This window comes from Chlamydotis macqueenii, chromosome 14, assembly GCF_036417535.1.
Source record: "Chlamydotis macqueenii isolate bChlMac1 chromosome 14, bChlMac1.mat, whole genome shotgun sequence".
NCBI classification, from domain to species: domain Eukaryota; kingdom Metazoa; phylum Chordata; class Aves; order Otidiformes; family Otididae; genus Chlamydotis; species Chlamydotis macqueenii.
In genome coordinates this window covers 10,337,629-10,409,399 of record NC_141569.1, presented here as the reverse complement: position 1 = coordinate 10,409,399, position 71,771 = coordinate 10,337,629, and the positions used below count along the sequence as shown (strand labels likewise).

At 39.9% G+C, this 71,771-nt stretch overlaps 2 protein-coding genes across 3 annotated transcripts in view; both read right to left on the bottom strand.

Moving 5' to 3' along the window:
• C14H5orf47 (chromosome 14 C5orf47 homolog) overlaps positions 1-3,528 on the bottom strand; it is a 6,654-nt gene extending 3,126 nt beyond the window's left edge. Inside the window, exons 1-2 of the mRNA XM_086759238.1 lie at positions 3,162-3,528; positions 1,460-1,548 (exon numbers count right to left, since the gene is read on the bottom strand). Coding sequence (XP_086615364.1) covers positions 1,460-1,548; positions 3,162-3,528 — 456 coding nt within the window. The remainder of the gene's footprint in view (positions 1-1,459; positions 1,549-3,161) is intronic.
• Positions 3,529-11,654: 8,126 nt separating this feature from the next.
• Positions 11,655-56,620, bottom strand: CPEB4 (cytoplasmic polyadenylation element binding protein 4). Of its 2 annotated transcripts, XM_086759182.1 has the most exons (9): positions 53,670-56,620; positions 43,635-43,716; positions 26,346-26,369; positions 23,926-24,099; positions 21,666-21,755; positions 20,917-21,035; positions 19,894-20,008; positions 19,500-19,681; positions 11,655-16,086 (listed from the first exon to the last, which is right to left on the bottom strand). In XM_086759182.1, exons 1-9 carry the CDS (start codon positions 54,789-54,791, stop codon positions 15,859-15,861), a joined length of 2,136 nt encoding a protein of 711 aa, XP_086615308.1. In that variant the 5' UTR covers positions 54,792-56,620; the 3' UTR covers positions 11,655-15,858. The 2 variants fall into 2 exon arrangements, with proteins under 2 accessions (XP_086615308.1, XP_086615309.1); XM_086759183.1 differs by lacking the exon at positions 26,346-26,369.
• Positions 56,621-71,771: the final 15,151 nt, after the last annotated feature.

Genomic DNA, 71,771 nt, shown 5'->3' with positions numbered 1-71,771 from the left:
AATTGAATTTTCTCAGTGAAGCATACAAAAAAAAAGTTGTATTAAAACACCTCCTATAAAGCAGAACTTTGAATTCTCTAGCATGATTATGAAGTCCAACAGGTTTTTGTTGAGGACTAGGAAGGGGGAGATGTGAAGGAGGGGTGTATATATATGTGAGATATATATCTGGAAGAATCACCTCTAAAAATCAAATACATTAACTACTCTGTGATTTTCCACTGTTTCTTCCTTAGAACTCTTGTTTATCCAGGACTTGTGAAGTGCCCTTCTAGATAAGAAGAGCTTATGAAAACTTGTGTAGTCATTAAACTCTCTTCAAAGTCATCCAAAATGGCGAAAAAAATTAGGCTGAGACAAGATTGCTTATTTTTCCAGGGGCAAAAACTTCGCTGTGCAACCCCTCAACAGCAGCATAATTCAGGCACCATGCTCAGATTCTAGAACAGGAGTGGCCTAGCCTATTTCACATCAAATTCATACTGATCTGTTCACAGATGTTGATGACCTTTATCTTAGAGGCATAAAACTCCATCTATAGTGGGCACATTTCAAACTTGTGCATTGAAAATACTAAATTGGCATTGTTGACAAAGGCATTCAGACAAAGAGGCAGCCTAACAAATAGAAATGGCTGTTAACATGCTAACGTTATGACTTTTGCTGGACCCCATCCGTGAAACTAGTTTAATCTAAAGATAATTTCTTTCTCACGGACATTTTATTGCTAAAACATAATACATATTCCTCACTCTTTTTGAAGACTATTTAATGTACTAGAAGAGTGATATTATAGTATGTTATTAGCTGTTCCTCTGAAGTCAGTAGTATTTTCCTGGTTTTAAATCAAGTATCTGTGACATTCCTGTATTATAGTCTAGCTGATTACTGGTACTTCACACCTTACAAAATCTCATAATGAGTTACTATTTTAATAAATGTGCCTTTTAAAATTTCAAGCATTTGTTGAACTACTGAACAGGAACAGAAATACATTTGTGAACAGAAAGTAATTTCATATTGCTACTAATAAGGTGTAGCAATGTACCTCTGATGCTTGCCCTTGCTTATTTGTAACCTGTGGGATTTCTTCGCTTGAAACAGCAGCAGAAGAGGAGCTGCAGAGCTTTTTCCCTGCCAGGTTTCACCCAGCAAGGTGTGCAGCACCCTGGCCCAAATCCAGCAAAGCATTTCAGTGCAGGCTTTAAGTCAACAGCATACTCTCATTTTTCAAGGTAAGCACACACTTAAGTGCTTTATTGAACGAGAGCCAGAATTTTAAAGCCTCCAGAGAGGGAAAATACCACCATTTTTCTTTTCTGTAAGTAAGGTTTTCAGTAACAGACTACCAATTCAATCTTTTAATCATCCTCAAGCTCTCACATAGACATATATAGAACAAGCAGGGAGTGATTTTCTCAAATGCAAAGGCAGTTAATCCAGCTCCCATATTTTATACCTTTTGCTTCTTCCGTTTAATTACTTTATGAACATTTCTTGAAGGGAAGGGAAAGTCAAAGGTGTCAGCCTTAGCCTCTCGAAGGTCACCTAGAAAGAGAGTTTAGAAAGCATATTCCAAGTGTTTACAATATCTTCTTGAGGAAGATGTAGATTCCCCATCTTCCAGAGGGATACTTATTTCTGGTCCCAGCAGGTTACAGAATATTGGTCCTTACATCATAGTAACTATCACCTTGCTTATTTTCTCTGTTATAACCATGGGGCAAGTGAGTGTCTCTCAAATGCCACAAAACAGATTTCAAAACTGTACAGCAACCAAAAAAAGAAGACAACAGGCTCTGGGCAATCTAGCTTTTAATTCCCTCATTTTCCCCTTGCTATGGCAGCTGCTAGAATTTTGCCTGAGTTCAAAGAGGAAATGGTGAGTACACTGAGGCAAGAAACCAGACAAATCACCTCTGCTAGCACTAGAAAACAGAAGCAAGAAAGGCAGGTTGATCTTGTGGACTTCAGACACACATAGCCACAAGGAGGAAGGACTTGGATGAGTTCCCCATGGAGTGAGGATGGTGGTTTTCCAAGGAGCTGTTGGACAGACAGGGCATGGTGTGCAGCTGAGCGAAAGGGTGACCCATGTGGGGATGCTGAATGCAGTCATAGCCATGGGCTCATCCCCTGCTCAAGCAGGTCTTCAGGCAAACCTGCATCCTCCAGGCCACCACAGCCCCACCACCAAATACGCCAGGCACCACATCATGGCAGCAAGGCTTCGAGTTACCGATAGTCACAGGCTGCCTCCGAGGTACAGGTTGGCATCACTTAAATAGTAACCCGACAGAACCAGTGCTTTTAATTACAGACTAATGTAACATTTCACTTTGTCATCTTTGAAAGAAATGGCATTTAGGAGGAGGAAAAATTTACAAGAAAATTAAAATCTCTCAAGAGGAACAAGTTAGTAAAATTCAGGACCACCCTATCTGTGTCACCCATCATTTCCAGCACACACCCCAGCTTCTTCTTCAGAAGCCAGGTCATGTTCTGCATTTTCACTCCATTTCATTCTGTGCAGCAGAGCTATGCTTCATAAAAGATCACAACCACTGGAAAACTGCCTAATCTTTTTTGTCTGCTTTTATTAAAAAAAAAGGCACCCACGCCCGTGCCCATCCCTACTTTCTTTGGTCTCAGCCACAAAGAAAGAAAACTGAGAAACATCTTTGGGCTGCCGCAGCAGCGAGGGAGCCGGCAGCGCAGCGGTGCTGTGGTTAGGTGGGGATTTCCTGAGGATGGGCGGAAAGGACCCCAAAGTTTGGTGTGTAACAGGGCGGCCTGGTTGGACACAGCGATAAGGTCACCTCACCTTACAGGATGGAGACATTGTAGCCCAACAGTGTAAGAGTTTGGGTCAAAAAATATTACATTTTTCACATACGTAAGTTTAAAATCATGTTACACGTCCTACCTAAATACCCAGTCTGACTGTAGTGGGAACATTGAGGGAAAAAAAAAAGTGTCACACTCAGCCCTCAGTGTGCACAGTCTGATTCAGAGGGAAAACTTCAGGACAGTGTCAACAACGCACCACAGGGAAACAGTGTCTCACTGGAAGAGGAGAACATGGCAGGAGCCATGTTGAACTCAACCCTGACCTCTCCCATGCCTGAGCGCACAGAAGTCCCTGGCTCAGCAACACCTACCACGATGGCATCCCACAGGCTCCACCACGCCAAGGCTCCCCACCGCCTGCGCCCTGCCACCAGCAGCGAACAACTCGGGGCTGGCTTTGTCCCCGGGCACCAGGGCAGCCCTCTGCCCGCTGGCCTGCCCCGTGGGGCTCGGCTGGGAAAGCAGGGGCCCAGCCCGGCCCACCTCGGCCTGCCGGCAGCCCCGGCCACAGCGGATGATGGAGCCACAGCGGTGGGAGCCGAAGCTGTTGACGTAAACAAATTGCACGTGCGGCTTCTCCTGGCTGCGGCCAGGCTCCTTCTGTGGCAGGGCAGGGCATCGGCGAGGCCTCGCCGAGGCAGGGCGCTGAGGAGAGGCAGGGGCTCGGGGGGCGGCCATTCCGGCCACCACACAGCACTGTGGCCCCTTCCTGTGGGCAGGCACGGCCTGGGGGATCTGCAGAGCACCCCTCCTGTCTTGTCCTGTCTGATCGACATTGACCCACTTTGGTGTCCCAGCTGGTTGGCGGAAAAGGGAGAAATAACCATTTTCAGAGCAGGACAGAGCAATGAGCTTAGGAGCTTAGTGCAGGAGCAGGTGTGTACTACTCCAGTGTCCCCCTCCTCTCTCTCTCTGTTGTAACCAGCTCCACAAGGCTGCTTTTGGCCAGCATTAGTTAGAGTTTAGCACAAACTATGCTGTCTGAAGTCCTATGTCGATATATTTCATGCAAGTTATGACTCCACGTTGGAGGCAGTGATATATTGTTTGTCTCTGCTGCGATTTACAGATGAGGAACAAGCGGCATCTCTTTGCTGTGGGTGCCCTGCCATTCCCGTGTTGATGTAATGGATTTTCACGCCCTTGTACTCCAAACAGCTTCCCTGCATGTGTGGGTGGCTCCAGCCACCTGGGGAACAACATTTATGAAACATCAGTTTAAATATCTGTTGTCATTTTGTCCTCCAAGCAACAGCAGGCGTACATGCGTGTTGTGTGATACCGAGAGGACACGCACCGCAGCCGGGAGTCCTCCCCATGAAGATGCTCTAAAGAGACGTGCCCCGCTGCAGCAGCAGCTTTATGAGATACGGCCGCTGACAACTGGGATTTCTCAAACCACTGAAGAGCACAAGTCCCATTGATTTTTGCTTTGGCACTGAAATACTGCTCTGTATGATTTCCCAGACTTTCAGCACACTTGGCTGAAAAGGCTGCTCAGAGGAGGGAAAGCGTTACAAATTAGAAAGAATAAATTCTACGAAAAGAGCTTTTTTCTAATTGTTTTAGCAGCACCAGCAATATGAATGGCGCTGACAATTTGTTGCCCTTGCGAGTGGATCCGAAAAGAGCACGAAGCAAACTGGAAGTCTCTCCCCAGCCTTTGAGGAGGCCGGGAGCACCCGAGGTCTCCGGGCTGCTGTCGCTGTCCCCCGGGCAGGGCAGGGTGCCGTGCAGACGGACCCCACGAGATGGCAGCCTTACCTACCGAACCACGGGTCCCTGCTCCTGGGACAGCGGCGACCTGAGGTGGAGATGGGAGCCCAGGGCAGGGGGGGGGAAAAAAAAAACCACAAAAAAAAAAAAAGCCCCCCCCAAAAAAACAACCCCCAAACAATTCCACAGCACTCTTCTGCGAAATATCCCAGGATTTCCAGCTATTTTATACACTGTCAGAAAAAGGCATTTTGCGTATGCAGTTGAAAAAGAGGAAAACAACTTCCAGAGGCACAGCCTGACGGTTTGCCAGAGTAATTTGTTATTTGCCAATGACAAAAGGGCATCTGCTGCAGCCTCCAAAGTGTATAGGCTAAAAAGGAGGTCGCAGGTAGGATAAAATCACCAACCCAGTAGCCTTGAGATCAACTGTGATTAAAAAAAAGAAACAAAAACCCAAACACCAGGGACTCTTTTTTCCCAAACTAACAAATTGACCTAGTGAGGAAGCAGCCAGCGAGTTCAGTTTGGGGGTATTAAGTCCAGAGAGAGGCAACAGAACAGCTTCATTAAAACCTGATCCTGGAGTTCAAACTTTGCCATGGCCATTAATCACAAAGCCCTGGTAAAGAAAGCACTCCTTTTGCTGAAATACATGAATCTCAGCCCATACCGCAAAATAACCCTGAACACACAGCCATAAACCTAGAGCACCCATTTTCATGACATGACTGTCTTTGCACTGTGCATGACCTCTTGCTGCTGTATCTTCCTGACCAGGAGTTCCCTTTCCCAACTGGCAGGCTGCTTCCTCCCTATGGCCCTGTCAGGGCACCAGGGCTGCCAAAGCAGTGGTTTTCTCAGCATCTGCATTTATGGAATATGCTTCCACCCTGCTAATTCAAATACACATGCCTTGTGTGGTACATTTTGTCCACTTTTCCCAACAGCTCATTGCCAGGACTTTGATTTCAAATGCAAATTCAGCTCAGATCCCTTTTAGGATCTATTGCTACTGACAAAAATCAAGGCCACCTAAAATCTATGAGCTATCTGCAGAACTGGAAAATTCAGCTATTTTAGCTACACATTGTTCTTCATCCTCCTTTTCCACATGTGTGAACTGACAACCAGCTAGCCGCTGTCTCTGTATTTGTCACTTCGAACAAAAATCTCAGTTTTTCACCACAGCTTCAACTCTCTAGTTAAAAATAGACCAGATCCTAGCTTTCAGCCAGCACCTCATCATGTCATTTGTTTTGTTTTCAAATGTCAGCTTCTCCAGCTGACATTGTTTCCTGAATTCTATTGTTTCAGTTTTACTTTGACCAAGTATGCATCACCTTCTATTAACCATGACTATCATTTTAAAATCACGTAGGTTTTGGTGGTAGCAAGCCTACAGTTTATGCCAAGATAAGGAAGGAAGGAGCCGATAGGACATTGCTGTTGATTCCATGATTCTATAGTTTTTCCCTGCAAAAAGAAAACTCCTCCTGCTGTTAGAGATTTGTTTTTCTATGAGGATTCTTTGCAATGGAGTTAAACAAAGTACTTACATGATTCAATATAATTTAGGCAAAGCAGATTGCTTATAAAGTATTCCATTATCTTGATCAACTGCAAATTGTGAATACATCTGAAATACAAATCTTAACAGTGTTAATGGGGATTTTTACGTGGAAAGTATGCCGATTCTGACAACAATTACAGTCAAACATTGTTAATTATACCCTGAGCAGTAGCACAAGCAATTATTGTATCTCCTTTGTTTTCACAGAATATTTAATAAGAGTCGCTGCAGTAAGGTGTTTTATTAGAATGTGGTTACTTTACAGAATGCACTGGGGACCATTTATTAGTATAAACAGGAATAATTATAAAAACAAAACCCACCACTTCTGGTAAATCGAAGCAATGCATTATGCCTTCAGCTTTTGCTTACTGGTAAAATTTTATAATTTACAGTGGATCTCACAGTTAATTATGTAAGCAACAACACAGTGCAGCAGAGACATAAAATGGCCAAATGCCATTTTAGTACACCTGCATTTCATATTAATGAATCTGCCTATCTCAGATTGCTTTACAAGCCATACACGTGGGAATCACTTCATCCACACCAGTCATACGGAGAGGCATATTTTCCCATTTCTCCATGCTGCACATAAAAATATTTAGCAGACTATAAACTAAGTTTGTTACACAAAAGCCTGAGCCTTCCCTTGAGAGATTTTCAAATCACCGAGAAGATCCACGGACTTTATAATCAAAGCTCAAGTCAATGAGACTGAAACACCCGGCGTTACTGTAACTTGGTGTTACAGTATTTAAATAAAGACTCCTAATCTGAAATAAAACTATAGAGGAACTCAAAAAGGCAAAATGATCACTGAAGAAAACACCAGAATTAAACAGCCTTATTGCTGGGAAAGACTTACAGTTGTACAGCAAAAGGGAGGCAAGGACTTCAGTCTCTCAGATTTCATTTTTCCACACAAATGTGCAAGTTGCTGGTATTTAACGATGACATCCTTTGTTTCCAAATCAGCCATAGTAAAATTTTACCAAATTTTGGGCTGCGGGGACTATGATATTAAACATTACTCCTGCTGCTCCGGAGAATGTGCAGTCAGACCCTGCGTGAACACAGACAAGGAAGTTGACGCCTACCTGAGATAAACCTCCGGATATTGTCTTTGCACATCCTAGAACACTGGTTCAGTATAGGATATAAAAAGCAACAATCACTAAATCATCCTCAGATTCAGCAGTAGTGTAGGTCTTCCAAGACCACCTGTCCAAGCACAGAAATCTCACACTTTCTTAGCGTCTCTTCTGAAATCTAACGTGATCTCAGGCCAAAGTGTGCCTGCAGGCTAACGCAATCACCGGTACATCTGTCCCCATGTATGAGACAGTTGTATTTAACTACAACAGTGTAAATACCACTGAACATACTCATTCCTCACTAGCAAGTCCACTTTGTAATGGTACTAGGGTCTTTGCAGAACTGTTCCAGATGCTGAACACTCACACCCTCCCTACCCCCAGAGACAGAGGGATGCTGCCAGAAAAGGAACAGAGCAGGGCTTCTGTCTCCAAGGACTGCGAGCTCTGCAGAGAAAATTGAAGCAGTCACTGCTTTGTTCTGCCATCACATTCCTCCAAAGACATCCTCCTGTAAAAACAACCCTTGAGCAAATTTTCTTGCCACTGACTGAAGAGCTGAGTTGATTCTGCCAGTGTGTACAGAGCAACATCTGCCTGTGAACAGCTGGCCCGCTGAAGCAAAGCTGGGGGCTACTGCCTGCTGCTTACAATGAGAATATTCCTCAAAAACCCAAAAAATCACATTTAACTCACTGAAAGAAAACTCAAAAACACTTGGCATGAATGTTCTCCATACACAAACCAGTGCTGTGCATGTGCTTAAAGCAACAAGCGCTGTCTTGAAATATGACACTTTGCTAAACTGACAACTTAATGCTTTCACATGCATAGCAAGGCATCAGCAATCACTAAGCAAACTGATCCTGGTTCATGAGTCAGCAGCAGCCTGAGATCTTGATTCAGATGAGCAAACAGTTTCTTAACTGTTGGGCTGGAGAAGGCTGATGGAGACTTTTTTTTTTTCCAGAATGCATTGCTCTGTGTGTGCATTGCTACCCTTCCACAGACTACAAAACTGTGTTAAGAGTCACTAAGGCACACAGCGTAAAGTAAAATCAATGTTCTTCACTCACATGAAAAGCAAAACAACTCAACCTGCTATATTCAGTTTTGGAATAAAAAATGCCACATAGCTGAGAGAGATAAAACTTAAGTCCATTTTAAACATTAATGCAAAATCAAAAATATGTTCTCATAATTACCCTTTACCTGTGTTGTGAATTTAATCTCAGCTTTCATGACTCATCCAAAATTAAGTTTCAGGAAGAAAAACACAGTCAAACACAGACCTTACATATTTCCATATTTTATATATACAAAAGGGACTGAGAACTTTTGACTAGAAAATTTTGTGAAGGAACCTTAAAAGAATAGTACTGCACTATGGTCTCCCAAGCTCCATAAACAAGGTGACTGAGGGAACTTCCCTTAGCGATAGATGCATTCAAATAAATTAACATTTAGTATCAAATTGTCTCTGACAAGCCCTAGAAAAAGTCAGCAAATTATAGTTCATGTGTCATGAAAACAGGTGATATCTGATAGCGTGAATCAGAGCATCGAGTTTAGACTGACTTTGTCCCCATCTTAAATGGGGAGCTCTGTAATGTATTTAGAGCATCGATTCAACCCCTCCGCCCCCTTCAATTTCTTTGACTGCAAAGACAGCTGCAAGTATATTCTTATCCCAGAGGCTGTTTTTCATACTGACAGACTGAATCAGCTTATTTTGCACGGAGGAAGAGATGTCAGTGGTTTCTCCTCATCTATCCTTTCTGAGGCTGTTATTTGTCTTAGATTTCCTGTAGGCAAGCAATGTGCATTTTGGAGTGTGGCTGAGCGGGCTTTCAGAGCACTGAAGAAACAGCAGCTGGAGAATCGGGACAGACAGTAGAAACTGCCCAACGACGACTTGACAGCTAAGAGACTCTCTTTAAAATATACCTTAGTCTTTAGATCTGTACTGGATGGGTTATATCCATCTCCACCCAACTGCAGTTTCTTCACTGACGAGGAATGTAGCAGTTCATTTAGTGAAAGCAGCACCCAAGAGAAAGCTGGTGGCTGACTGCTCAATGAGCAGTTTGCGCTGAAAGAAAATAGTTAAGATTCATGTACTGTGGAAATTGTGAAATTCCACCCAGCAGGCATACCTCCATCTTCTGGAGCCTGCCTATAGCATTTATTTATAGTTTCGGGACAAACTGAAACCCAAAAGGGGTTTGTTATATCATCTTTCCTAGAAAGTTACTTCTCAGCAATTCAGAATCGGCCAAGGCCATCGCTACCAAGAGTGATTATTCTTAGTTTTGACCCCTCCAGACATCTGGAATTTCACCTTATTGAGTTGAATATTTTAACCTTTTATATGTAATAAAATTTCATTTATTAATCATTCCACAAAGTATTTTGCAATCTTTGTATAGGAAATTTCAGAATGAATATACACATCCCCAACTGTAAATCAGATGCTGTATCCTGATAAACACCTCTAAGTTCATAACATTTGTGAACTGAAATCAGAGTGCCTTGTTTGTGAAGGACATAAATAATTCCACCATCGTGGCATCAAAAGACTTAAAATCCCCTTATTCCAGGACTAAATTTTAAGTCTATCACACTTGTTAGAAAACACTATCAGATAAACCACTGATAAGCACGTGCTTTCTAAAAGACCAGTTGCACTTGAAAACAATGTCAAGAACTTGTTATCACATTGGGAGAGGCTGAACTATGGCTATTTCCTACCAAGGCAAACGCAGAGAACAGAGAGATAATGCTTCCGTTACCAGCCCAGTCACACGCTAGCAACTGGTCAATGCTGTCGGGCTGACACAAAACGCAGCGCTGAGGAGTTCATTATTCACCGGGCAGACAACCCATCTCTAGCCTCTGTATTTTTGATCCAAATCGTACCAGCATTTTCTGCTTCTTTTTAAATAGCCATTTTAAGGGATGGGAAGTATCGGCAGTGTCACCAGTGAAACTTTTTATTCTTGTTAAAAACTAGTTTCCAAAGACATTAGCTGCTAAGTTTGCTTCATCTGAAGCCAGTGGGAATTGAAGTGATTAGCATCTTGCAGAACTAATCCCATTAGCTCAATTCTGTAAGATCTGCATTTCCTGAAGCACCCACAGAAAAGAACGATACTCAACATCTATTTAACATTTACAACACCATTCCTTAGAGGATGGCACAAGAGATTAGCGGCTCAGACGCCAACAGCAAAGTGCTGCTCAGTGCAGTGGGCAGTTTGATTCCTACTGCAGTACTGTATTTTGGGCAGCATTTTTTTTTTCTCACAAGGTACATGTGCGTATTCCAACTCACAGTTCCACTTAAGCAGCTACTTCCAGACCAATTAGAATTACACTTCATTGAAGCTTAGCTGTTTGAATCAAAGTAAGAAAACCAATGAAGTTTGGGGAATTCCTACTTACTGAGGATGTAAAACTCTTGAATACTTCATGCACAGTTCCTGTTGAATAGTCTTTGAAAGGCATATAAATTTGTAACACTTCACAAGAGTTTTTAGACATTTCAAGTTCAGGTATTTTAAATCAGAGGCTGACACTAGCAAGCTTTTTAAAATGCTAGACTTTTTCCCTCTGTTAGTATGAGATCACAACCATGAGAAAATTAAAAAAGAATCCATGTCTATCTATGCCTTGCTTGGCTCTGCTCTGGCCCTAGTCTGGTTATCTTTTTGTCCCAGCTGCACACTGGTTTCTGACTTACATGACGCACATGTGCCTCAGTGGTATTCTTCTCATTGAACATCTCACCTGCCCACTTAGCTTGATTTTGCAGCTGTGTATTGTTTTTCATCTTCCTCCCTACGCATTAGCAGCAGAGAGTACTAAGCAGAAACAAGTGATCCAACCACACTTCTTTGGCTAGGTTGAGATCTTTAGGGCTGTGCAAAAAATAGAAACGGCAGTGCTGAAGCTGCTGAAAGGCTTTTCCAAAGCTACACACGATTTCTAACCAATACTCACCAAGGACTAAATTGACAAAATTAAGTAGCTAGCATTCAACATTCCCTAAAGACAACATCTGGACACAAGCAGTAAAAAAGGTTCTTCCTACAGCCTGATTCAACAGAGAGCAATTCAGTCCTCTAGACATCGCCCTCCCAATTTCTGCAACATTGCACATTGCTTTTGTACCAATTTAACGCAGTGTTCAGGGTACTCAGCATCTCTCAAGTGGTTATACCCTCCCTCACACACCCCTTACAAAACCATGCTCCACATTTTGACCAGAACAGGATGGCAGAACTTATCCTAAAGCACTTTATACATCATACAGCCAGACGTGTGCCATACACTTCTTCAAAATCACTTCCCCAAGCCCCATGAGCTTCAGCCACAAAGAAACAGGAAGCTTAAAATAAAAAGGTTAAGAAGAAACATTGAGTTAAAAGTTTTATTCATTCAACATCTCACATTACAAATATTTAAAAATTATATGCATACTGGTATAAATAGTCATTTGCAAACTATTTAATAACATTAATTTTCACTAGCACTTCAACAAATGAACTCTTTAAAAAAGTAACTTGTGTTATATAACTTAGAGTAGAACATACAAAAATATGAACTTAAACGTGAAAATGACTTTAATAAAAAATGAATTACCCTTATTTAAAATGCTATAATAAATACTACAACCTCCCCATACACAGTAAAAACTATATGGAAATTCAGCCAAGTAGTACAATTAACTGACATACTTAAATAACTTTTCCTTCTGATAATATGAGCAATACATTGGGGGGAAAAACATATTAGGGATTAGTAAAAACTAGACACCCACTTGCTAAAAGTTTCACTTCCAAAAAATATAACAAAAAAATCTGATGAAAATTATAAAAACTAATTATACTTTAAAATTTAAAAATATAAAAAATAAAACAGCTGAATACAATATTGTCCCAATTCTTACAATGCTATCACAGTAGCTTTAAAATAAGATAATAAAATAAAGCAAATGACCAAAACCTTTTATTCCATTTTTTTAAAAATAATCTCAAATTTACATTAGTAGAAAGATTGATTTCTGATTCTTTTCTTTAGAAACACCAGCAAGAAAGAGGATTTACTAGAACAGTAGAAAATGACATTTTTAAATGTCTGCAATTAAAAACAAAGAATTACACTGCAAAGATCTTCCAGAAGTCTGAAATAGGTATTGCACATAACTTGAAGTTAACTTGCCACAATTCATCACATTCAAGTTTTAAATCACCTTTTAACAGAAGGTTTTAACTCTTCAAAAACAAAAGGGGTGAATTATCAAGTCTTTCCAACAGCATCCTTATAAAACGCTAAATCCATTCACTGCAAGTTTTAAATTTGCATTCTGCAGAGGTCTGTGTATGGAGAAGTAGATACTATACCAAAAAGCACGGGGCAGTGGGGTTTCTTTACATATAAAATAATCAGAAACACTTTATTTTACATTGCAAAAATAACCATGTAATTACTCTGTAACTACATTGTAAGTACATGGCCAGTGCCATGCTAGTGTGATAAAACTACATGCTTATTAACCCCTTTGCAAATTGAAGTGATACCCTACGACCGGTAACCCAACTACATGTTCATTATGTTTGGAGCTACATGGTAACCCCAACTACAAATCCCATGTAACCAGAAGGACATGTCATCACTATTTAAGTACAGAGTAATGTATATAATTGTTTATGCCCTGTAAATCGAAGTGTAACCAAAGAATCTGTAAACACGCTTGTCACACAATCACAAGTGAATATTAGTAGAATAACAATTTCTTACATTAGTCATGCATACTAACATTACATGCCTGCCACCTAGCAGGCTCTTTTATTCTTTAAATATAATTTAAAAGAGCAGACACATTTCTGCATCAAACACCTAACATCAATTTTTATTAATATTAAAAATGGCTAAACATTCACCAAAAACGTCTGCATTTGTGTATAATTTTTAAAAACTCAGTAAGAAGCGGTAGACAATTTTGATGTTTCTTTACTTTTAAATTTCTACACTATATTTACGCATTTAAATTTCACGGGTCTAAAGATAGTGTCATTTGTCACTTTCATGCTTTTCTTCTTTAATTCTCAACTTTACATATACTATTTCTTAAATTATATGTACACCAAATACCTGGTGCTGGGCTAAGATGTTTAAGCAACATGCTTTCTTTTCTCTGCAGATTCTAAAATAGCATTGCCAGTGCACAACATCCATAATTCAAAATGTATGCAGAGCACTGAAATGTATAAAAAGCAGAATATAAGAAAATAAAATTTATTAAAATTATTTATATTAAAAAATGAAGTATATGAAGATCTCTCAGTAATAAAAGTACAAAAAGCTACTCTTTGCAATATGAAAAATTGAGGTATTGCATAAAGAGATATCCCGTCAGTGAAAAGTGTGCCTAAAAATGCTCACTGTTGGAAAAACAAGATATACAAAAGTAGTGCATAACAAATATACATTATGTGCATGACAAAATAAGTTAGCTACAAAAACACTGTACCGAAATTCAGCAGGTCATGTACAAAGGGAAAATTATTATTCAAAGCTAGTTCTCAAACAGTGTTATTTCTTGTAATGGTAACCCATCTCACCTGTGTACTGGGTAGGATCGGCACAATAGCACACCCCAAGCCACCTACAAGCATTAAAAAAATTAAAGGAACATTCCAACTATAATTATGTACTTCAGAGAAAAAAAAGTCCCTGACAATCTACACAAGAGCACTCTGCATTTGCATTACTGTTGTCAATATTTTCAGGGATTTTATTAAAAGCAGCTCCCTTTCTATACTTGACTAGTAGACAGCAAATGTCTCCATTTTGACCTTTGGAACTTGGTAAGGTATAGTTCATTAAAGCCTGTATTGAAAATAAAAACTGCTTCTCATAAAGAAAATCTGGGCTGGGGGAACAGGACAAGGGGGCCCGACAAAGGCTTTCAACGGAGCAGATGTTTTTCCAAGCAGTGCTGAGGCAAGTCTTTGGTTTGAGAGAGTCTAGGATGGTACCGTGCCGCTCAGGCAGTTCAGAAGATTGCCACTAAATTTGTTTGTTTGCACACTGCTAAATAATCATTTGAGAAGTTGGCCAGGGCATTAGTTCAAAAGTAATAATTTTCAGAACTACTCCTTCATTCAGCTATTTCAAACTAAACCCCTGCACCCACTCTTTATCATTCAATTAACATGTACTGTGTTAATGCTTCTCAAGGTAGAACTTATTTATAGTAAAGCAGGCATTAACTTAGCAATGTTGGCACTTCAGATACCTGTGAGTCTTTATTTCCCCATGGTAAGTTCTGAAAAGGTGGAATCTCAGTTGGGATTCTTTCTACAGGAAGAGTAAGAAAGGCATACGCACACTTGCACCATTTCATGCACAAATTCAGAAAATAGTGCAAAACAAGACTTGGAAAGTACTTAGGTCCATGCCTTCTGTTACACCTAAGTCAGAGGGTATTTAAAACTTACTTTACATCCAAGATGGGAAATGAACAAGCAGCCAATTTTAGTTTGTGTGACACAATGGAATATCAAAACTTCAGTAAAAATCAGTGATATCCTTGAGGTATCTTCAGGTTTTCTACTTTTTCACGTCAAAATGGAGAGCAAAGGCTGGCCCCTGATGAATGTTAGTATATTAGGATATAGAGTTATATATAGCCATCAAAAATAAAATCTATATATTTATCCTTCAGGAGAGGAAATGCCAGTTAACTAGTTGTCATTACTCTAGCTTTGGTAGAATTTCTAGGGCTGTGACCAGACAATTGAGTTATCGTAAAGAAAACAAAAGTGCACTCCCCCCTCAGTAGTAACTTTACTCAACTTTTACATTCAGGAATTCTTAAAATGTAATAATTTTGATGAAAATATAGTAAGCTCTGCCTATCTCATTAGTAATTTGGATGCGAGTGGTAGTCAGAGGCACGGTCAGATACATACCGAGCTAAAATTTCAGCCTCAAAACCCTTAACAGATTGTTTTAAAAAGATTATTATAATGCTGCTTCAACTTTGCTCATGCATTTTTGTTGCTTTAAACATGCTCTTTCCTGTTGGTAGGTAAATGCTAAGTTCATCTGTTGCTGGAAAAATCCGAAGTCAAAATAAAACGAGAGGCAAAAACAGGCTTCCCTGGGGGAAAAGTGTCAGAACAGACTGATAGTGTTATTGTTACATGGTTATTTTAATAAAAGTATTCTTATGTTCTTTATTAACAATAATTTAATTAAAAAACCAAAATACTCTATTGTTTCAATTCTCTTTTCTTAATATTTTTTTCTCTCCTCTAAGAAAATGTTGCATGAAATTAAGTGTTCTCTCGGTAGTAAAGACAAGAGAATGCAACTCGCTTGCAACATGTTATCGATACGAAAAGGAGTTCCCAATACAGTTTTCAATGACAAGATTCTACAAAATACCCATATTATAGGTGATTCTTTCATTATACTATTGTTAAATTACAGACTACTACAAAAGGACATGCTATCTTGAATAAGAGAAAGGGTCAGGTGGGGTAGGGACAATCAGGATAACAGAAGAGTGCACTTAATTTGAGGCCTGCATATGAGCACTGCAGTGATCATTTAGTTCCAGCGGAATGAAATATGTCTTGGGCGATCTCCTCCCTCCTTCACCAGGGGCTTGTGGAATTCCCTGCCAGCGCGTGAATGGATAGCAGCCCAGCAATATTCACAGTAATACTGCAGACAGGTAACATTAGCACAGAAAAATGGAGCAAATTTTCCACCGCAACGGGCCCCCTGACATTCATCACAAAGCTGATCATCCAAGACATATGGCTTAACTTCCACCTGTATTCAGAAAACGAGAAGAAAGTTTATTACAATTCTTAATAACAATGTAGATAATGACAATTCCACACTATTTACTGTGTGTACACTAGCAGGACTCTGATCACAGCTCTGCAGTAGATAACATCACACTCAAGAATTTTCCCCCTCATTGCACATGATCATCGTCTAACACCCAAAACTACAGGCACTTGAGAACAATCCTGCTCCCACTGTCCTCCCTGACCCTTAAAAAACCCCAGAAACCAATGCTGACCATCAGTATCACACATGCTGCCATTGATTTCCAGAAAGGACCAATCAGGCTATTGTTTCAGAACTGACACACAGGTTCGTATCAAAATCCTGGAGAATTGTAGAGGTTTATTTTTAAGTATGGTGATGCACAATTAAGCTCCTACTGTTTCACGGAGGAATGTAAACTGTTTACAGAACACTAACTGCACACTAAATATGCACATGGCCTGCAAATTTCAATATCTGAATTTCCAACCTTTAAAGTTTCGATTTGTCATCTTAATCAAGAGCACATTCCGGTTTTCTTTTTCTGTGGCTTAGTTCTCTCAGCAAAAGGAAACCTACCTAATCCTGCTGGGATCAAATGAGAAGCTTAAAATGGGACTGATGGCCACCTACGCTGTTGGCATTAAGCACCAGATGATGAGCAGTAATTCAGAACAGCAAAAAAGAAAGGAGAAGAAAAATTTCTTCAAGTTCTTAACTGATAGTGACTCACAGGAACTTAGCAGCTGGTGCTCCAAGAATACATGTACACTGCAACATCTGCAGCCTGTTAGCTTTTAATCTGGGCATTTGCGTACCAAACCCAAGCCTGCTGTACTGTGGGCTACAAAGCCCTGCTCACAGCACTCCAGAGCACTTTCTCTGTGACAACAAGGCAAAGCTTGCTGTTCACAGTATCCAAGCTGGCTAGAGCACAGCTCATTTAGACATGCCTATGTGTTTAAATTATAATTGCCACCCCCTAAAGGCTCAGTTTCACCTCAAAACCAGTAATTACCTCCACACCCATTCCTTCGCTCCACAGAACTGTGAAAGGTCCATGTGACACACCAGAAGCACAACACAAAACTTCACGTTAAAAAAGTATAGGTACAGGTTCAAGTTTTAGAAGTGTTTGTGAGCATTCTCTGAAGCTCATTTAATTAGGTGTTTTCACAAACATTTCCACATATCCAGACGGTGACTGATGTCTCTACTGTCAACCTGTTATCTCTTCATCTGGCTTAGGGATGCTCCTTTCTGTATCTCACAAACCTCAGAGGTAAGTCAGCTCATTCCAATAAGGACATTCACAAGTTCCTGTGTTTTTAAACTCACCCAATTTTATCATAGTCCAGACAGGGCACTGCATACTTTGACGCCATTTGTGCTTATAGCACATATAAACTACTCGGAGACAGTACAGCGGGTTTTTTTTTTTTTTGCCTCAGTTCTTCTCCTCTTCCACTGATAGAGTTCTGTTTCTCAAACAGCCCTCCATGCCAACTCAGAAGAATGAAATTATAGAAGAGCAGAGGCAGACAAATATGCCTAACACCACATTCTCCCTTCATCACCTAGTTTGCTATGTCCCTTCCAACCCTAACCATTCTATGATTCTATGTAGTTTGAGGTGGGGCGAGTTTTGTCTCCTACATTGATGAGTGTCATCTTCTACAGGTTCTAAGAGGAGAACCTACAAATATGCTGTGCATGCCTCCTTAACATGGCAGTTCTGCTGCTCTATCATGTCTACTCAGCCATATTCAGAGGCCAAACTACAGCACAGGTATTTATACCTCTGCTTGATTTAGCCTGTTACTGCGGCACTGGTTTTTGTGCAAGTTTGCAACCCAGAGATAATAGTTAGAGTCCTCAGCACTTTATTCAGCATGCGCAGAAGTCTGTGCCTACAATTGTTACTTGTGCTGGGTGTTATCACTGTTTCCCAGCTATGCAGAAACAGCTTCATTACAGCAACTTCACCAGGCACACTTAGGGTGGCAGTGCTCCTCGGAAGCTCTGCAGTGGTGGGTGCTGCAGGCCACTGAGCATTTGCATTATCTCTGAAGGGCACACCCTTTAGCAGCACCTCCTTGCCTAATTTTACAGGAAATCCCTTCTTATTACTAATTTTATTTTTATTTTCTAGAGAAAAACTTTATTAGAAAAAAATTTATTAATAAACGTAGTAAAATGGTATTGCCACTGTTGCACTTTTGTATCTCTCATGCACCAAACCCCTCTTATAATGAATCCTCTAAGCACTTATCTCCCCACATTTCTTCTTAACTGTACACAAAATGGGGAAATAAGGAGTGGGAGGAGAGAAGGAAGGGGAAATAGATTGCAAAATCTTTTCTAGAGCTCACAAGTACTTACTTAAATTTGTAGTCCCGTCAGCTTCAATGGACCTATTCACCCAAGGGTCTGCTTATGCAAGCAGACGTTGCACAAGAGCGGCCCAAATTATTTGTTCAAAGCCATACAGAACTTATTTCAGAGCCAAGATCAGAACAAAGACATTCCAATTTGCAAGACCACAGTCAAATTGTTGTTACAATTCTTCTACCCAAGCTTTATAGCCAAAGCAGAAGTGAAATGATAATGAGCTCATCAGCCAAGTTTGGGGGTTTTCCTCTGTAGTAATTATAAAATTAAGATCAATAATGACAGTCATGTACAAAAAATCCAGAGACAAAGCATAAATTAGACAGAATGGTAGATGTAAGGATCCCAGTTTCTCAAAATTGTGGCCTGAAGATCCCTGTAACTGGCAAAGTCACATTTTATACAGATGAGAGGGCAGAGGCAACCAAACCGCAGATCCATTTGGCATATTCCTTTAATTTATAACAACAAAGGAATAAAATAACTGGACACAGCCTTTACTTAAGCTGTAGAGGATGACTGTGAGGCTGTAACACACACTAATGAGCTTACAATGCATTACTACGATGCTCTTTAGGAACACCCAGCACACAGTGTACAGCACTAGGGCCAGATTCTGCCCACTCTCTCAAAAGATGCAAAACAGGAATAAGAACTGTTCCATCCTTGGCAGAGACCCTACTCCCTGACATTATACAAACACTACAAGTGCAAATACTTGCAGTGGGAGTATATGAGTGCAATATTCTTATAAAAGGGCAAGGCAGCTGACATACTTCCCATTATGCTAAGCAATTTGAGAAAGTCTGCTTCACAGTTGCCTCCCACGTTCCAGAAGCAACAGCTCTGCACCGCTCCTTCACTTTTATTCTGTGTTGTATCTAAGAGGCACAATCTAGCCCTAAATATGCAATTAATCTGATATAACATTTACAGTCTTCACAATGACACACATTTACATGGAAAAGCATTTCCACAGAAAGCACTGAACAAAAATAGAATATGCTTGAAGACCTTACCCGTTTATCTATCTCTCCATGCTGCAGCTGAACAAAGCGAGCGCTGATAGCAGCTATGTAACTCTGTTGATTAGAAAATGCAACCCGCCCAGCTCCTTTTGGGTACTTCAGCTCAGGGTCTGTATCAATTCCAGCATAGCACACCCCTCCATACAGCCGATCCATTATCATTGCAAGTTCCACTAAACCAGAAAGGAAAACGAAACAGTGGTGTAGACTTGGCAGTTTTTTTCCTAAAAGCATCAAATGAAACAGTCTATTTGTATTCATGTCCCCCGCTACAAGTGTCAAGAACACTTAATACTTCCCTTGCTGAAATAACTTGTTTCCCCCGCTGCTCCCCAAATCAGACTGCATATTCAACATGCCCAGTGCTGCGGAACACGCAGTGTACCTGCTCGTAAAGGCCGAGGAACACCACCAACAAAAATGGTTTTTCGTGGGTCAAGAGGCTGTGAACCATCCATAACAAAATCACTATCACTAAGGTTCCAAGGCCGGATCTGAACCTATGGACAAAAAGCCTTTTTTTTTTAACCATTCACAATTCAAAGTATCTCAGTAAATTAAAACAGTATCCTACAAAGAAGAAAACCTCTTAAACAGCTGTACTTTCTAAACTCATTTGCTACTTGTTCAGCGATCATTTCTCAAAATGAAATGGTAATAAGCTCTGTTTATATGGAACACTTGATCATACTAAATTTCACCACTTCCTCGTTACCCAAATTTCTGGGAAAAAAACTCACCCTCTACTTACACATTTACTTAATCATGCCTGAAATGTGCAGTACGAACCACACTGGTGCACACATATCTACGCTACTCACGTTGTTCTAGCCAAGTGTAAGCACTAGACTAGTGTTATCTCCACGCAACAGGCTCCAGGGCGCAAAGTTGCGTGTTTATTTACTATGCAAAACTAGCTGCTTTGTATTTGCCTACAGCTGGCCAAATTTGAAGTACAGGGATATAGCAGAAGTCTTTCCAACTATTAACAGACTCACATCGGCCCCAAAACCATTTGTACTAATAATTTTCAGTTCAATGCCACATTATGTTACTTTGGATTTGTCTCTGTCAAAATATTTCACATGCAACACTCAGACAATATGAATTCTACACTTTAATCAATAATAAGCATAAAATACCTGTCTGGAAATATATTTATTATATCTGCAATGGTGAAATTTAGCAAATCTTTTTCTAACAAAAATATGAATTGTAACTAGACTAAAAAACTTCATAGTGTCTAGTTTAAAAATAAGCTAGCCTTGTCTTCGAGAACTTAATTTGACACCTTAAAGAAATTTAAACTTTATCACTCTGAAGACAGAAAAAAGGAAAAAAGGCATCTGAAGAGAAGAATTTCTGGTTATCATAGAGGAATTGTGCAGGCCCTGACAATTCTACCTACCGGTTTGTCTTTGATAGTGGGGCTGGAAACACAAAGATAGAGCTTTCCATCTTCTTCAATACATGCATCAATCAGTGCCTGTACAGAGCTTTCATCTTGGAACAGCAAAAACGCATATCCTACAAAAGAGAACACAAACATTTTATTTCTTTTGTCTATGTGGCAGTAGGATAATAATTTAGCCCAGAATTATGCTTGGCACCATGTCATCATGCTACCATACAGTAAGGGACAAATTTTCAGATGCTCTCACAAATTTCCAACCTGGCCTCCTGCAAGTCCTCTGCAGAGACATGAAGGAAAGCAGGGAGCTTGCTGATCAGCACCCTCTCTCCCCATTTTCTTTGAAAAAGGTAAGCCAGCAGTATGAAATGAGCAAAAGCCACAGCTGTAGAGGCAAACCTGCCAGGTTGTTAAAATAAAGTACAAATCCTCCCCAGCTTCTGTGGAGGGCATTTAGTCCATTTGAAGAGGACTAGTCTTGAGTATTTTTACAAAAATGAGGAACAACAGGGGGAGAAAAAGGAAAATGGAATAAAGTAAAAACAGGAAGTTAAGGAAAAATTATTTTAGTGCAGAATAATTGTAAAGCCACATTCTAAATTCCACCATTTTAAAGGATCCAAAGGATTCAACTTTTTTCCCCCCTAAACATTGGGTCACTGTTACAAAAATCTTGTCTGAAATGGAGTCTTATTAAGAAAAATTATTCTAAAATCGTCATGTATTACTGGCTATCAGATATTTACCTTTAGGAGGAAAGTAAGATTTGCTCTCTGCCTTGTGTGGCCAGTCTACAATCAAAGGTCCAAAGCGACGAAAACTAGCAGTGATCTCATCTGTAAAGAGAGAAGGGAAAAGGTACAACTTGAAATTAAAATTAATTGAATGGAAGACAATTTGAAGAACACTGATTTTGGGTAGCTTCATCCTATAAATAAACATTCTCTGACCTTAAATGTTCAGCAGCTCATAGTAATGCTTACTAGCTCATGGGGAATCTCTGTGACAACTCAGAACACACATTAGAAAACAAGACAGGTCAAAGATCAAGCTTTTATTTCTACTCAATACTTTTATTATAAATAAAAGCTCGTAACCCACTAATTCACGGAAACGGAGCCACTGCATCTATACAGCTATCATAACCCAGCTTCAACTACTCTCCCACAAAGACTTTAGAGACAATTTGCTGACAATTTAGGTCTGCCAATATGCCTTGTAATTCCAGAAAGACTGGAAAAAAATGAAGGGACTATCAGAAGACCCAGCCATGCCTGTTCATATCACATGCCAGTGCCACATGTGCAAATGCTATCTGAGCTTGACCTCAAACTACCAGAGTAAACTTGCAGGACATAGTTATGTAATTTTATAGGAGAGATGTCAAGAACATATTACTACATCAAGAAGCAATTATTGCATCCATTTCAGTTCTGCCTTTGACCTCAAATTACTGGTATACATTGCATATTCCCATAGAAGTTTTCTAGAGGCAATTCTCTTACAGAACCACTGCTAGTTAAAAGTTCTCTGAGTAAGAATTTTTCATTAAAAAAAATTGAAACAAAAAGAACAAACTTCACATTGCTGGAGTGTCATCTAAACTGGCACACTGCTCAGCTGTATTCTCTTTATGGTATTACAGGGCTTTCTATACTAGCACACCATTGGGGGTTCCTAACAAACAATTTAGACTATTTTCCCCATGCTCAAATTCAGTTAGAAATCGGAAAAGATGTTACTAATTATGTCTTTTTTCAGTTTATTTACACTCTTTGATGACATCACTAATGAAATAGCAACTGAGAATCCACTACACCGACAGTTTCTCTGTGCACAATAGATCATCAGGAATGTATACAGCAATGGTGCTGTATAAATGGTGCTGACAAAAGCAAGTTTGAAAAATTCAAGCTACCCTCCTTACAACAGGTTTAGGAAAGGCCTATTCCTCAATAACTAGGGGTCCCAGAGACCAAACTATTCATGTGCTCATCTGTTTTTAAACAACAAAGACGACAAAGTTAAAAAAACAAACAAAACCCAACAACAGCAAAGAAAGACAGACTATAAGATCATTTTTCCTCTTGTAAATGTCATGTTAAATCTGACCTTTTAATAATAAAATAGCTCTTATGTCTGACATGAAAGTCAGGTTGTCATGTCACAGTAGAACACACTGCAGTGCATTACAATCACTCTCTCTGACACAAAAAGTGGGTATTAAAATGATTCTGTGATTAAGAAAAAGCAACTTTTCAGATTTAAGTTTGCTGTCGTTCTTTTAACTACTATCCCAGTATACTCATACATAAGAATACAGAACTCTGGTGAAATGAAGCTTCACTACAGTTGTGCATGAGATGTATTTGTCTGGGGTTTTTTTAGTAACAACTGCAGTATTCTGTCATCTTGGTACGCATGACCGACCCACCACAAATTCCTGGTTCCTTACTGTATGCAACTGCCTCTGTACAGATTCGTTCCTGTCTGAGTCCTCACCACACGTACGTCAGAAGCTTCCATAGGACATAATCATGGCTGAAAACCTCTGAGAGCTACCCATAAGCATCCAAATAAAGAGCAATTACTTACTATGCTATACAATCTTGATAAAACTACCAGCAATACTTTTCCTACTACCGGCTTCTGGTGCCTATAAAATGATTGCAATGTATTTATGAGTTTCAACATGTGATATATACTTCTTTAGTTTTGCACTCCTATCCCTTTTTTATAATTTTTATACTGTAAAAATCAGTTAAACGTGTGGTAATATTTCTTCAATGGCAGAATAATGCTATAGCCTAAACCAGACTGAATTAGCTCACGTTTTGCATGGACTGGTACTGAAAGTGGGAAAATGCAAAGAGCCATTTACACGTCAAAGCTTTTCTGTAGAGTCCAGAAAACAATCATTCATTAGCTATCAGACAAAAGGTTTCACACCATAGTTTCGTCCTTAAGCCAGAAGGAGCTTTTCTGGATATGATTTTCTGGGCATACCTTCATCAATATCTGGTGGCAGTCCGCCAACAAAGACTTTACGGGAATATCGTTCCACTCTTTCTCCATTCTGATGGGAGAAGCAGTGAGGTGATCCTAAACCACTGTGAAGAGTCTGATCCCCACGTCCATCATCCAAGAACCCGTCTTCCATTGGGAACAGTGAAGACTGACCTGAAGAGGGGGTTAAAAAAAAAAAGGAAAAAAAAACCATACTAACAAAACAAAGCACAAGCTGTTTAAATAATTTTTTTTTAAAAATGCACTAGTCACTGCATTAGCAATAGAACTGTTTTCAGTTTTCCCTTTTAATAAGCAGTTATGTTCTCAATTTCATATGACCTTTATAGTTTGCATTCAGTAACTCAAATGCATTCTTTCAGAGAAAAGGTTGCTACCTTCTTCATAACTGCACTACAACTAATGAAGATTTGAAATAAAACAGTATTTCTAAAGGATGCTCAAGTTGACTGTTTTCCATAACATTTCATGTTTCCAATTATATTTCTTTTAAAAAGGTATAAAACCAGAAGAGAATATAAGTCAAATCTTTTTTTTCTGGGACTTTTCCAATAGCAGACATCACTAAAACCTAAGCCATATATAATTTTCCAGTGAACAGCTTCCTACAATCAGTAGATACAATTTCACAGTGCAGATGGGAAAACAAGAATTCTACCAGCTAAGTATATTACACATTTAAATTACCTGACAGCAAAATATGTAATAAACCACCCACTTGTAATTAACAAAAATATCCTGATAAAAACAGGACGACCCACTGTAATTTACTGTAAATGAAGACTGAAAACTAGGCAATACTGTGTCATTCCTAGAAGCAAGTTCACTTAGATGTTACAACAGAGTTTCATTAATGGACTAAGAGAAAATGTTGTAAGCATGCTTCCCCTCACAGCCCAATATTCTTCTATTATAACCCTTTATCATAGATTTCCTTAATAATATTTATTACTTTTAAGTAAGATTCTTTGATTTATAAATGCAACTGTATAATATCACAAATAGAGCACACAAGCTGATCTCTTCCATGAATTCACCCTTAAGTTACAGTATTCACTATCTAGACAACAAATTGAGTAGACTTCTACTTATTTAAGGAGCATTTTAGGAATAAATATATATATATAGGGAAAGTAAGCAAATAAATGAGGTGTGCTACAAGTTTTAGGATACATTTCCTTTTGCTTATGATGAGATACACTCTGTCTGCTTTTTCAGAATTCATTACAATCTACCACAGTAAGGTATTGGTAAGGTTAACTTATCCTGCTCTTGCTTCCTTCCTTTGAAATAAATTTATTTTCGAAAACATCTTGAAAACAGAAAAATTTACCAGTTCCAATGTCTAACAAAAATCAAACAGCTAACAAGTTCAAAGAAAAAAATGCAATAAAATCCACAGTCTGTAGAATTTATACGAATTAAAAAAAAAAGGAAGGCTCAGTCAGTTTCCTTTATTTGCAATTTCAAAAATCTTTGTACATCTTTAAAATAAAAATAAACTATAATCTTATTTCTGTAGGTAAGCAAACTTGGTTTCTACTATGATCAAAACATTGTAATATAAACTTTAATGTTATTTTGTTTTCCCCTAAAGAACTAATGCACCTTTGTTTCACCTCTTAAGACCCCAGTCCTGCAGGTACTGTTGGAAGGGAGCAATTCTCCACAGCTAAACAACCTTTTCAGGTTCATCAGCATTACCGCTGCTGTTCAATAATTCAACATGCATGCTTGCAGGATCTGGCTCTTTAACCTAGCAGGCCAGGACATATATTCACTATAGTCTACGCTGCGTCAAGAAAACCATCAGCACCTAAAAGAACCAAAATAAACTTCTCCAGAATTGGCATTCATAACATACGCACAAATGCAGCAACATAGCCCTCCAGTGTACAAATGATACCGATGACGTCCACTGTAAGGATTGTTGCGATAGGACAAGGGGTAACAGTTTTAAATTAAAAAAGGGTAGACTTAGAGTAGGAAGAAATTTTTTACACTGAGGGTGGTGGAACAGTGGCACAGGTTGCCCAGAGAAGGGGTAGATGCTCCATCTCTGGAAACGTTCAAGGCCAGGTTGGCCGGGGCTCTGAGCAACCTGATCTGGTTGGAGATGTCCCTGCTCCTTGCAGGGGGGCTGGACTGGATGGGCTTTGACAGTCCCTTCCAACCCAAACTATTCTATGATTGTGATCATTTCAGCCTCAGTAGTACTACTGTGGAGTACCACCTAATTCAGTTAAAACGTTTATTTATAGCATGCAGACTATGTAATCTTATGTGAAACTGATGCTTTATGGCCTTAAATTTTGGAATTTGCCCTCTAGTAACAACTTAATGTTATTTCTCCCATGAGACATTGTCAACATTAGAAAATTAAATAGGAATATTGTTACCTCGCCTTCTCCCATATGTCCTTGCTGCATGTTAAATGAGAAAGAAAAGAGCCTTTCAAACATTGTTATAAGGACCAAAAGACCTTATTTTATCGCCTTTATACTAACTCAGTGATTCTCAAGCCTTTTCATACTCCAGGTCATTTTAAATGTTGTTCACGAGCTGACCTCCCCCACCACCCACAATACCATGCCTTCCTTGCACCATCTCTGTTACTTATTCATAAAGCATGTTGATATGAGGCTGACATAGGATATATGCATACTCAAAGAGACTTTTTTAAAACAATTTTAGTTCTTAATTTGCACATTTATTTTCAAATCTATTACTTAATCCTCTGCTGGGTGTATGCCTACCAGTAAATGGATCTTTTCTCCTGCACCAGGTCTCCTGACACATTCTGCAACGTACCATGCTCTCTGCCTTGCGAAGCTCAAGCATACGCTAACACCCATCTTCACCTGAACCGCAGGAAAAGCCCTAACACAAGGGAAGTGGAAGACTACTGTGTTAATTTCTGTTTCCAAATTAGGTTGCTACAAAAGCTTTGCACAACCCACAAAGTCCTTGGTTAAATTATTACTGGCAAATAACCAGCTGAAAAACTTAAAAGTCAAGGGGAAGACATCTGGGCCACTAAAACTGCCTTTCATACCTCCTGCAGTCTGTGCACAGCAGTACAGACTCTCTCAGACTAACTCAGTACACTTTGCTGTAAGTATTCAACAGCTACCCACTGCTTCCTATTTTTCATTTTCAAAACCAAGTCAATTGTACCACTAACAAATACAACATTTTTCTGTCCTGGCTTCCAGGACCCATTGTCAGAATATGGCCAAGCCTTCCAATCAAACTTGCACATTCTTTCTCTTTTAATCTCATTAAAATCTGTGTCTGAAAGTAGGCCAACTGTTTTCAAAACTTGGTTTCTCCTGGCAAGTACTATGAGAAACTCAGAGCACATCATGCATTTTATTTTGCTTCCTCATTCAAAATTGAGACTGACAATTAGTTTAAGCATTTAAATATTTGTAAACCACAACAGAACAGGAGTCATTTCCTCTTTCAAAATAAAAAACATATCAATCCAATTTACTTCATGATTATTTAACAACTGAAAGATCATTTTACTTCTCTGATCTTTTGCTGATGGAGATACTCACAATGAACACAAGAATACAAAACAGCAAAGCCCTAGTCTTCAGACTGGAGCATACTCCCGAGCGTTCACACAGGTACTGGCTTTATGGGAGCATCTTAAAGGCCGAGGGCCTTTACAAGTATAATTTCTCAATGGTAGTTTGGAATTTAGAAATCCAAGATATCCATACAGTTCTCAAAGAAGAAAGTTTTAAAGAACTTGTCTTTCATGGAAAGCAATCAGCAATCTTACTGCATTTCTAATGTAGCTCAGAAGCCTTTGCACATTTTAGAAAACATCAAGCACTTTCACAAACAGCTCTGCCTATAAAGCCATAAAAATCTTGCTTGTGGTTTCTAAATTACTAACAAAACCACATAAACTCCTTCACTTGGTACACCCGTTCTTGGCAACAAAGCACGCAGCAGGGATACGATTTTCACCGCGGATCTGTGACCACAATTTAGGTCAGCAGACTCCTCACTGCTTTGCCACCTGTGTCACTCAGGGAATAGGATTCTTCTCCTTTACCAGCACGGAAAAAGCTCAGCCACCAGCCAGGAAGTATTTCCAGTGCCAAATACTACTGAAGAGGTTTTGAGAACCAAATACTAAGATTATTATTTTTTCTTCTTAATTTGCTTCTTATTTTCTGCATTTGCTTCATCTAACCCACAAAACACCAACATCTGACATTTCAAAACATTTCTCAGGAGCCACAGTTTATAAACCACCCAGTGCAGCACAGATACAAACTTTCTCTGCTCACTGAGCTCATCACATGCCATTAATTTCACACAACGTAATACACAATACTGAAACTAAAGAATGCTCTTTTGGCAGGCCAGGAAGACGGCTAACTGCGATTTACCAATTCTGCCTCTGGCTTTCATAATTTCCTATTAAGAGAAATCTTTGCTCTGGAAGTACCCTAGCCAAGCTGCAACATAAACGAAGCCTTAAGGTAACTGTTCCCAATCAGAGAAGAAGATTTAACTCTGAAGATCAGGATGCTTGCCTGTCCCCTGCTAAGACAGGAGACAACTACAACCTTGGTTTGGATTCCTCAAATCTATTTTTCCTTTATTCATTTCTTCAACATTTCAGATAACTGCAGAAAGGGCCTAGGACAGAGTAACTACTCTCACAAGAGACTGGAGCAAGAATTATGTTACAGAACCTAAAAACCACAAAGTGTTTATGCAACCAGTTCAACTGCTTACTCATACAATCACTCTGAAATTTAAAATGCTATTAGCATCTGCTTCAATTATTTTGTCACCTCAGCCCTCCTGCAACACTCCTTTCTATGTAGGAAATAAAGCCATATAGAAAGCCAATAATCTTTTGCAAAAATCTGGTGCTTTTACTGTTTTTCATTTTAAGGAACTTAATGAACAAGCAACCCACTCAAATTTTTGCATCTTCTCTTAAGACACTTAATGGGCTCCTGGCCATCTCCCTCTCTCTTTTGTTAAAAAAAAAAAAAAGAAAATAACATATTTTCTGTCTAATGTACCTCTAATTAAATGTGTTGAGCTTTCTTCTCTATAGGAAGCACCAAAAAGATCATCAGCATATTGTGTATAATCACATGTGCAATTCTGTCTAAAGTACACAGTTCCCAGTAACAAAGATATTCTGCTGAAGAAGCATGAAAAATATATATATATATATTTATATATATATATATGCAGGAGTCCTAAATAACTTAAACCTCAAACTTACTACAAGCTTACCCTGCAAAAAGTATGCCCAGGCTGAGCCCCTGGTGCTCTTTAATGGTTCTTTCTGCCTTCCAATCTGCAGGACTGCAGCAATTTCAGGTGTATTTTGTGCCATTAACTGTGAAGATTTACATCAAAAGGTCAGCTCAAGAGCAGACCATTTAAAGCACTGGGACCAGCAAGCACGAGGATCCCTGTCTCTTGTGAACATAATCCCAACTTTCTCAGGCCACATTACACTTAGGAGTTATACAGCATCCATAGGTAATATTAATATAAACATCACGAAACCCTGGAACAGACAGAGCAACTGAATGCTCAAAGTTAAATTACGGTTGCACCTTCATTCTCACTACCTTGCTATAGCTGTTTTAAGGCATGTAAAGTCTAGGCTGATGTAATACTTGTCCAGTTCTGTACCTAATTTATCTCTTTAGTCCAAGAGCTCCTCAAGGCGGGGATTCTGTTCTTTACCTTGGTACAGAGGCTAACAGAGTAACACACTGATCTTCTGCATTAATCATTGATATGCTTTAATTTCTTTCCTCTCAAAGATCAAACCAGACTCGTTTCATTAGTGAGTTCCAAGGAATTTCAGGTTTCCGTGCACATTAATCACTGCAGTTACCAGAGAAATATTTTTTAAATTTACAAAGGACAAATATTCATGTTGACTTTTTACATAACCTGCCTGGGAGAACAGGACAGACCCAATCACACCCTTCCACCAGACATCAGCTCTGCCGCCGAGACAGCTTCCCACCACCCAGCTCCAGGACAGCCAGGAAACTTCCGACAATTTGCGTATACTCTTTCATATTCTACACCATCAGACAGGCTCTGGGAAAAATATTCAAGCTGAACAAGATTTTGCTGAAGTGATCCCAATTTCATTAGGTTTCATGAATGAAGTAATGATTTTAACTGCTGATTTTTAGGGACAAAAAGTGACAAACAAGAATCTGTGGAACAAACGAGGGCACCACTACAGGAGAAACGGGCTACAGCTCTTGCAGGTGAAAGAGTAGAAGCCTCTATACCATGATCAGCTATTTGTTAAATATTATATAAATGGAGAAAAGTGTAAGAGTCCAGATTTTTAGAAAAGGAGGATAATAAGGTTTTCTCCAAGAGTGTATTTAAATCTTTCCCTGTTATTAAAAAAAAAAAAAACCTTTTAACTGTAGATGGTCATAGGTGGCCAGTTTCTTATGTTTGAAAGCAAATATGATCAATACACAAACACAGAGTTTCAAGCTTTCACTGAAATTGCTTACTCTGCTATTCATTTTCTTTCCCTAACAGAAGATAGGGAGGTCATTTGGTGCTGGTCTGTCTTCGGTTTCACTTTGGACTTAACTCTTAGATAAACAGAAGTATCAGATTTTCACATGATTATTTCTAAATGTGAGCTAGATATCCTTGAATCTATTATAGAAAATATTTATATTTTAATGACTTTTATTTTTAAATTCTAGAAAAAAAACTGAAGTACAATCTGAGTTTGGCCATTCCAACAGCAAAGTCTTCTTTCTAAATTATTCTACACTAAATTATATTTTGTAATTGTAGCAAGATTGACAATGCTGTGCGCAAGGCCATTAAAATATGAAATATAGTATTTTATTACCTTTTTTCCCCTGCTACTCCCTGAGGGCAGGTAGGGTTGCTATAACTCAAGAGTTAGATTTTATCAGCACTTCATCTTTCACAACGCATTTCACACGCAATGCAGGAACCACATGTTTCTGCCACAGGTAACAAAACTACGTTTCACAAGAAGTTCCGTAAGGTCACGTCAAACCCAATTTCACAAGTGAAGAATCTAATCGTATCTTTAACCAAACCAAAGGCAGAAAAATGAAAATTGTAAACATCTATATTTAACCTACTTTTGGTAAAAATATCTATGTCTACGAAGGAGCAATTCAGAGACCACGACAAGTATTGTCAGAGAGGTATATGTACTTTCTCAAACTAGAACATAAAAATCTTATCTATCTATATGTATTATATACAAAGGAATATTTAAAAGAGCCTTACAACTTAAATCTTGGATGACTTTTTCAATAGGAAAGCATATAGTGTATAAAGTGCTTTTTATGTATTCCTTGATTTTAGTTCTAAAATATCAAGGACAAAAGGATTAGGCCACAGTTTTTTGCTAACATAAAAGATAGTGCACGTGTGCAAAAATTTTGCCCAGTTCAAGCACATAATCTCATTTCTGTCAAATTACGTCAAGTACATGCATATTGACTGTGGAACAACACCCAGTGCATGGTAAAGAGTGGCACAGCCACGTGATACCTGATCCAGGACAGATTCTGTCACTGGAGAATACACGGATCAAAATGTTAATAAATCTACACTGACAGTGATCGTACTCCGTATTGGAATTTTGTATCTTACAGTCACAGCCATCTTTACGATATTGTCAAGTGATATCCCTGCATTAAAAATTGTTGTCAAAAACAAGCTACTAAAAAGGGTTATGAGAGATTCCCTATTAAGTGGATTTCAAACACTACCGAACTTCAAAGAAAGAAAAACACTCAAGCAGTATTTTCTTAATCTAAGACAATCTTACAAAAATTAAACATCTCATATATAAATCTGGAGAATGCACATTTGTCACACTTTTAGCAATGTCAAAGACAGCATGAAACCAGACTACATTTGGCTGCCCAGTAAAATTAAGAATTAACACATTTGCAAGTACTGATTGTGCAAAATTAAGCAGCAGAGATGTCAAAAACTGCATTTTTTCCTCCTAATTTATTCTTAAAGAAAGACAATGTAAAGAAAAAAAAAAAAAAGAAGAGCATGCAATGAGGAATATAGCTCTAATTTATGTCCAAAACGTCCAAACAAATGCTGAAAAAAGAACACTACTGTAGATGCAATTATTATGCTTTATTTCAAGTAAAGCCAGATGCTTGAAGACAAGTATTTACCCATTCCTTCTGTCGAGAACACTAACAAAATGAAGTTTCTGGTATTCCATAGCATTTCAGTACTGCTCTGAGTAGAATCTTTCATTTTAAATTCCAAGTCATTGCCACAAGACATACAAAATTCACACTGGTTTCTTTTCTTCTAAAACCCCGAAGACAACCTACCTATAAAAGCCTTTTAGCACTGGCTCTTCTGATGGTAACATTGTTTTACCTGTGATTATGTTGACTTAATTGGGTTCACATGGTAAAAAGGTTGAGCCTGGCTCTATGGCACAAAGCAGATTATCAGCACAATAACTTCTAACAGTTTGATTGTTGACAACTTTATACATCAAATAACCAAAGGAGGGCGAAGAGGGAGAAGCTGAGAAACAGTGAAAGTGAAAGCTACTGTTTCCAAGTCCTGTGCAACCAGCTACAAGTTTTTAGGACTTTAATCTGCCTAAAGCAACACTGCCTCCCTGAAGAGATTGTGCAGTTGTATTCAGAAAAGAATAATTTTTTGGGGAAAAAAACATCCTAATGGTGCTAATTCCTATGCATTGCACAAACCCAGCTGTCATGGTACTGAGACATTGCCACCGCAGGACCCAGGGCAGAAAGGCACACGTGCTTCCAGCTCAGCCAGCCCAGCCCAGCATCAGTTCAAAGCCACCTTTGTGAGAAGTTCAAGCTAACTCCCAGATTGGGCAACTGGGACAAGAAATCCTAGACATGCTTCCAGCATGCTATTCAAGGATAAGTCTGAAGGACAAATGGGGGGGAAAAAAAAAAAAAAAAAAAAGGTTAATTGTGAAAACACTGCAGTTAGGTTTCTGCAAGAGCTTTAAAAACGACCACCATTATTACTCCTTTACTGGTGATGCCACAGTGCCACATGGACTGAACCTCAAGACATGACCTTTCACATATTTCAACAATCACGTAACTACTCATAAAAGGTGACAAACTGAATCCAGTCTCACTCTTCTCAAAAATACAAAAGCTTCAAAGCTAACTTTGAAGCTTTCTTCGCTATCAAACAGAAGAGTACAGAGAAATCTTCTCCTAAACAAACCTGCTATAAATCCTAAACACAGCTACAGCTTAGTCTACAAGGTATCAATATTTTTTCCATACTTCCAATTACATTACACTGGGTTACTGCAAATCAATTTAAGTGGAACCCTTAAATATAATACGTATTTGAATATAACTCTTCCTTCTCCTCCAGGAACTCCCACAGGGTCAGAGATAAGAAACCAAAAGCAAAAAAGCAAATCACGGAGCACAACCATCTGCTGGAGACGACATCTTAGTTGGAATTATACGTGTATTTCAGAAAAGCAGCCACACTACGGCTGGTGGCATTGAACTTTATTTCATATTAACATATATCTTACGGAGAATAGACAAGAAGCTATAAAAACATCTAATCTTCTCCCTCAATACATCTTCTAGTTTATGATATGGAATAATTGCCAGCATTTATCTTTCAAACTACTACTATATTCACTTCAAAAAATAAAAAAGGAAAGGCAGAGTTTACAACTGGGAGAAGGAAAAACATTACACAGTTTTGCCAGTCAAGAGCAAATCAGGTTATCAGCCACAGAACTACTTCTAATGTGCTAACTTCAGGAAATTCCAAAATACATACTAACGATGGACTTTCTGACATGAGGAAAGGAAAGAATGGGATGGCAAATGCTAAAAATGGCTACATAGAATTTATTTTGTAAGTGACAAGAACAATTTATTGAATCTGTTATAGAATTTATTGAACAACTTATGAAAACATACAGAAAAGGTGCAAAAACTTCACAAACCTCCCATTCAGAGTCATAGTTCACACGCACTGTGTTCCTGGACTCTTCATACACAGCATTCCTCCTCAAGGGATGCTAGTACCTGCCTACACCATCAGCCTCACAACTAATGCAGAGGAACAGGCTGGATTCTGCCCATGCTTTAATGAATAACCTGAAATACAATTCCTGCATGAGACTTGGAAGAGCTGGATTTACACTGGCATATACTTAGATGCTGCAAGATTTATAACCAGAGTTCCTTAAGTACAATAATAGGTTCAAAGCAATTTATTTTTGTCTGTGGAAGGAACGATCACAAGACAGCCTGGAATGCAACATGACGGCTTTGTTCCTTTTTTTAAGCATCCTCTTACTTCACTCCCAAACAATAAAGAAATACTAACACAAGCAAGTCAACATCAAGCACGCTAAAGTCCCTGCTGCATAGTATTTCCCCATTTTTCATTTTTACAGTTAGCAACATAAGACACTAGTTTTTCCAGTAATACACATGAAAAAACTATACTATGTGCTTCCCCACATCCAATCCAGAGAGGAAGAGAAACAGAAAACTGAATCAGCACTTCATTTCCTCTTCCTAGGTTCTAAATGGCATACAGGACCAGACACCAACACTATTTATCGTAACAATTTAAAATGACATGTAAACAGCCAAGATATTCTTTAGAATGCCTTCAGAAAGCTACCCCCATCTCCCTCATCATTTGTGCACTAATGACAATCTGAAGATTTGAATGTAACATTACTATAAATTACCAGAAATTTATTAATATATTCTAAATTGGTTGATATATTTGATTTTATCTATCATAATTATCCCCACATTCCATATAAAAAAAATCTACCCTTTTCTCGTACTTATCCAATCTGACTGCTGAGCCTAGGATTCTCGTTAATAGGATTTCTAAGTAAAGCTGAAACAATATCCCTCCCTGCACCTCTAAAGACACCTGATATTTGCACATCTAGAGACAGCACACGGCTGCTCCACTCACCTGAAAGTCCAATTGTCAACATTACAGTGAAAAAAATCCCAGAAACTAGCATTACAGCAACCAATCCACATTCCAACAAACAATAAATTAAGCCAGGTACATATAAACCTACTTTAAGATGTATTTTCAGATTCGCCTCATCAATAGTTCTCATCATTCTACCTAAGGCTGAATTAAAATAAGTAGATCCTGAATACATAAATTGTATATCCATCACAATTATTTCTCAAAATACCTTAAGTAATTGACGCAAAAATCAGATTTCAGGCTGCTGCATGGTCACTCTTAGGTGTACGCAAAGACTGCCCATAACTAAAAAGTGTTTCTACATGACTTTCCCATTTACACTTACACGTCGTCTCTCACCTCCATATCAATTTTCAAAACTCATCCCCATTCTCATTATACCTCCCATTTCTTCTTTATCTCCAGGTTCAAGAAAAGCACTTCGGGCTTTTCTTCCTGCTCCTTTCATGCCATTTCTAGTCTGATAAACACGACGGTAGAGAGTATGCAAAATGTGGCTAATGAAAGACTCAAAGAACTAGCAATTCAACATCAAGGAAAAAAGTGAACAAAGTGAGCCAAAGGACAAAAGAGAGTTTCAGCAGTTTGGGAGGGAAGGTGGGCAAACCCTCTGTCTTGCAACATAACAAACAGAGACTACTCACGGAATATAGCTCCAAATTAAAGGCTGCTTTGAATATGATCCAAGATGGTCAGAGATTATCAAAGTAAGAATTGAGAAAAAAAAAAAAGAAAAGAAAAGAAAAAAAAAGCCAACCACTTGCTGGACGGTGATATTGAACAAGGCAGAAGATTAAGCACATTTCTAAAAAAAGGCATGGAATTAATTTAACAAAAACAAAAATATAAAAGAAGAAAGTAAGAAAACCTTAGGTTTTAATCAGATTAGCAAGGCTGCTGTCATGGAATTCAGCACAATTTTGTTGGCTGTAACCCTTTTCAAGATCAAATCAGTAATTTAGACATGAAAATTTTTAGCTGTATTTCAATGTTTTGTTGTGTTTTAAAAATCTCTAACTGCCACATAATTTGCAGCACATACATTCCTAGGAAATATCTTGTCTAACGAGTATGAAAGGCATTTAATTTTCCATACAGACTCTGAAGATGAGATGGCACAGCAAGGGGCCTACGAGAAACGTTTCAAGATTGGACAAAAAAATCATAGGTCTTGTACTCCAGTGAAGTTTACAGGAATCCTAACACTGATTTCAAAGCTGGCCCAGGATCAGAAAACCCTGGGATATTTGTATTGCTCTGTGGTGGCAGGGGAAGGAATTTCCTGGCCTCAAAGGGTGGTTACATTAATACCCTCTAGCTTGTTGCTCAATGGCTCCATTTTAGACAGACAGCATAAATCAAGGTGTTGCTCTTCCTCAGCTGAATTAATACCCTACCTCAAAATCCTGCAAGTAGTGAAGTATAAACATCTAGTTGTTTTGACACCTGCATTATCAAGACCTGTATTTCTATAAAACCCCAGGTATGATCACAAAGTTTAAACTACTTGGTAATTCTTGTGTAAAAGTAGTACCAGGAGAGGTAACCAACAGCATGTTTCCTTTCCTTATTTTCTTCCGATACTATATTTAACACAAGTTAAAGTCAAGTTCTGAAAGCAGTTCCAAAGACAACATTTTGAAAAATTCCCCAAACTCTGAGGAGCATCATAACTACAAACTACTTTCCACACACTTAAAATTAAGACTATCAATAAATGCAAGGGAATTAACTCAATGTCAGCAGTAATTCACCTCTTCCAATTGATGTTTTCCATCATTGAAAATAAATACTAAATTGCCACATTTCACTACATAATTTGGATTGTACCAGAATTTCCCAAGTTATTCCAGATGATTGCAAAAATGTTTGTTATACCATCTTAAATATTGCATCCCTGTCCTGGTTTTTTTTTTTTTTTTTGTGGTTTTCATCGTAATAAGAGAATTTGCAGGAAATAGTAAAATGAACAGCAGTAACTTAAGTACTGCTTTATTTTTTAAATCACATGCATCAGTGTACACAGATACAAATGGTTTAAATTATTTATTAGGTAATGCACAATGTTTTCTGAGATAGTATAAACGGGTCTTGGCTTTTTGCCGTTGATAACAGAAAATTAAGGTCTCAAAGCCAACGAATAATCAGGAAAAAAAAAAAATCTCAGAAGTCTTAACCTAAATTACAGTCTGCCTTTGCCTCAGGGCAACCTGCGTTCCAGTCCACGAACGTCTTCCAAAGAAGAAATTCTTGTTTCATTTACATCCACCTAAATGCTGACAATTACAACTGCTGTATATTAAAAATCTTTTTAAAAAAAAAAATTGAGCCCATTTTCTTAGGGCATACAGTGCCACAAAACCAGGTAATCATTTGCTGACTTCGCAGCCGGTCTCGTTTCGAGGCGTTAACTGCCCACCCGCGGGGAGCGGAGCGGCTGTGACTTTAAGAACACAGCCATGTTACAGTCTCCATTGTTGTTTAACACCGGGATTACACAAACCGAGGGGAGCACTCAGCACGCCTTCAGGAAGCACAACACAAACGGTGACCTTTAAATCAGCGCTCAGAGAAAAGCAGGCTCCAAACAAAGCTCCGGGAAGCTGCCGGGAAAGGTGAAGCTCTGCCATGTTTCCCTCTCCCCGCACCAGCCCTGTCAACCCGCTTCAAAACACAGCAGAGGTTCCGAACCCAGGCCTGCGGTCGCCTGCGGCCCAGCACAGCCCCAACGGGAGCACCCGGCTGGCAGAGCAGAGGTACCTCGCGGTGTGGAAGCCTCGTGTGGCCGCGCAGACGGACCCGGGACCGGCCCCCCCCCGACACCGGCCCGACCGGTACCGGCCCGCCCGACACGGGCGGCTCGATCGCAGCCGAGGCGGCACGGAGGCAGCGTTCGGGATATTCCATCGAGGCACCAACTGCAGGGGGGTTTCTACACCCCCTCCTTTCTGAGGACCCCCCTCTAAACCAGAGATAGGCCGCGCAGAGGGGGCTATCTTTTAAACTGGAGTCTCTTAATCCATGTTTCAGTGGGCTGCCACTGTAAATAAATAAATAAATAAATAAATAAATCTATTCACTGCTGTTTGAAATTAGAAGGCGCTCACCTCCACCTCGGAGCATTTGGTAGCTCCAGGTGAGACTGCGGCTGGGCGGCCGCGCAGGGGACCCGCAGTGAGACGTGTCCGCCGCCGGGACGAGGTGGGGGGGGGGCCGGGGGGTCACTTTGATTTCTGGCCGCATCTCATCTCTGTTCAAGTCCTCATCTTTTCGCAAGTTTGAGGCATGGTTTGTTGGTTAGTTTTTTTTTTTTTTTTTTTCCAAACCAAGGTTTCCCTTTCTAAGCCTCATCAAATCAAGCATCTCTTCCAAAGCTGCATTTCCTTCAAGCCACAAAAGCCAACGTCAATTTAAATGAGAAAGCTGGAAGTTTATTACATAACAGCCCGTGAATGTAAAATCATAACATTATGTACGGCTGTGACTACTTCTATGTAAGGTCAGAATCCAATCTACGGGCTGATCTCAATATTTATTAATGGAAGATTCCTGTTCGCTCCTCTTGCCCTGGGCATTTCATTTTCTTACAGGATTGTCGGCTGTTTCTAAATAAAGGCTCTGCTAAACCCCAAATATTGGAAAGGCAGGGATAAATCAACAGACACTTCAATTACCAAGAGAGGCACTGGGGGGGGGGGAGCATACCAGAAGACTAAAAAACAAAAATATTGAATATTGCCCCAAAATTTTGACTATTATCTGCATTTGGAAAGAAAGCCTGCCCTTCTGTGTTAACAGCAGTTATAATACTGCGCTAACTCAGCAGAAAACAGTGGATTGCAACAGGAATGGGAGCTGCTGATTTCAAATAAATTCACACAGACTGTGTTTCCCCCATCACAGCTCCATCAGCATGGGTTGCAGTTTATTGCTATTAGACCCAGTTCAGCAATATTTTAAGGTAATAAAACAATTTGTTTTCCTCTTAATTAATATGCACTCAAGTCTGCAAATCCCATTAGCCTTTCCTGGTGACTGCATAGGAGGTAAAATTCCAGAAGATCCTGAATAGGAAACATTCGGCACAGTAATTCATCAATAGTTTTCCAAAGACAATTATGGCAAACTGTAGTGGTCTACAAAAAAAAACTGGCTACAGCCTGGTGCAGTAGAAGCCAAAGGTTTCGTGCATTTTATCCCAAGTTGGATACATTTAAAAGTTGCAAATGAATAATCCTCAGATAAGATTGTTCTGAGCCAAGGCACACGAAAGAGATCAATCGGTGATGCTGCTCTGAGAAGTCCGAGGTACAACCACCACGTTCCCCTGTGAGAGCTCGCTCTCGTACAAGAGGCAGCAGCGGCACGAAGGTGACTGCAGCGCCAGAACAGACGTACGCCTTTGCCACAGGCCTTTGACTTTCAGAACTCAATAAATAGATCGTGTACCTCTTCACACAGACCAAGAGTAGGGAAGAAAAGCTGATCTTAGCCACCAACCTCAAGCATTCCTCATTGCTATGAAAACAAAGATGGTTTTAAAATTTAGAGAAAAACCTCAAAATCTATTATTTAACATTTTAAAATATCTCAGGTTTTGTCCTGTGCATATGTAAAGGACCACTCCCCTAAAACAAATCGTAGCCTTTGTTATTTAGCCCTTGGCAAAAATCAAGACTGATTCTCACCAGATTCTCATTAATTCTCTGGATTATATAGGAAACCAAATGGCCCATTCTACTCTATTACGAACATGTTAGATACAGATATTCAGAAAATACTGTCAAAATTATTTTGATCCCTTTCATCAACGAACCTTTTGTAAGGTTTACTCACTTTCTTCACATCTGAAATAGTTTTTCAGATCAATATTAAGGGGCTGATGATTGCTTTAAAAATAGTTAGGTATATCCACTGAATGGTGCCATTTCTCATCGTTTTTGGCTTTCTCATCTCTAGAATTTAGAGCTGCTGCTCAACTCTCTCTCCCAGCGTCTGTATGTATACTCTGACCTTACGCTACTTCTAAAACCTTCCTTCTTGTGGGTAAGTACGTTTAGTCTTTAGCGACTATTTCACAGGCACGGCATTCATGCAGATACTGAGCTATTCACACCCAAATTTTACAGCAGTGCTTTGCAGTGCTAGAAGCAGATGTACTAGCCTGCTGCTTTAATCCGTTTCACCTTGCATAATTTCCAGGCAATAACCTTATATCCTGAACTGAACCATAGGATATTTCAGTAATAAAACAGTCTGCAGTTATAAAGTATTTAAAGACATTTCAGTGTCACTTAACAAGGAAATATTTAGTCAATCTACTACTATTACAGTAATGCTCAAATTGCCATCTGGAAGACCCAGATTCAAAAATCAGCCTCTGGATCCCAGGCTCAGCTCACTAAGGCCAAATACATTGTAAAGAAGATGCAATTAGTCTCCAGGGAAAGGCTTTTCTGCAGGCTGTCATTGGCTATGCAGCACGCAGCACGCTCATTCGTGTGGATAAAAATAACATATTGAAATGGCAGCTGCTCAGCAAAGGAAGAGGATTTGAGCAGGGATAAAAATATACCTTAAAAAGAAGAGAAAATGGTAAAATGCCCATCAAAAGCATTAAATGGTAGTATTAAATGTACTGAATCAACGATACTTAAGATTCACCTTTGAACCTCAAGCAGGAAACAATATTTATTTCACACAGCAAGACAACCCAAGAACATAATTATTAGTGTCCTAAACAAATCCAAGGCTAGCACAGCTAATCATCTCCGTCAAGGAGTACATATTGTGCATGGATTTTGTTAAATTCTGAAGAATTCCTACTTACAATTTTATAACCGGATCTAAAACCTGCTGCTCTGAATATACCATTTAAAGATAGAAATTATTTCCAAGAGATAGCAGGTTCCAAACTGTGACTGGTATCTATTATCACGTCCATATTCTTTAAGTTGTTTTGAAGGTATATTTTAACATAGTACCCCTTTCTCTTGAAGTCTATTACAATACAGAAGGGGGTGGTGGTAGTGTTACATACTAAACTCATGTTGAGTCAATATTAAAGCCTCTCGAAGACTCACAAGAGAGCAGTGAGACCTATTAGATAATCTAAATTATTTCCATGCCAGATTGCTCGCTACAGTATGTTTTATTAGTGTCTTGCCCAGGCTATTTTTAAAGTCTCAAAGCCAGAAGCTTTTCCTTTCTGAGAGTATCCAACTTTAGTTTAAAAGCACTGCATGCACTAATTAACCCATTTAAAATGCAAAATGAAAAAACTTCATATGGATCTGCTTATGTAACTGCAAATGTCGGAAATGGCAACCATAATTCGTCATATTTTAACATTTCTAGATCCAAGGTTTTGAAAGTTCCTTTCAATTAGTTTAAATAAATGTGAGGCAAGAAGAGAAAAGTAAAAACAGGACAGAGATAGAATCTATGTTAAGACATAATCGTACACCAACTGATACAGACGGGAAAAAAACACAAAAAGCTTGTGATCACATGAGCCCTTCTTCAGACTTGACTTGAAATAGGTCTTGAACCAGCAAGTTACCATTTTATTCCAGCTCTATCTGTTGGTTTAACTAAAAGTATTTCCCCTCCTTACAAATCCTGCCCTACTTACAGACTGTCACTGCAGCATAAACACAACACGGTAGATGCTAGCTTGAATAAAGATCCATTCTTAAGGATATTCCAGCAAATAAGTTACTGTATTAAGTCTGCTATGCCAGGTAAGCAACAGTCAAATTCAGTGTACTGCATATTTCACTATAAGCAAACAATGTTTTTGCTGAGGAAATCCTTGAAAAATGAGACTTCACAACAAAGTATTTCACATAGGATCATTTAAATTTTTCATGTCAGTTTTAAGGCTTTTTCTTTATAGTTTTATAACTATTAACCATGAGACAGAACAATTATAAAGAACTTAAGAAATAATTCTCAGACCAATATCTGCTTGATGTTACGGTGTTCCAATCAGTATGAAACAACACACACAAAACTTTAGACAAAGCATAGACGACTGCAGAGGGGGTTAACAACCAAGCTCAAGAAGAAATTAAAGTTTATCAGAACTATATGTATTCTTCGCTTATTCCATCATTCTTAAGACAAAAAAAAAATTCAATTGGAAAGAATCTTTTCAAAGCATTTAAACTAAAAATTCTACTACTGTACAGAACTACGCTTGTTTAGTTGCTGAATATAAATACATAGGAACCTGATTTTGTTAAAGTCTAATTTAAAAGGAAATACTGTTTGTTCTACAGCCGTGTTACCTTGGGTTCAGCAGCTAAAACCTGGGCTGAGCCTACCAGACAGTTGAATTGAGGGTCCCGGGGCAAATCCCAGGTGCTGCATTCAAGGGGAGCCACCTGATTCCTGCTTCAGTATATAATGCTGGGGCACAGGATATTGCCAGACAGCAGATAAAACAAATGGAAGCTATTACTACTTGTCATTAATAAAAGCCTGGCCCTCACCACATAAGGAGAGAGTGTATTTTGATTTTTTAATTTGTTTGGCTTTACTTTTATCTACATTAAGCTCTCCCTGTCATTTCAATAGGAAAGTGTGTTTCTTGGTGTTTCTCATCACCCTGAATTGCTGCACGGTACTAGGAATGTGAAACGCAAGCTGCATTTCAGACCATGGTGAATGCAACAAATGCAAGTTATTGCCAGTTTATCAAATGTTGGTCGTCTGAGCAAGAATCACAGTTAAAACAAGTCAGAGTTCATTAACATTACAAGCCTCAACATCAAAAGACATTTACTTTCAGATACCACAAATGCAGGTTTGGTTTTTTAGTGATCTCGTGACCAGTAACACAACTGAACAATCATAAGTTAGAGTTTGACTACTTTTACTTGTACACTTAACCGTCAAACTGAAATAGATTTCTCATTATACAGAACAAGAATAAAAAACTAGACTTCTGTACACCATTAGAGTTTCTATTCATGTTTAGATAAAACATCTATATAATACTTTGAATATTTTGTAAGTTGAGATATTTTGAAGGAAATATTACCTTTGCCAAAAAAAAAAAAAAAAAAAAAAAGATAAATCCTAACCTCAAGTCAGTTCAACCCCCCCTTTTCCTTTCCCAATGGCACAAAGAATTGTGCAATTCAAGGCAGCAACACAAAGAGGTAAAGAACTGAAAAAAAAAAAAAAGTAATTTTGAAAAGAACTGAGTGTTTAATCACATAGTTAAACCTCATTCTTCCCCAAGACAGAAAGTACTATGACTTCAGCAGGAAAACACTATTAAGTAAAAAGTTAGGTCTCGCTGAGCAGCACAAGATTCCTGAAGTTGATCATTTTTACAGGCTGCACACATTGTATCTATTAAAAACAACACTGGCAACTTACACAAAAGATCAGCTTATGTTTGTGTTTCGCATTGTTTTGTAAAAAGACAAAACACACTCATGTGCTCATGTGTTGCAACAGCTTCATCTACAGACAACTGACAAAAAGGCAGCCTACCCAGGCATTAGATGCACAATGTAACTTTCCTTTTCCTAACCCAAACTGAAGTTTCTTATTCTAAGTAAGCATGTCTTCCCAATTATTTACTGCTGGAAATAGTCTCTTTCTAAATTTACCTTTCAGTGAATCATTTTCAGCTCTCATTATGTCAATTAGTGAGTTCTCCAGTGAATGCATGTCAAAAGTCCTCGTGCGATCCTGCAGGCAAATACAAACAAAGCCAGTTTAGGCAACAACGCTGTTAACAAGACCATCTGAAACATTAAAACTTTGGTTTTGTTCTACATTACTACAGCAGAATTAAGCAAAAACACATATATCACTAAAGCCAGTCTGACATAGGAATATTAAAAATTAGAACATTCTTAAATATTAATCTGATCTATATTTACCATAACCAACCATTTAAGAACTCCAATTCAATATGTAGTTTGCATTCCTTGCTATACAGTTAAACTTTGTTAACAATAATTTCACAGTTAGGAAGTAAAGATCATATTCTGAGAGACAGAATTCCAGGGAGAAATAACAAAATAGATATTTCAGGCCAAATTTAAGAAAATCTAAATTCCAGAAACACATGGAATTTCCTTCACCTAACCTACTACCCCAACAACTTAAATAATCTAATTCTGCACAGTCAGTTCAAATGCTGCATAATTATGAAGTATTCCATACAAGCAGTGGTGTTCTGAACAGTCTGGTTTACCAGGTGACAACTTAGCTCTGATTTTTAGTTCCCTGACTTCACAAGTTTGGTATTCCAAGCATTACTAGAATTGAAGAAGGACTCAACAAATGGGAGACAAGATGTCTCACGTACCTTACTGTTTCATTATCTCAAGTCATCTGAAGTACACTTACCAAATATTTTTCCTTCCTATTAACCAAAGCCATCACTTAACACATGGTTCAGATCTTCCCAACTAAAACAATAAATTCCACATCTCACAAATCTGATGCTACATTAGCATCAGACAAAAAATACCCCGGCACTGCATTATTTTAATTAGTAAATTCAGAATAATCAAAATTGTATATAAGCTTTGAAAGGGAAGGCTCAGGGAAGATCTCCTAGCAGCCTTCCAGTACCTAAAGGCAGCCTACAAGAAAACTGGGGTGGGACTTTTGACAAGGGCATGAAGTGACAGGACACCAGCCAAACCAAACCATTCTATGGAATCTTTACAGTATCATAAAAGGTCACTAATGGAGGCAAAAAATCACTCTCATTCCCAAAATTATTCACCCATCCATGTTATCGATGTATTTAAACATTTGGACATGTGCAGAAACATCTGGATAGAATTTTGTACAATTATTTTAATCCATCTTGAATTTAATTTTTCTGTGTCCAAGTAGAACTCTAATATCAGTTCTAAAGATTTTATTTAGTTCACATTTTAAGAGATTCACCTCTGAACTGAGATCAAGCACGGAAAGTATCTGTTCAAATAAGAAAGCAAAATGTGAAAAATTCAAGACAGACATTTGCTCTAAACTTCTTCTCTACAGCTCTCATTATTGCAGGAGTGAATATTTTTTTGTTTGTTTGTTCCTAACTATCTGTGAAGCTGAAATTTCTCCAAAGCACAAAGATCCAGCTTTGATCATTTTTAAAAACAGTGGTGAAGTGAAAACAGTATTGCACAGCCTGTTATGTATCCAGTTATAACGTTCTTTATTTCCAGTGATGAAGTGCTAAAGCAGTATTGATTGCAGTGCTGCAAGAGGCATTCTTTTATCAGACAATGATCCGTCATCTTGGACTTTAAACACCTAATACTATTTTAAGAGAAGGAATCCACCAGCTTCTAGAGTCCTGATTCATTTCCAAGCTCATAAGTTACAGTCTGGCCACTAAAAAAAAATCCTATTTGACAATGAAATTTTCTGATTTTTTTTCCTCTCCTCAGAACAGTTTATTACTGTCAAAGAATAGGTGAAGTATTTCTACCCGGATGTGCTGCATTCCAAATAGCATTAGAGAGACCAGGGTTTGGAACCATTTGTTTTATTAGTCTAGCCCAGTATCAAATTTGCTATATAAAGCATAGCACTGCCCTGTCTCTCCGCAGTATTTATTTCCTCGGTCATTTATATTACAAGGTAATTGAGGCATCCTAGAGAAGCTATCACAAGCATTTAGATTCTTAAATTCTGGGTTTTACGTTCACACATTTCCTAGGTTTCTTCCTTTCCCAATAGGATTTAGTTTATTGTTTTGGTTTATACATTACTAGTTCACAACTATTTCAAACTCTAGTTACACTAAAATACCTTAGCAGGATTGAGTAGAAGTCTTTGGGTCTCCATCCTGGGCCCATCAGGATCTAACAGCTGTGTAACTCCAGAATGGATGCTAGAAGACAATCTCTTCATTTTCAGCAGTCCTCACAACACAACAAAAACAGCCTAAAACACAGGTGGCAGCATTTTCTGAAAACCCGACATCCCTCCGTAGCTAACCCTTCTTCTATTCTGGCTTTCATACCGCATTGTGTTTCTCTGTGTGGAATTAACCTCAATTCCAACCCATGCAAAGCTACACAATTCTTATTTCACAAAGTGCAGAACCTCAGTAGTTCCAAGCCTTTGTTGAATTTGTGGCACTTAACTTTTCCGTTGTCTGAGAGACACAAAGAGAGAAACCCAAGCAGAGTAATTTCTAGTTTATTGTGCTGTGTATGCACTGGAGCTACTGCAGACATTTTAGAACACAACACTGTGCACCAATACAAAATATTAACTGATCATGTTCCTACCTGCAGCTATTAGCAATCACATACAAAGGAGGACTGCCTCAAATATGGCCCACATCATACTCACACCCTCCCGTGGTTCCAGTAACTTGTCAGAGCAACGGAGAAGGCTGCCATGGGCTAGACCAACCTCAAAACACTGATACGTTACTGTCTATTTCTTGCCTTTCTTTCCAACAAAAGGTCTCTGTGCTTACAGCCTATCTAATCATCACAGTCAATTCACGGTGCCGAAACGCCCCAGCTTCAACACCCTTGGGAAGATCAGTCTTCTTCCTGGGTTGTTTGAAACAGTTTGATCTTCTACGTCTCTGGTTATTAATTCAAAGGTAGCAAACCATGTTAAGCTCAACACTAAGAGCCACTAATGCTGCTACATTGAATTTGGATATATTCCTGAAATTAATGCAGCAGCCCACCTCTGGAAATGCAGAGGAATTCAAGAATTTGGTATATAAGTAAATGTGTATACATCTATCCAATGAAAAGATATCAGAGTCATGTATGTCCTAAATAAAACCAGCCAAAATGCTATACTCAACTGGTTCAGAGGTTTGGACAGTGCTTACTATAAAAAAACTCCATTAATTTAGTTGACTACTTGCCCTGATACTGAAAGGGTTCACACTACTAGAGGAAGTCACCATCGGTAGTTTTTTAGAATTTTTATACAATTTAAAGGCCTTTAATTCTGAGACTGCTCTGAAAACAGCAGCACAAATTTTGCCAGTCTTATCTTCCAAGATGGTCATATGTGTTATTAGAAACACATTTTATATCTGAAATATATGTATGTATTATATACCTAACAAAAATAAAAACTGACAACAGGTTAGTGGCAGTGGGAACATTGCTGAAGAAATGTGTAACTATACATTTAGTTCTGTAACATCAAAAAAGCTGTAACAGTCAACATATCCACCATTAACTGGTAACTAAATGTGAGCTGTTCTCAGATATACATCAGTTATGAGTTATAAAGCACATAAGCCATGTTGTACTTAGGAAAAAAAAAGTGGTTTCTTCAAAAGATTTCACGTAGAGAGAATTAATAACAATATGGTGGTGCTTTTAATGGATCAATTCACAAAATTACAGTGCTTTCCATGGAGGTGGAATGGTTACGGTATACTTTTCAAATTTATTTATAAATAAAAGATATAGGGGTAATGACTACCCTGGAATAAAGCAGAGTGTATATACACTTCAGTAACAAAGTAAGTTAACTACAGCCTGGTATTATTTACTCAGGTTGATCGCAAGAACTGGCTTTCCACAAGTTTGTTCAAGGCATCTAAAATTTTGCTTTATCAGCAGGCTCGAAGGGCGCACACGTTTATCCTTGGGAAGCAGAACACGGGCAGAAAGACATCAGGTTGAACACAAAGCCACTGAAAAAACCCCAACCCCAACCCCAACCCCAAAGAGAAAGAAATCAACCTGCAGTCTTAATACATGACTAGGTTTAAAATGTCAACCAACATTTCAAAAGACATTAAACATCATTTTGAATAAGCAGCATTGTTTTCACAACAATACACAAGAGGTGACAGCCAGCAGATCTGGTTAAGGGAGCTATCGGACTGTAAATATTCTAGAGCAGCAAATGCAACAGGCTTGAACTATACACTGTCAGCCCTGTCTACAGAAAAATAAAATTATTCTGATCCTCCTACTGTCTAGAAATAATTTATAAGTGCATAGAGCACCCATAATAATGCAATCTCATTGTTAAAGCACAGAGTAGAACTCAGGACCTCATGTCACAACTTCATCGTTGGATTCATAGGGTACGGGCAAACCACCTCACCTCTGGGACTACAGTGGTTTCCCCACCAGCACACAGACAGGTTATTTTATGTTTACAGGTTTTGTAAAAAATGGAGCCACTTGTAAACAGGAAATCACTAAATTCTTATTCTTATTTTTCACCAAAGACATTTCATTCCAAAAAGAAAGTCACTTGGTTCTAAGCACGTACAACATACAGTAGGACATCCTCCTGCGCAAAAGAAACTAAACAGTAATTTTTCATGCAAAAGATCATACTTTGCAGTTAAAAATCCCATACCTAAATTCTCTTGCACATCAAAAAATGTACATCTAACTTAACTAAAGTGCAGATTCATTATATTTAATCTGCACCCAGAGCATTATCATCACCTGAACAATTAAGATCCCAGAACCTGAGTTTCTATTCGGTGCTTCCCACGATGAGGCTCCCAATGCTAAAAACCCAAACTGTACAAAAAGTAAAGCCTGGCAAGGTATGAGCACTTGCTGGTAGCTAAGGCTGTGTCTCATCTTATAAAATATGACTTCTCTGAAGACCAAGGCATCAATAATAATGCAAAGTATGTCACTGCATTAAGCAGTTTATTGAAGGTGATTAAGCAGTATTCACAGAGTAGGTGTAGTTGTAAAACTGGGGCTTATTTTATATATTCAAATCTGTCAAACCAGTGTACTTATGAAAATTAGAACACTCACAACCACATTTGTTACTCTCATTACAGCATGGGAAGCCTGAAACTTTCTGAAACCTTGTACATATTTCCCACAATTAAAAAGCCTTGTGTCTCAGGCAAAGTAAAGCACGTAGCAAGAGGTAAAACTGTAGGTACAAATACAAGTTCCACATTTTTCTTTTAATTGTGAAGCAAATTTGGACTTGATTATGCTTCTGGGTAAGCTTCTCCTCCTTCCCATCGCTCTGCAAATGCTGTATTCCAGCTCCAAGTCCAGTATCCAGTGAATTAAAGGCTTTGAATAAACAGGTTTTTCCTGAAAGGATGTTGCTGTATGCTGCCCTGATCATCTTTTATAGCTTCACTAGAGAACAATAAGAAAAAGCTGAAAAAGTTAAGTGACGCATAACATAGGAGTTTTTTGGGGAGGGAGCACTTCTGGTTTAGTTGAACTTTCAAGTGTTAGAAATGACAGACCTTTATAAAAATTTCCAGTAACACGTCTGATTCTATTTTAGCCACATATTAAGTTTTTTCTGTATCTTCCAGAAATTATTTTCCACAATATCGTGTGTTCTCAGACTCTGTCCTTGTCTGCTAAGTATGCCATTTTCAAAGCAAAATACTTAATAAAAGTACTCCTTTTCATCTTAGGAAAATACAAACATAATTCAAACAGCTTCTAACAAAAGCTCTCTTTAAAAAGAAACCCTGAGGTCAAAAACGCACAGGAGGGCCAAAGCTGAAGTATTAACGTCAGTAGTAAGTTTATAAAACAAGAACAGTGTTAACTTCCACAGCACTTAACTTGTGCGGTTAACTTCCACAGCACTTAACTTGTGCGTGTCATACCACATTAGAGTGCTTCTAATTCCACAGATCAGTAGCTGTAGGAAACAGCACACAAAACACTAAGTACTGCACAGCTGATGTAGTTAGAGAAAAATAGGTGAACAGGCATTTAAAAATCCAACTACAAGTATTTATTCTATTTGAAAGTGATAGCTTGAAATTTCTTGGAATAATTCCTGTTGCTAGAATAAAATAAAAATCCTCAAAACTTTCAGTAGAACTTTCTGCAAAACAAGCAGTCTCGTTTTATGTAACCAGCCACCATGATTCATGAAAAGGTTTCTCAAAACCAAAGAACCAATATTAAAATAAAGAGGCATGGTAAAGAAATTTATTTGCAAAATTCCTTCAAGAGGAAAGCCTGGCAAATGCATTCAAGAGATTATTTTTTAATTCCAATTCTCCATGAATTTGTTTAACGCACTTATTAAATGAACGCATTTCTATGGGCAAACAAATCATGACGTATAGCTCAAAATTCAAACACATTCTGTAATCACGTATGTGTTTTCTCAAACATTCCATATCTGCCTGGGGGAAGAGAAAGTCTCTCTGGCACAGACCCTCAGTGGATTTGGAAGGGGTTATATACCTGGAAACTAGCCACTGTAGAAGAAAGGAAAAAACATTTTGAACAAGTGGATATAATGAACTGCTCTCATGTACAAAATACTTTGAAATGGGCAGTTATTTTCAAGCCTGGTTCCAGGAAGAAACACAAATTATTTTTAAGCATTTTCACAGAAAGCTGAACACTATTGCTTAACTTGCTTGTGCCTTCAAAGACCAATTTAAAAAACATCGTCACACATTTGAAGATGAGATCTGGAAACCTGGAAATGCCTATCAAAGCAAGATTTATGCATTGCATAACAGGCAGGATGTTCCACTCTCATGAGGAAGTGCAAGTACGCAGCAAAAGGAAAGCCAAAACAATCTTGAGGGCAATGCTGCAGTAAAATGCAATTACTGAGCACTTCGTTTGTCAGTGCTGCTGGGAGAGAAGTAGAAGGAATTATTTAAAAAAATCAGTAACTTTGTAAGATGCAATAGTCACAGTCAAAGAACTTTCATTTATTAATTCTCAGGGAAGGCTGTTATATCCAAAAGACTCAATTCTTTATTTTTTTCTTTTAATTCAAGAACCATTTTTTCATTTGGAGACCATTTCCTTTTCAAATGCACGCACAAAGAACAATGGCTTTTCTCTTTTCAAAAGATCTTTGAAGGGAGAAGCCTGCCCAGTGGCTACAGCACAATATCAAAACTTAATTTCATTAACAGATTTGGTAACAGTCTTCTCCGACCTTGCTTCCAGTTCCATCTCTGCAACAAGAGGCTCCTACAGACATGCCACTTCTGAAGTGTTATGAGACAGAATTCCAAATGAAAAACACTTACAACAAAAAGCACGATGTTTTCCTGCAGCTCTCAATACCAAGCAAGCAATCATTAAATTGCAAGATTATCAAACAGATCACCATGCATTTTCCCTTTATCTGCGCCATTTGGAATGCCCACTTCATCGCAAGCATCTGAGGGCCATGGGCAGAAATATCTGAAGTGAGCAGCAGTTCACATTAGCGGCTATGCAACGCTGTCCTCTCCGAAGTGGAAACGAGTGCTTACACTTGGTTACCCTAAGACTTCCATCAAAACATAGACTTCTGTGTTTCACCAGGCTTTGGGTAGAGACAAACTTGGGGGGGGGGGGAGGGGGGCAGGGAAATGATCCCCAAATATTTGCAATTGCTGGTTTACATCTTGCCTTCCAGAGAAACTAATTTTCACTAGATTGCAGCAACACTTGTTAATGATTTAAGCAGCAAAACATAAATATTAAATGAAAGGGGTAGTTGTATCAAATTACTCCATTATGTTGCTGCAGCAAAGACAGCTTTCAATTATTTCCTAAACAGGAATCTAAGAAGATTCCAGTAACAAAATAGCCTTGTCCAGTACATGATTGCATCATCAAGTATACTTCGTATATATGTGCATGAACACAAATATACAATAAGCAAAACTCCTTATTTCTGCTTTGAGTCAGGCATACAATCAGCATAATCAAGAAAAAAATAAAAAGATATCAAAGGTCAAATTTTACATCATTTCTCTCCAGCAATTCAAAAATTCAGTATGCTTTGAACACACAAATGACTAAGTGACCAAAGGAGCTAAAGATTTTATACAAGAAAAGTTCTAAAAAGCAGTTACCCAACATGGCTTCAAAATTAATCAGCATCTTTCTAGGTCTGCAGTGCTGAAGTCCTGTTTTGCTGCCCTGCCCTTTTCTTCACAGAAGTGATAGTAACAGCCTGGAAAGCACTTCACTCCAACACTTTCCCTTTCTTGGCATGAAGAAGTGTCAGACTTGGTCTTGACATGTACAGCTTCATCTTAGTGTTTATGTAAACAGATACCAACAGGCTACCAAGAATTATTTCTTTACCATGATCAAAATATATGCGTATGATGTTTTATGTTTGGAACATAACCCCGAAATCAAGGTTGACTTTGCCAGTTTCCTGAAATTTCCTTGATGTCAAACCAAGCACGTTCCTATCACCTATATGTTCGGGCCTTATACGCAGCGGCAAGGACACACTTGATCTCATTCTGTCGCTCTGAACATCAGCTATGTGTCAGGGCACAGAATGAATTAAACTGTGAGCCAAGTCTCGCTGCAGTGAGGCTGAAAAAAGACCGACTCCAGCTGTGTCCTTTCTCCTAATGGTTTCAATATATAAATTTGGTGTGCCGGACACAGGTTCATTATATTAATTACAAATCCTGACGTTAAAATCAATTATTCCTATGCATTCTGCATTTACAAGGGCTCTACCTGAAATGGAACCAGCTAGTAGCTCTGCAGTAGAAAAAGGTCCCTGATGGGAAGTTATTGCTGGCAGCTGCCCTGCTGTCAGAAGCTGCGTCGGCAGGGCCTGCAAACCACACAGAAACCGAGCCGTTTACAAAGACCTGAGCTGTTCCTACGTCTGAATCCACCAATAAATATATTTATATCTCTTTAGGGTGATTTACAACATGAGACATATTACACAGTTTTTATCTACAGAGCTTTCAAATTATTTTTAAGTAGGTCACCCTGGTTCTTACAGCACAGCTAGAAATACTGCAATCACTTGGAAATTTTTACTTTTGCCCTCATTTGAAGATCTTGAAAAACAACCCACTACATGTAAAAGAACTCTCGGGTTTTTGGATTCACCCTAAAGGAGTTTACAAGAGGCACACACACACATAAAAGCTAGGTTTAACTAGCGGTCAGATGAAGAGAAGAGTACTTCTGTTTTAATTTTTACTGCAAATTAGGTTCAACATTATACAGTTCTTTTCAAATTCATAAAAAGTCAGCCTAGAAGGAGAGGTTGAACTGCCAGACAGCCTGCCTCCTGCCAGGAGAAGGCCATATTAAAATACAGGAGCCCACCACCTGAAACTGGTCCAGATCTATTTTTGGTGATGATTTAATGGCCTGTAACCAAAATTTGCTGCCTTTACCGAGGAAAGCAAACTGCGTGGATTACCATCATGTAAAAAACCACAAAGTTTCAAAAAAAATGCTATGAAAAATATGTTGCACTACAAGTCCACATGATACTGCAAAACAAAATACAATCACTCAACACTTTTTCTCAGATATGGTACGTTCTCAAATACTTTAGGCCTCCGATCTTCCACACTTCAGGCAGCACTTTTTTCCTTGTTCCATTGCAGATATCCTTGCTACTTGCAACTCAGTTTGTTCACCGGCTATTTCTGACTGCGTGTAAGTATTAAGCTGAAGGAAACCGGCTAACACAGATGTCTGGTGGGCAATAGATATTTATATGACCAGCTCTATTTAAAAAAAAATCCACATGATTCACAGCTCACAGCATAATTCACACTATGACATTTCAAGTTAGATATGCATTATTTTTTTTTAGTTGCAAGCACAGAAGTCATACAATCAGACTGTACTGTTCAAACACTCGACCCTTTCTAGGGCATTTTAAGGCACTTACGTGTTATTTTTCTTACGGATATAACAGAGCATGCTCACCTGAAAAGGAAAAATGTTGTCAGCTCTATTCAAACTGTCTTCCATCCACGATTTTGGGGCAAAGGCTGAGCTGGGCCGAGCGTATTTCTGCAACTGGATATGATTACTTGCAAAATTCTTCTTCAAGGGCGAGATGGAGTTCAGGGGTGTTATCCCTCCATTCAGTCCCCTGCGGTGGTCTCGACCTTGGGACCCACCCCACCCACCATATCCACCACCACCAGGGCTCCACGAAGATGGTGTAGGCGATGGACTTTGGTAGCTGCTCCATGGAGAAGGTGGCTTGTTAAGATTATTAGCCAAATGAGGCAATTGATTAAAAGCGGCATTTCTATGTGTGAATGGAGGTGGATGAGGACTTGCAGGAGACCTCCTCTGTTGCTGATGCTGATTGTGATGATGCTGAAAATGAGGGTGATGAGGGTGGTGTTGAGAGAGGGGTCCAATTTGGGGGGAAAAGCTACCACCAAAGCCAGGGCTGACGTGATGTGGAAAATTCTGAAACAGCAGAGCACCATTATTAGCTGAGGCAGTAGGGACCCCTCCCTGGTGAAAAAAACTTGCATCTTCATTGATTATTGTAGAAGAAGAAGGAGCTATAGCTGCAGACCAGTTACTAAAACCAGTCAGAGAAGATGCAGTGGACGTCAAGGGCTGCGTCGAAGTACCTAGCCCCGAAGCCTCTTGATAATCAAATCCCGTTAACACCGGCGACTCTATTCGTATTTTCTCTTTTCCATTGCCGTTCTCCGAAGAATTATCGCCCTGATTTTCTTCAGTTTTAGCTTTCTCGGGTTCAGAGAGCATGCCTGCTTCCTGACTTTGACCAGGGGAAAGCTGCTGTTTTTCTAGGGACTCTTGCTTTTCCTGTTGCTGAGCTTTAGATTTTTCTGACCCCAGAATCTCATCCTGAATATTATGGGCAGCTGGAGCAGGAAAGAGCCAAGCTGACCCAGCACTACTGCCATTGGCAGCTGTGTTATTATTTATAAAAGCAGCAGGGCTGGGGGTTGCATTTTGATGATGGTGTGGAGGCTGCAGATGTGGATGAAATCTGACTGGAAAAGCTGACTTATTTCCAGTGTTGTTTTGCACTAACACTCCAAACCCGTAATCCCCCATTTATTATATTTAGGGTTTGAATCCTCCTTGTAAGAACAACTTGATGTTTAGTGTTTACCTCGTCCTCTTCTGAGGCGAGATTAGTAAGTATCCTGTTTTTAGCTAGATATTCCAGTTTCTCCCTCCACGCTATTTATTTCAGATTTGGATAAAGATGTTAGTTTTTTGCAAAAGATAGATTTCTTCAACTATATTAATGTGTCAATTTGTGTCCGTTTCCTTCCTTTGGCCAGGAGGAAGGGAAAAATAAATCTTTGGTTCACAAAATAAGATGTTTCCTTTTTCTAAAGGAAATGCACAGCAATGAGAGAAAAAGCTTCTGGGGAATAAGGATAAAGAGATTCTAACTATCCTGTTTTTTTCCTCCTCAGCAGCCTTGACTCGCCCATAAATGAGTTAAGAGGGAAGAAAAAAAAAATATACAATGACGTCTGGTCCCCTGACCCCTTGGCAGCAAAAAATAGATTTAAATCTGGAATAATTTAATACATCTCTATAATCTAATATATATCTGTGTCCTGTTCAAAAAGAATCTTTGTTGTGGGTGAGGGAAAAATTTACCTCAGGATCTCAGCATTCAGAAGGGTGAAAAGGGGGAGTGAGTTGCAGAAGAGGCTTTTTCCCGTGCTGCTGGGTTTAACCTATTATATTTAGCAGTAGTATACACTCTGTGTGTGTGTGCGAGTGTATGCGTGCGTGTGGTTGTTTAAAGGGGTAAGATGTTATCTCAGGAAATTAGTATTCTGTGTGTGTTGGGTGGGGAGTGAGTTGTGCAGGAGAAGGGTGGATTCTTGGTGCTGCTCCTTTTGGGCTGGGTTTCTGAGCTCGCCAGACTCGCTTCTTATTTATGATCCAATATTTGCGTGTCCTTCATACGAGTCCTGGCTGTCCGAAGAGGAAGATTTTCATCTCAGAAATCAGCATTCAGCGTTCGAGAAGAGGGAAGGGAGGGGACAGCGAGTTGTGCAGGAGGAAGGGGAAGGAGATTTTCTTGCTCTCGCTGCTGCCGGGAGGGTGGTTTCTGGTGCGGGGCTCGCCTCCTTCCACCCAGCTATGCGGGGTCCCCGCAGCCGAGCCAGCCGCTGGCTGAAAGGCCGGCTGGACACGCGTGTACGGGTTTTTCCTCCTCAGGGACCCGGCATCCAGCGGGGCGGGCTCGGCTGGCCAGGCCCCGGCTCTCCCTGGGGTGCCCCCTCGGTGTCCCCCCTCCCTCGCAAGAGTCCTGGTGCCGGGGGAGAGCAGGAGGAATTTTTTTTTTTTTTTTTTTTACCTCAGGAGAGGAGCTGCCTCCGGCAGGGAGGGGAAGGTGCAGGCGGCGGGGGGCCGGGCTCCTCTCTCCCCCATGGAAGGTTTTTAACCGGTTCTCCCAAATCACCCGGAGATTACGGGACAGGGTCTCGGCCGCTGGGTGCAGCGGAGGGGGGGGCCCGGCGGACTAACCGGGGCGCGGGGTCCGGCGGCGGCGGCGGCTCCTCGGAGCAGTCCTTCCCCTGCTGCGCGTCTTCTCGGCTCCAGGCGGGCTTCCGTCCCCCTCATGAAAACCGGCCGGGCACCGGGAGGGTCGCCGCGGGGGACGCTGCTGCCGGGAGGTGGAAGGAGAGGGGAGGCTCCGCGGGCGAGAGCGACAGGAGACGAGGGGTGGGCTGCCGCGACACCGGCGCTTCGGCAGCCGGCGAGCCTAGTCACGACGGGTCCTCCGCTGCTGCTGCTACTGCTGCCTTGTTTTGCCTCTTTTTCTTCTTTTTTTTTTTTTTTTTTCCTGTCTCCTTCCCCTCCCCCCCACCCCCCCAGCGGCCGCCGCTTCCTGCCTCGGTGCCGCAGCCGGTGCCTCCCTCCTCCCCACCCGGCCGCTGCCGAGCCCCGTCTCCTCAGGACCGAGCTGCCGCACGAAATGACAACCAGCTGGCGGAGGCAGCGCGGCACTTCCGGTTCGGCGGCGGGCGCGCCCCCGCCCCGCCTCCGGGCCCGGCTCCCCGGACGGAGGCCCCGCCCCGCCCCGCCCGCCGGCTGCCGCTTAGCGCCGCCATTTTTGGTAGGGGCAGGGAACACCCTGGCTGGGGCGGCCAGCTTTGTTTTGGGCACGCCGCCAGCAGCTTGGTAGCCATCTTAAGTAAGGGTAAAAGGTCAGACGGATGCCGACGGGGCGACCATCTTGGACTGAGCAGCGCAGTTCCCGCCGCGAGCGGCCATCTTTGTGCGGGGCAGGTCCTCCTCCCCGCGGCAGGCTTGCGGCGGGGCCGGGCCCTGACAGGCCGGGATGGTTGGGGGCACCCCAAGCCGCCGTCCGTTGACAGCTATTCCCCACTGTAGTATCATGTCGGAGACCTAAAAATCAAATCCTACCTGAAATGCTGCCTGCTTGTAACAGCCTTTGGCACCCAAGGGCTGAGGCTGCTGTAATGAATCATCTCCCTAAACTGCCCTGCCCTGGGCCACCAGGTTCAAGCCATCTCGCTTGTGGAACAGAAAGTCAGCAAAATATTGGATCAAAATGTTCAGAGGGCAACTTATGTGGAGCAAATATGACAATACTTGACTTGTGCTTGTTTTTTAGCTGTTGAAACGTGGAAATCTGATACAATGAGAGAGGGTCATATTAAAAATATGTGAAAAACTGGGGGAGTTTTCAGAGACAGTAATTCTGAAAGTCTTTTGAAACTCTAACTCACTTAGGTATTTTAAAGGCGTTTCAAAATAAAGTGTTTGTTATATTGGTTTTAAAAAGGCAAAAAACTACTTAGTGAAAGATATGAACAGTTAAAAGCAAATAGATGGGAAGTAAATTGGAGTTTTTCAGGGACAGTTTCTGCTGCAGGGCCCACGCTGTGCTGGCCAGGTCGTCCCCATCCAGCGCGAGGGACGTTGCCGCCTACCACATGGGCTGCAGGGGGATTTTTCTGATTTTCAGCCATGTCTGTCAATGAAGGGACAAAAGATTCGAGCTATGACAGCCAACACGTCTCGTCTTTTGGGATGATGGATGAGGCCATGAAAACATTATGGGCACTATAAATAGCACTGTTTATGGGGAGGGGGATTACAGAGACGCGTTTGCGCTGAAGTGCAGCTCTCGGAGTTGGAGTGGTGGTGGGAAGAGAGGACCTCTGTTGCATTACTCTGATATCTTGAACGTTCTTGTGGCTTGTGTAGTGCCTCCTGGACCACCGTGTCACCTCAGCCTGATGTAAAACTGGCTCGAGTGCGTGGTACCTTAGGATGGGATTGCCCCAGTGAGAAATTCTCTCCCAGTAACTAATACAAAGGCCCTAGTTTCTAATGTACTTTAGGAAGTTCTGGACTGAAAGTGAATGCATATTACAGCAAGTTGTACAACATAAAATATTAATTCAGCATGTATTTTATATAGCTCTGTTATTTATTAAACATTTAGTGATTATTACTTCATCACGCATAGCAAATGTGTATAAAAGCAATGGGCCTGGTTGTCCCCAGCTGCCAGGTGTACAAAGTGAAATTCCAGTTTTACTTCTACTGCGGTTACAAGATGGATAACACCACACATTGCACATCTGATGGGTTTTTTGTATATACAGTTACGTGGTCTATGGGCACAACCATGGGTTCAAAACTGAGGTGCGCTTTAATACTTATTCTTAGACAGGAATGTGGATGGTTCAAGGGCAAGCGTCAAAATGTTTGTCTGCTACAGATCCATTTTGTAAAATAGTTCATTTCTTAGATGGGTGCTCTTTTGGCACATCTACAAATTAAAATACACAAAAATACAGGTTAAAATTAAAATTAAAAAAAATAGTGAAATTAAAATAGCTATATGTAGATACACCAGTAGGAAAATCAAGTGGAAAAGAAACATACAGAAACATTTCCTGAATAATTTTCATTTAGTAGTGCAGTGTTCACTACTACTTCCTCCAAGACTTGTTCCAGCCTACTCAGTCACTTGATTGTAATTCTGGATGATAGAGGTACTTTCACCAAAACCAGTATTTCTCAATGATTTTATTAAATAAACTTTTTCCTTTGCAATAGTATATTCCTTATTTCCTTGTGTGAACATGGACTTCTTTACGTATGGTGAAAATATCATTGTTTGTGAACATGTAATTACTGCATTATAATTTCCCCTTTTGTTTACTGTTTGCAACCTATGTGAGCCCATCTGATACTAAGTATTATTTTCCTCTGTATTTTTCTAGTCATACTATTATTATTACCATCATCAGATTCAGAGTTAACAAGCACTTCTGTCAAGAAGCTATGAACCTGGCTCCAGCAGTAGATTGCTGTTATATGAATAGTTTGGGAAAGACTGAGTAGATGGCCTTAATTTCATTTCAGACACACCCTTGCAATGCATTAGACTAGATGCAGATCAACTAGAGTGATATGAGCAGAACTTCCAAAATCTGACTTTAATCACTTCGCTTGACAAACAAAACCATGAAATCATGGGAGGTTTCTTAACAGCTGACATTTTGATGGTATCAGCTGCTCAGCAGGATTTGTGTCATTTTGTTCAACCTCTTTGAGGAAAAACGCCTGCACAATATACAGGGATTGCCGTCACTACATTTAGTTGCAAAGAAGAATAAATCACTAATGGAAGTGAGTAGTGTCTATATATAAGTGCATTTAATGACCTGTGAGGAAGTTGCCGCTTTGATGGCTAGATGACATAAAGAGTCTCAAATAATGTGTCTGAGCTTTATTTGGAATGCACAAAACCCAACTGGATTTTTTTAAATTGTCTTATAAGTTTTGCAGAAACTAATCATCAAGTCAGCTACACCATTAGCTTAAAAATTGTCTAATATTTTAAAATTAATTACTTTTAATTGCAATAGAATTTCATTTGTCACCTTCTTTTTACAGGAGAGAATTTTCCCAGCTAACACTGCAAAACCAAGCTAGTTTCCATGGAGCAGTGAAGATATTGTTGTTACTTTTCATTACAGACACAATAAAATAGTGACAAGTATTCCTAAAAACTTTCTTATTGCTTTAATGCAACATATAGCTAACAGTATAAGGAAGATTTTTTAAATCACTCAAACCATAAGCTCAAATCTTTGCACAGTCAAATCAGCCCATGTAGCAAGTGACACACCGATTTTCCTGTAGCTTACACCATGACCTAACTTTTAGATCAACTTGAAACATAAGATCCAAGTAATAAAAAAATCCCCAACCCTTGGACATCTAAATCATGTGAATCTAACCAATTTAGAAATTTAATCCTAAATTCCCCTTTATCTCAACAATAAATATCCAGTAATATTTTCAATGGGAAAGAAGGAGAGTTTTCTCTGTAGCATTTGTTCACAGAACCATAGAACGGTTTGAGTTGGAAGGGACCTTCAGAGGTCATCTAGTCCAACCCCCCTGCAAGGAGCAGCAGTGAGATTCAGTGTCCAGAGTTGCTGCCACATCCACTTGCAGCTCAGTTGTGATGTATCTAACACCTTTCACCTGAAAGGGGTTTCAGACTGAATTACACTTGAAGTACTTTTAGTCATTATGGTACCTTACACTAACCACTATCAGCACCTAATGGATTCATTTCTGGAAGCAATTTAACTCTTCTGGCTCCTTTACAGGAGAGGATTCCCCTGTCCGCTCCGGCTGACATCATTAGGCAGCTTTAGCTGATGACTGCCAATGGTACTGTGCACTAAGCAGGCTCTCCCCAGAATCAATCTCCAGGATCACAAACCCCTTGACAACCTCTTCACTTCGAGACTAAATCACAAGTGGGAACATACTGCTCTCCTCTGAGGATTAGATTTTTTAGCCTGCTTTTATTCTGACAGTCTCACCGTAACACGTCACCCAATAAGTGCTCGGTTGCAACTCAGATCACAGGAGAAACGGAGGACAGCTGAACTGATGTAGAGAAATCTGGTTGCTCGCTTTTACTCAGTCAGAAACAATCTTGAGATCTGTGGTTTGCTTGGGTCTGATGTAGCTCCCATTCAGCCTTTCAGTGTTACACACTCAATAAAACACAGCAAAGGGGAAAATCTTCAGGGCAAAGCAGAGCAATTTTGTCAGGGGGACTGCTGGGCCTTAGTAATGTTGTATGACCATAAGATGTGCAATCGTTAACAGTAATTTAGTAGCTCACAGATAAACTAAAGCTGAAAAAATTGAATCCCCAAGAAGCCTCTCCAGCTCAGTCACCACTCACCCTGGGAGACTCTAGGAGAGCAGATGTGTGTTTTGTGATATACCTTGAGTGTTATCAAATCAAGGTCCTATTGAGCGAAGAAGTGAAATGCCTTACAGAGCTTAGAAGGAACTCCTTATGGAAAATGCCTTGCCAGCAACCCTCTTTTTTAAAAATCAAAGGACTGTCAGCTCTCATGCATGTGCTGATTGCAGCTGTCACAGTGTCATCTGTAAAGAAAGGTGAACCCTCAGTGACTCAACACACGAACTTCAAACGGTGCGCACATTGCCGATTACAGAAACATCTGACTGATGCACCTATTTAACACTGTTGGTGGGGAAACTTCTGCCTTAAAAAAAAAGGGACCAGAAAGAGGATAAGAATGTCTTTTCTAGCAGCAGAATTATCAACTGGATCTTACATATCAAAACTGTACCAAGGCCTGATGTTTTCTTGAATGTCAAAAGCCCTATCAGGATGTCCAGATCTCCATTTTTATATTAGTAACTTATTAGTAACAAATTTGTATTAGTAACTAGTTATTGTCTCTTGTCCATACAACAGTCTACAGCATATTAACACAATTTAGTAAATCAAATTAAGAGTCAAAATTAACACTATGCTTACAGCACAAGGACTTCAGAAATGGTGGATTGGGCTGTACTAAAAATCAAAGGGATCATTTATGGGGTTATTAGTCACTCACGTCTTCCTCCACATTACTTGAGGTCTAATATATCACGTAAGACACAGGACTTGCTCACGTTCAATGGCAGTAAAGGCAACCAAGAGACCTGAAAAGCTGCATCAACATTTTATCCTAAACAATTGCTCCAGGAAGGCTGAGCTAAAAACTCTAGGCAAGCTGTCAGTAGCTAATATTTTCAAAGCAATTTTCAAAGACTGCAGAAGATGTTCTCTAGGCCGCAGAGAAAATCCAACAGTTCGTTTTTGTGCTGATGCAGCTGCAACTGCTGTTTGCTAGATCATATCTCAGCTTGGTCATTGCAATATCAAAGTATGATTTTATAAACCCAGTAAACCATTTAACTCTTTTGTAAAACACATTATACATGCTAATGGCTTCATTTGGCTAAGCTGGCTTTGTCATTTTTCTGCAACTGCGTGAAGGTACTATATATTGATATACCCTCATACGTTGAGCAACCCCTTAATGGCATACATTGCCTTGGAGTCTTTAGTCTTTATGAAAAAAAAATCCTTATCACTGCCCAGAGAACTATTTTGTGTGCAGTAATTATGTAATATTAATGAACAATATTACATACAACTGTATTTTCCAGCCCTATTCTTTGTATGGAATGTACTTTAGAATGACCTGACACTGCAGAAATGCCTCTAGGTTCCATGGCTCATGCAAAATATAACAAATACATAAATAATTTAGAAGAGGAAATAGGTAGTGCTGCAAAGGTGGTGGTGTTCTTACCACTGTACTTCAAAATTTGGTGATGTGGCCTTTGGAAATGCAGTTTTCATTTAAGGATACTGCTTCCTCAAGCTGGACAAAAAAATCCACCCAGATACATAGCTTTAAAATGCAAATTTGAAAGCTAACATTATATTTTTATTTCTGAAATGGTAGAAGCAAAACAGCACATGAGGGGTATTTGTCTGGCTGCTGCAGGCTTTAGCAGAGAGCCTCACCTATCTCTGTGCTAAGATGGGATTTCTGAAGCTGAAAGTTCCTAAATTTTGGTCACAACTGCATCACAGCATTGCGTCCACGGGGGAAGCAAGAGGGAGGTACCTCCCTGGTGCCTGGTCTGTATGCTAAGGGCTGTCCCAAACCCCTTTCAAGACAGGCTCATCTGCCATGAACGCACGTAGCCTGCAGGCACGGCCTCGGGCACAGCCAGGGTGCCCTTTTCCACATATTTGGGAGGCTGACCCTGAGCACAGTGAGTGAGCCAGCCCCCAGCATGCCAGGAGAGCCTGTCCACGGGCACCCACCAGTTGTCCAAGAGGCATCTGGAAGGCAGTAGTCCTTCAGTGGATTTAATGGGAAAGAAGCTGTTTATGCTATAGAGACTTATCTCTCAATCTCTTGGGTTTTGTTTTTGGTTGTTTTTTTTTTTCCACTTCTAAAATGAAATAACTGGTTATTTAACTCCTCTTAAGAAAGGAGGAATGCATCAGGGCTGTTGCAAGGGCCAATTAGTCAGGGCTTACGAAGTGCACTGGTGCTAAGTGTAATTTTTACTGCAACTCGGTGACACCTTCATTACTCAAAATAAGATTTCATAGCCTATTCATTTACAAAGTGGGCTAGTGCCTTTGGGTATTTGGGAAGGGCAAAAAGACAAATTGAAAAGCACCAGATCATTTAATTTCAAAGTGCATTAAGCACACACCTTCCAATTCTCTGACTAAAATGTTCATCGGCTTTTTCCAAAGAGGTTTGTATTCAGGGCACAAGACATAGTTTGTGGATTTTAGATTCCTGAAATACTTAACAATGCTATTCAGGGTAAAAAACACTGGCTTCTTGTCCTACAAAAACAGATTCATGTACGAAGTGTTAATGAATCCAAGTGACAGCTTTAGGATAAAAACAGCATAAAACCCCCCAAATGTTAGCTAATTGAACATTTTCAAGAACAGAATTTCTGAAAAGTGTGAGATATAATAATAAAAAAGCAAAGAGAACAATATTAAGAGTCCAATTCAGAGTGACCAAAATGAGACTGGTCTTTTTTTTTCCACTCGGGGTCCCAATACCCCTGACTGCAGCATTTTGGGGCCCAGCCCTCGGGCCGGGTTGCAGCGCGCAGTGCCCTGTCTGGAGTGAGGCGCTGGGCTGCTTGGCTCGCTTTGGAGCATTGCTTGCTGGAATCTGTAGTCTCCAGGCTGCATGTCCATTATTAAAAAGGAGAGCAGTGGTAATCTGCTCCATTTTAGGCAAATTAAGTGCAGCTCTTTGGCTCCTGGCACATTCCCAACACGGCTCTGAGATGAGCATAATTCCACAAAATCCATAAAATTCGGAGCCTAAAACAGCTACTGCTCCCCCTTCCCCATCCCTTGCAGATAATGTAAAGTCCTCTGCTGGGGTACTTCACAGGGGAGAGACATATTCTGTGTGTTCCTAATGAATATTAGTTTTCTAAGCGCTGAGGGGACGAGTTAAGAAGCCAGTTTCGCTCTTACCTTTGAGTTCTCTACCTTATGGGTTTCATGTCATATTTCCACTGGCAAGGGAAGGGGGGATGTTGCATATTCAGTGTTTCCCTCCTGCCTTGGAGGGGAAAGAGGGTGTGTTTCCACCAGTGGAGTAGAATGAACTCATGCTTTCCCATTTTTCCCCATGTTAGGAAATAGGTCCTGTCTCATTACTGGTGACAGCACATATTGGTAGGTCATAGAGCAAAGGGAGAGCCTTGCGTAGAACAGCTGGGGCCCAGAGCCAGAAATCTCATTAAAGTAAGCTGCTGCTATTTCCAGCCTGTAATAGAGCTTTGGAGCTTGATTATATTCAGTGAAAGCAGGTCATTACAAACACAGGGCTTTTTGCATATTATCTAAATTGAAATAATAATATGTTCTCTCCTTTCATGTGCTATATTGATAAATCCCAACTTATGAATGAAACATGTTGATTACTTAGTTAAAAATAATTAGTTCTGTATTATGCCTCCAAGTTTAAGGCTTGATTAGTGCAAACAAATAACTTTTCTTGATAATAAGTCATTTACAGATTGTTCTCTTAAGTAGAGCACACAGACATAAAAATAATCTGCAGCAATAAATTGTGTTATTTGCTCTCTCTTTTCTCTTATGACTTGAAATATAACAGTACTTTTAGAACTTGAGAGACAGAATATCTCTATGCAGATTCTGATCTCAACAGCAATTGCCGCAATGCAACTCTGGCGTTATTTGATTGAGGTGGCAGTGTACCAGATAAGAATGTGACCCATAAGTGCTCTTTGATTTAATCTTTCTGGCCATGTAGTCCCAAAAGAACAACAATTATTGCTTACGGTGACTGCGAATATTGCTCAGTTTAGCTTCTCGTTATTTAACCTGTGTTTAAATATTCTGATATTTACATCAAAACTGAGCTAAGGGTTTAAGGTTTTTCTTAGTAGAGGTAGCACTAAGTAACCTTTTCAGTTATTTTGAAGGAAATCAAAAGCCTGCATGAACATTTGTTTCTAGTCATCGGTTCCCTGAAGGCAGCACAATTCAACAACGTCCCTAAAGCTTAAGCACAGTCCTGAATATGAACATTTTCCTGAGCCAGGGCTTCGGGCAGGCATAAGAACAAAGCCTTTTTCTTAGCTCCCCTAGGGTTCTTCTCACACTGGCAAAAGATGGGTCCGTAACTGTGTACAGGAGACATCCACTAAAGAAAGGCTATACATGGGTTGGATTACAGTATGTATACTGCAATAAAATTAGGTAACATCCTGGTAAAAAGCCTCGACTCTGTTGATACTACTGTCTCTGCTGTTGCTTCCACCTACAGAGCCTCCCTGGTGGAAAGTTATGGCTCTCAATTATCGCTGTGAAAATCCAGCCCTATTTTAGGAGTGCTTATAACTTGTAGCAGTCTTCTACAGTGTGGGAGTTTGATGGGATGGTTAGAGAAAATCAGCCTTCGTATTTAGGCACTGGAGCATGACAATTCTGGATGAGGCAAATCATACACTTTTGCAAAGTATTTTTATAAAACTCTTTCATTCCTAGTTGACAGGAAAACTTGCAAAGCTTGAGAAGACAACGAGACCTATGCTCCATTCACCTTGTTTCCAGATTGCCAGCAAGGAAGCTAATTCGATAGCGGCGGCTGTGGTACGGACACTTGTCCACCGGTGGCTGAGACCACCAGCTTACCAAGTATACACAATCACCAAATAGCCAGTAGCTGGAAATGGCTAGATCTCCACTGTTTTGTGAAAGACCTGAAGTGACTTACTGGTTAAAAACTCTTCAGTCCTTCCCAGTCCTTTCAGAGGGCACTTACTGAGAAATGGTAATGGGTTACAGTCTCACAGTGCTTTTAAAGCACTCAATGTCAGAAAAAATGGCATTAGCCTACTCTCCTCCCCGTATTCTAGACCTCGTTCTCAATGCTAATTGGGAGTAATTTCACTGGAGTGAAGGGAGTTACACGACCTGTGTAAAAGTGGAATCGGATCCATGTAGCATACGTTTAAGATTCCTGGCAAAATATGTTCTATTTACTTGAGGAAATTAAAACATTTCAAAGAGCCTGGATGATTTAAGGGCTATGTTCTTACATCCTAGAAATTAGAACAGTACATCAGGTAAGCAATAAGTGTATAAAACTGTCTAAAATGCAAGCATTGCAGAGGTCAAGAATGGAAAAAAAGCAGCTGAAATCACTTTACATGGTATACTGGAAAAGCAACATTATTTTCACCAACAGCACTGAGAAGCCGTTGCAGAAGGCAAGAAACTAATTTAATGATATGGCAAACAACATTTATTTCATAAAGCCAATTTTGCCACTTCCATGACAAATAAAACTAAACACAAAATTAGACTGTTCAGTTAAGCACTTTGGCTCCAACCTCCCTTGAACTTTAAGATCTTGGGTTGGGCCCATCTGTATCAGAAACACAGCACTGCATTCACACCACATTATCAGTATTTTTTTTTTCACTTGAATTCACAAGAATCAGGTAGTGTGAGGTGTATATCTCCTCGGTAGCTTGTAATAGAAATTCCTCAGTTACTGAAGCCTCTCCAGTATCTTCCCAAGAAGAGGCTCCATTAAGGCTACTGAAAGTGCTGATTCTGCACAACAGACCCGCAGATCCTCCAGGAGAGCTGTAGGAAAGAAATGGGCTCTTAAACAAGTAGGGAGTCACTCAGCTTCTACCCTCGAATCTGAAGGAGCTGCTTGGTGAGGCTTAGAGATAAGCAAGAAACTCAAGAAGGAAACAGCCAGGACTTTGAAAGCATAAATAAGCTGCACATAGTTTTCTGACTTGTAATAACTCACAGATCACTGTATCAGCTCCTGTGCTGCTGCAGAAGTATAAAGAGGCTGCTAGAAAGGGGAACAAACACTCCTGCTGCTCCTTCCCTCTTTGTTACAATAAGCCAAGGCTTGTGATGTTAGGCCAAAGAATGGGGAAACCTAGGAGTGATTTTGGACAATATGTGCTGGTGATCGTGAGTCACTGGCTAATGTTAAAGACAGATCTACAGTCAGATGCCATGACTTTGCCATCAGTGGAGTTGCCGTTTACTTTATGCCTGATTTGAATTTTGCATCGCGTATGCTCCTAATGGCATTAAAAGATTTTTTTTGTGAATGTACAGTGAGGGGGATAGACCCCTGCAGCGTCAGCCTCAGTTTTGAATGGGTTGGCTTTTTGGCTTGTCACATCTTTCTAGTCTCTAAACCTCTGCCTTTGTATTGTAATATGGTGTGCTGTAAATATCTGTAATGGAACAGATTACATCAGCTAACTTAGTGTTGCCAATCTCAATATTAAACTCCGCAGCAGTAAGGAGCCCTGCCCAAAGGACTATGACAAGTATTCAGCTCCATTTATAACAGAATACAAAGTGCAGAATAAACCCACATCATTTCTAGCAACTGATACTGCACTACCTGTCAGATAAGAATGGCACAAGGAAAAACAATGCCAGAATACTGAAGTTCCTTCTCAGAATTAAGAGCTGTGGAGTACTTGATATATGCCCTTCCTGAATTTGCTGTAGGTTAGTAATTTTTTTTTTTAAATAGTAACGCTCCATCTCCAATGCCCAAGCAAAAGCAAAAAGTAGTTTCCTATTTCTACACCCACTAATTCTGTTAAGGGCATGCTGGCTGCAACAAGAGAGAGAGAGATCTGGTGGGATCATAACATATTTTCGCCTCATTTCAGATACACAAAAGACATTGGTTAAAATGCTTAAAAATATGTTCAACATTTTCTTGCGGTTTCTATATGCTCAGTCAGCTGCACATTGACTGTACTGTTCTCATGGCAATTTCAAGTTTGCTTGAGATTGTTTGGGGCCAAATAAAATCCCATTCCTATGAGATAAGTCAACATTAGGTTCCAGTGAGCTTTAGCAGAACTGTTGTCCCCATGTTGGTTCATCAGAACTTTCTCTTTTTCAACCCTCACCATGAATATTCTTGGAAGAGGCGGCCCAAAGATTTATGTAGCAAGTGTGAAATAATTAGACTCAGTGGAACACAAGTCCTAAAGCATGGGAGGCATGATTCAGCACTTCATCTTCCAACATTAATGATTTGTTGTTTATTTGTTGGAGATTTTCAAAGGAAAAACTGGACTGACTTCTCTGCATGGGACTTAAAGATTCTGCAACTGGAAAGATAAAGAAGTTGGCAAGAACTTCCTATATCCACCATGCTGTTTTCAGACTGCTGCTAGCTCAGCTTCATTCCGTTAGTATTTACTGCATATAAATTGAAAACAGCATGTTGAGATGCTCTAAGGAAATAAGAAATAATCACACAGAAAATGTGAATGCTCAAAAATTGTACTGGCTGTTATAGGAATATGGAACCAAATCCTCGGGTGCTGTGCCTTTATTTCAGCAAAGGAGCTGGCCTATTGTTTCTATTTAAAATTGGTTGCTATGGTGGTATCATCCGGGCTTTCACCCTGATGAAAATTGTTTGCATCTGTGACACAGTAGCGCTGGCAACCCAATGTTTGCACCTACCTGTAACACAGGAGTAATTGTGAAAATGGAACCTGACTGTTTACCTTTGCACAATAAACAGGTTCTTTAAATATGAACGTACCTCTTGCTATTAAAACTGCAGGGAAGTGGAAAAGCAGTTGCTTTGACAGCTTCTGGGCTGCAGAGACCTCAGACAACATGGAAGTGGTGAAGTGAAACTCCATGACCAGGCTGACCCTTCCCCAGATGTGACACCAGTGCATGGTTTTGATTTTGCAGCACCGCGTGGAATTTCTGGGAAGTTACAGGTCTCACGTTTTCAGACTGACGGCAAGACCTGCCTGACATTCACATCTGCTGATACGAGGGTCTCTTTCTTCCATTTTCTAATGAGTCTCAGTCATTAGCCTCCTTGCTTCACAGGTGCTAGTGATCCTATTAATGATGTGAATGACAGCCACTACCATGAGACTCAGAAATGCCTATGAACAATAAAACAAGTGAAAAAGGGTGCTCTTCGTATGCATTTATGTTAGGTGGTAGTTCAACTTCTTGTCCAAACTCACTATAGGTTCAGGTTTAAGAATGCCAGAATCGCATGAGAGTCCTCCAGAACTTCACCCTACTTCCAACTTGGTGCTGATTCTGTAGGGCACATTCACAGAAATAAACCCAAGTCAATTCCATGTCTCAAAGGTACATTTAGGCTTAAAGCTTTCTCTGTAATTAAAAAAGTTTTCTTACAATACTAAACCTTGTACAGGGAACAGATGGGGTTAATGCTCCTCCCTGCATAAGCTGTCAGCACAATACTTTGAACTGAACAGCAGCACCTTTACTAGCCAGAGTAGTGCTTCTTAAACTGAATTACATCTGGAGCATTAGTATCAGTCCCTCCTCTTTACCTTTATTGGGAAATCCTCCTTTCCAGCATATATGATAAGTGGGGGAGGAGGAACTCAAGAGCAGCTCTGAACAATGAACAAGGACCAAATGTTATCAGCAGGAGAGAAAATCCGCTAGTGCCAGCTCCATAATGGCAGTTAGCATTTTGTGGAGCAGAATCGACCCGGGGTGCCAGCTCTATATTCCTTTCCAGTTTGCTAATGAAAAAGCTGGGCAGTCGCCCATCTGCCTTTCCAGCATGCATATTGTATTTCAGCTGATGTGTCTGCAATGCCAGTTCTGCTAGGCTGTAAGTGAAAGATTTGCTGAGTAAGAAATTATTAAAGGCAAGCAAGAGCCTCATTGTCTTTTGGTGATGTCAGTGTGACCCTTATCAATAATTGAACGGCTTTTCCAGGAACACAATCTAGAGAGACCAGAGTCTGTGTTACCACGTCGCTGCTTCAGTCCAGTGTTCCAGGAAAGGCAGCTCTCCACAGAGGCAATATTGTGCCATTTCTTTATTCTGCAGGCTCACGATGCTGAGCGCTGAGACAGTGCTCCATCTGATACACTGCTTCCCACCCACACGCTGTCATCCTTAAAAGCATCACAGGCTTGAAATAGAGACCGTTTCAAAAGGGACTGGCCTGTCTGCTGCAGACTGGAGCCCAGTGGGATGTTTGGAGGGAGAGCTGTGAGTCTTTCACAATTCCATGAAGCTTCTCTGCTGACTTTTCCATTGGAAAGAGGAAAGCAGAAGGTCAGAGCTTCACCCCATTGCTATCACAAGGACTTGGCATAGGGACCAATGGTCATATCAGAGCACCTGGATCCTAAAGCCAGGACTTTTGTACAAAAACTAAGAAGTGGATTTCTGAAAGCTCCCCGTTCAAAAGCTAACACCCAAAGGATGAAAGATTTTACATTTGCCTCACTCCTGCAGAAGACCTCTTTCTCTTAAGCCCTCCAAGTCAATATGCCACTCTAAGAAGAGGTCAACTTGTAATAAATGCAGAAAAAAATCCCAACATATGAGGGGAGAACATCAGAGGTTGCACTTGGTGAGGCCTTTTCTACAGGTATATTCTGAATGATACAAGCTGATAGCTGTGCTCTCCTGGCGACAGATGTTGTGGGACAGGCTTTTATCCCTCACCACACGTCTTGAGAGTTACTTTGATGGCATAAAGGGGCTAGAAACTGCAGCCGGCGAGGCTTTGTTACCCAGGCACACTTTGGGTAAGGCCCTGGCCCCTTGTCAAGCTCAGGCTTTTCATTACACTCTGATAGGGAGAAGCAAGAGAGAGACTTCCACAGTAAATATTGTATCAGGCAGTCTGAGCTGCTTCAAATTAGAGCAGCTCATAAGGAGCTACTAAATATAAATTCATCCTCAGGGCAGCTCCAGTTTAAGCCAGGGCATGTTAGCCCTCAGAGAAGCACAGAATCTCCTGTATTTAAATAACATAAAAGCAGGATGAGGAGGAGAATTTGAAGTTTACCACTGAAATTCTGGGGGGAAAAAAAAAAAAAAAAAAAAAAAAAGGAAGGTCTGCTATGTAAAGGGAGAGGAGAAAACAAAACAAAACAAAACAACAAAACCATCAGAAACATGAAAGGTCCAGCATCTGCAGTCCTAGAACTTGGAATTTCAAGCATCCTCCACCACAGTCTCTTGCATTGCTGCCTTGCACTAACCATCTATCCTGCATACCTCGGCCTCCTCTCTACCTTGGGGGACCTTTCAGCTCATTCTAACCCTCCTCTCCTGCCTAGTTTCTTCAGACTATTTCTTCGTCTCTGTTTGTACAGTACTACACAACATATTGGTGCCCTAAAAGCCGCTAGTAATAAAAATAAATACAATAATTAATATAAGTCTTTCAGCAACAGAACGGAGTCCTCCATTGCTGCAGTCTAAACTCCACCTACTAAAAAGGCAGAAGATGTTCTCTGTGGTTTTTTGGATCATGTCCCTCAGTTCTGTGGATGGTAGATCTAGACCCAGTTCTACACTTTACGCTGGTGTAACTTGGTCTAATGAGGGTAGAAGTGTGCAAGAGAAGCAGATCTCCACCAAAACAGGCGGATATCTGGTGGGGTCAGGTTCCTGCTGAATAATATTGAACTAGTTCAGTGATCCAAAACTAGATCTGGACTTTGCTGCTCTGGCCTATATCTGATGGAGAGAAAAGAGTCTGTCTATACCCTTCAGGCCACACAAGCCCATTTCTAAGCCGTATTGTGTTTCCAGGTTATATTACAGACAGCTGACTCTG

What these genes read in the sequence shown, in the direction of transcription:
- CPEB4 (XM_086759182.1), bottom strand. Translation starts at nt 54,791, where the DNA reads ATGGGGGATTACGGGTTTGGAGTGTTAGTGCAAAACAACACTGGAAAT. An exon ending in GCCACCAGATATTGATGAAG is followed by an intron (nt 21,756 to 23,925) that starts GTATGCCCAGAA and finishes CTCTCTTTACAG; the next exon opens with ATGAGATCACTGCTAGTTTT. An exon ending in CCACTATCAAAGACAAACCG is followed by an intron (nt 20,009 to 20,916) that starts GTAGGTAGAATT and finishes TTTTGTCCATAG; the next exon opens with GTTCAGATCCGGCCTTGGAA.